At 39.8% G+C, this 72,089-nt stretch overlaps 1 protein-coding gene and 1 long non-coding RNA gene across 2 annotated transcripts; one reads left to right on the forward strand and one right to left on the reverse strand.

Moving 5' to 3' along the window:
• Nucleotides 1-491: 491 nt before the first annotated feature.
• LOC143723984 (uncharacterized) lies at nucleotides 492-36,954 on the forward strand. Its single transcript, XR_013197209.1, has 3 exons — nucleotides 492-552; nucleotides 25,176-25,302; nucleotides 36,903-36,954. It is a non-coding gene; the product is annotated as an uncharacterized LOC143723984 (long non-coding RNA).
• wnt10a (wingless-type MMTV integration site family, member 10a) lies at nucleotides 36,626-57,075 on the reverse strand. The gene is made up of 4 exons (XM_077216945.1): nucleotides 56,695-57,075; nucleotides 55,574-55,836; nucleotides 52,714-53,087; nucleotides 36,626-37,360 (listed from the first exon to the last, which is right to left on the reverse strand). Exons 1-4 carry the CDS (start codon nucleotides 56,754-56,756, stop codon nucleotides 36,893-36,895), a joined length of 1,167 nt encoding a protein of 388 aa, XP_077073060.1. The 5' UTR covers nucleotides 56,757-57,075; the 3' UTR covers nucleotides 36,626-36,892.
• Between the last annotated feature and the right edge of the window lie 15,014 nt (nucleotides 57,076-72,089).

Here is a 72,089-nt window from a genome sequence, read left to right on the forward strand (position 1 = left end):
TCATCAAGCATCTTCTGAAGAAAGAATTCTTTATATGATAAACATATAATAAACATCCATCAGCGCACCTAAAGCACATCAAATATGGTCAATCGAAGTGCAAATTTTGAAAGATGTGCGATAACAAACCTCATGGGTTATAATACGTTACATACACATGTGTGAGCTTCCATTTGCTATGTTTGATGTGCATATGTATGTGCATTGATTTTGAATGATATGAAGGTGAATAAAAGGTGAACTATCTCATTAAGTTGTTGGCTAATATGGTGGTTGTCTTAGGCTTAATACTGACGCCTACTTGTGTGGATGCAGCATCTCACGTTAAAGCAAGTTTTTGTTACGTAGAAAATTTACTTTTGCCAATCAGCCAATGCCTTATTTATTCCACCTTGTGAAAATGTCTCAAAACAGGTGGATTACTGAGATAAAGCGAGCAGTATTCAGCAGGTCATGTAATTTCAAAATGGCTGCTCCCATGAGGCAACAAGCTCCATGTCAAGTAAAACAGCTTTTACTAGACTACGGATATGACTAGATTCTTCATCTCATGTGAGTGTTCCTCATTTTGAAAGTTATTTTCATTATCAAATTCTTTTTTTCTTTTTAATGAGGAAAAAATAGTGAGTGCACCTTTAAGAGGTGATGCCAGAATATGTAGGACAGCGGGAACCCCAGCTACTGTCTGGCTTGTACAGGTGAAAAACAGTTTTGTTGTAGCTGGTTGAAGTATAAGCACAGGCTCAGAGTAATTATATAGTTTACTGATGGAAGCAGCACGCAGTACAGCGACTTGGAAAAGAGGCAGAGTAATCCTCAGAGCTTTTTACACTAGACTATAATTGCTTGCTTACTGTCAAGGAAAAATGCCAAACATAATATTAAGTTGATATGTTGTATGAAGTCACTTAAAGTTCACTTAACCTTCTGTATTAGCATCCTGTAACTCACATACAATTTGGTAGCCAAAATCAAGGGAGCCAGCAGTATAATTCTGACTGATTCACAACAGAGATGGTACATCAATACCTGAATTGGTTACACAAACATGTTCCATCTTTTTATTTTTTTTCGAGCATATTAGTAATGAGATACGTTAGTCAGCATGGCATAATTTTAGCACATCCGTTTTACACACCATATGAACCATATGAAATATGTTAATACACATTTTTGTTGTGAGTCAAAAGAAGGGGAAAAAATGGAAAAGCAAAGCAGAGTGTGGCCAGCGAAAGTATTTCTGCAGCTGGTAAACATGTGCATGTTTTCTTGTGTATTTTGAGATTTCACTAGATTCTCAGATATTAAACGCTTAAATGAATGAGTCCATGGCAGTTTTTATTTACACAACCACAAACTGGCAGGGCTAGAAAGAGCAGCCCTGTCCCTACGAAAGGAACGGTCTTTAATATTTGTCGAGAAAGCCACAGCGAGGGTGTTCCCCCCAGATTGGTGGCCAGCTGTGGTGGCTGGAGCCTATAGGCCGTTTGATCCCTGGTAAAGCTGAACTTCCCTCTGCCTTCCGAGTTCAAATGCTCCGGGTCGCCTGCTGGAAAGTTACGGTTCCGGCAGCAGTAGCGGAACGACCCAGCTGCTCGCGGGCCACCGCTGCCAGAACCACGCCAGATTCTCGACATGTGTCATAGCCACAATTTACTGAGAGCAGTGTTGTGTAACAGATATATGATACCACAGTACTTATACAGTTATTTTTAACATGGTCAGTCTCCTGCCAACAGCAATTAGGAACATCACATCTATGGGAAGCCCAAAGACCCACAGAGGCTGATAGGATTTCTGATGTTTTCTGCCTTGCGGGACAAACAAAATGCTTTTTTCGCCATCTCCCTATTAGCCTCAAGCAAACACAAACATGATTGGATTTGATCCATATTTCTGTTTTTCCTTTCAGCTTTCTTTATCAACAACAAACAGTATTTTTTAGTTTGTCTTTATCATATTTGAAATTTGATCTAATTAGATTAGAAGCACAGGGTCCTTTTTTTATAATGAAATGTGTATGATACACTGGGAAAGAAATAGAAAACAGCACATAATGCTCCAGTGAAATTAAGAAGGTCTGCACAAGAAACAAAACAACTATGGAATGAATTAAAGAGATTTAGGAAACAAAAGAAGGCTTAAATTATTAGGAGAGAAGTTAGGTTTCAAGGCAATTTAATAGAGCTACATCCGATCGTAAATAGCAAGAAATAATGATATTTCTATATTAAATCAATAACACGGGTCATTGTGACACAATGCTCATTTGTTTAAGTCTGGATGTAATAATTTATAATAAATAAATAAATAAATAACATTAAACATATAGTTCATATATCCAGCAACTTAAATACACCATTTCTATGATGAGCATGTTTTAAATTTCTGAATTAAAATTGAATTTTGTTTAATTTTTACATGTTTTAAAATTGATGGTCACACCAAATTACTCTTTTTTTTATCATTTACACTTCCAACAAACCAACATCAACACAAAGAGTACATTTCTAGGAACTTTCAAGAACATGTGCTCTTGAAAAAAATTAAAGTGCTAGATTTTTAAAAGATTTTTCCTTTTTTGTCTCTTTATCATGGACACTCTCGTTTGTCACTGACCCACTTGTTACTATAATAACTCTGTAAATGAAGAGGTTAGTGAAGGAAGCTTGGTCGTCTGCACACAGGCTGAGTGGGAAGTGAATCATTGCCTACAGACCACAGAGCATCTCACACTGATGAGTGTGTGCACCGGCCCCTCGTGTTCCCACCGAGTCATTCACACACACTCTCTGCCCGTGTGTGTGAAGCATTGTGTTACCACATCAGTCCTGGCCCAGTACAGCCTGCCTACATTCCCCTGACACACACACATCTCAATGCTGGATGCCCCACCCAGCTAAAGACCAGAGGCAGTATTCAGACTCAAACAGAACTACAACCTGCTGTCGTATGAAGTTTCGTGCGTAGAGCTGCACTAACATGCAGTCTACTCGAGAATCGCAACAAACTGAGATGCCGCCTAGCACTGAGTTAGGAAGAGCCAGCTCAGTAGGAGAGTAGACCTCCATCTTGTCGCCAAATTCCACGGGTGATATAAAGCCACGGGTGATATAAAGCCAGATCCTGAATCACTATGTTTAGAGGTGTTATGCTGCGAGAGAGCGCACATCTTCAGAACAGCAGCTCTGACAGGCATTCAGCAATCTGATGATACTTTTGATTATTGCGTGGCTTGATATTAGAATGCTTGATTCTGATTGGTCAGTCGTGGGATTCTGCAGTCAAATAGTTTTGTATAGTGACCATTATACTGTATACAAAGCAGTGAAATGTCTCTTGTATCACTCTGTGACCTCTTTCTTCCCACATACACTGTTAAAAATTACCTGTAAATTTTACAGTAAAATACTGGCAGCAGGGTTGCCAGCCAGTTACTGTATTTTTTACAGTAGCGTCTGTAATTTAATATACAGAATTTTACTGTATTCTCTGATTACAGTATTTTTTAAATTGTTGTATTTTTTACAGTAAGTTACATGATTCTCTGTATTTGCTATATCTAGAGGAAATATGTAAAATGCAGTATATACAATATATTTTCCTGATGTCTGAATATTAATGACTGGCAGCTGAATTTGAAATGTTAATTATTCATCAAATGCAAATTGTTTTTAAATACATTAAGTGTTGTATAATGCACAACTTAATTCCCCTATTACTTCACAAAAAAACAAATTATTCAACATCCTAATCTTGAAAAACAGGTCAACATTTTTTTATTTATAAATTTAAAATATGCATGAAAAAAAGTAATAAAACTGTATTTTGTATATTTTGATTTAATTTTTATTTAAAAACTTGTATTTTTGTTTAAAAATGGACATGAAATTAAATATTTTTTTAATTACTTGAAACAAATTAGCCGTCATGGCCCTTGACACAAAGAAGAAATACGCAAACGACATACATTTGAAACAAGTTGACAAACATGATCATAATAAAATGGTTCTGAAAAACACAGACACGGATGAATTTTCACCACTTCATTACCAGACAAACATGTCTAAACAACAAGGCCCCAAGTGAGTCCAACAAACTTCTGATCAAAAATGGAGAATAATTCAGCTCCAGATGCTGTTCCATCACAGGATGCAAAGAGTGGCTAGAAATGATATAGTCAGAGACAGTTAGAGGGATGACAGATACAGTTAGAGACAGGTAGAGAATATTAAAAGGTTACAATTAAAGAAAAAATAGATCTTTGTGTGTGTGTGTGTGTGTGTGTGTGTTACTTACATTTCAGAAATTCCACTGATAATCCATCACTTTGCTGGGGAGAGTGGCAACATGTGGGTTCACTGCAACCTGTTTCTTCTGTACCATTTGCCCTGTCGTTTTAGATGGCAATTTTCCTCTCGACTTCTTTGTTCCTCTCTCCGGATTGATGCATACAAAGCACCTAAAGGGCCAGGAAACAGACAATATGTAATTAAGACTCAAAACTCAACAGATAATATATCTAAAGGCAAGTTCTGATATTGAATACATGTGTAAAATGCAGGTACTGAAGTAGTTAAGAATTCAATCATTACCTTTAAATGAACTCCAAGGTGCCTCCTCCTGATTGCATATGTAATATGCAGTGAACAGTATGGCAAGGCCAGACAGGAAGCTGGGCTGAATGCTCTCCTCACACACAACTTGGCCTTCCAGTGTCCACTTGTCAAATTGTCTCCTAAAACAAATACACATGTGGCAAAAGTTATTTTTTACTATACCATTTTTATTTTTCAGCTTTTTACATTTAAACTATATTTTAGTATTCAGAGTGCAGGAACTCTTTCTTTTAAATAAAATGAACAAAGGCATTATACAAACAATAAGCTAATTACACACACAGAGTAGGCTATTGCTAATATATGTACTGAAATGTAAGGGATTTTTACACCGGCATATTAAACATGCGACAAAACTGGTATTACAGCACCATTCAAAATGTAGGCTAACTTTATATGACACACATCCTCTGTGAGTCTGACGCAAGGTTTTAGCAACGCCGTTTTAATTTCGGCGCCCTTTTTAACAGATGACTTGATTTTGATTTGATTTACACCATACAATAATCACGACGAAGTGTGCTGATCAACACGAAGCTCGTGTGAATACCGACTTTTGTCATTAAAGCATGTAATTCTTAACATAGGAGCCCATAGATCCCGAGGAATGTGTGAAATACTACCGCGTCCACACTGCTGAAGCCCCGCGCAAGTCTCCCTCGCGCCCCGCAGTCGGAGGATGTGTGATCCGGGGTTAAGTTACCAATTTTTGGTTAAGTTACCGGCCGACACGACCGTTGAAGATCACAATGCCTCTAAAGATTTGAAATTTACAGCAATATTCTGTATTTTTAATCAAACCGCCGCGCGACCCCAGAATGCATTGCAGTTTACAGCAATATGCTGTATTATTAGAAAACAGCCAGCTGCTGTAAAATAATGCTGTAATTTTTACAGCAATTCATTACAGTGTACACTGCTGTTTCTTTTAAGAATGTAGTACTTTGATTCATCAATGATACATTCAATTTATAAAAAGTTACAGTTAAGACCCCAAAGTTTGTTACAAAGTATTTCTATGTTTTAAAAAATGCTGTTCTTTTGAGCTTTCTATTAATTAAAGAATCTAAAGCAATGTATCACGGAGAGAGTGATGAAAGACCCCCACAATTGGGGTCCTGAGCGCTCCGCTCTACCTGGGTTTGTTTTGCGATAATGTCCAGGCGACTGCACATTATCCCATACTTTTAGGACTATGCAATCTTACAATAGACTGTGGGCCTCTTATCAGTATAATAGGTAGTCTGAGTACTGAGCCAGAATAAGCAGCAAAGTGGAGCAACCTTTTTGCCTACAGGTATAGCCAAATGTTTGTCTCAGCAAGGCTAAATAAAGGGCGAAAACTGAATACATAAGGGGAAGAAAGGAGACAGCATCATCTTAAGAGTGTGTTTAATACTAAAGCCTATTATAAGTGTTTATATTTTAGACCAGGTGGGATGGTTTTCATGGGAAATTGCATACATATACGTCAATCGCCTGTGTGTGTCGTCATATCTGTAAATAGAGAAAAGTTGCTCCAGTTTGTTGACAAATCAGGTTCTCCTCGAAATCGGGTCTCTTTTAGGACCCCAAGTGATCCCATTGGCTCAAATTACTTAGGTACTCGCTTTAGCGCCTGATTACAATTCCTACAAAATAATTTTATGATAAATGCTTTTTGAATGCTTTTATTAGTTAGCTTATGTACAATAGCATACAGATACCAAATTAGCCTGAAAGCTTAGTTTATTAAGCTTACTTGCATGCATTTGCACTTGCCCTGATGTTTATTCACAATAATCTTTAAAAAAGTGTGAAATGTCCAAATATTTCAGTTATAAAAATAATGTAATGATTTATTTAATATAATAGGCTAGTGTTATTATTATTATTATTAATTGCTTAACAGTTTATCAAGTGAAAGAAATGTTCTTTTTTTATTATGCCATTTGAACCAACCATTATAAAATTGACCTTTATTCCAGCATAAATTGTTGTAATTTCTTAATGAATTTGGAATGTAGTGGTCAGTTTACTGAAATGTAGAAAGTAGGCTTCCGCAAAATGCATGCAGTATTGTTTTTTTAATCACTATAGGGACAAAAGTTACAATAGTGTACCTTTAAATAATGGCAGATAAAACAAATAAGAGTCTCAGTCAAAATAACTTACACTGTTTAATTTGATCAATTATATACAAATATATTACTATACGACATAATATCAATGAACTAGGGACGTAAATCCTACATTATGAGGACAAAATGTCAAAACATTGTTTGATCCCCATGAGCAAAACCGCTTATAAATAAGACAAAATTATGTTTTTTGAAAATGTAAAAATGAAGAAAGTTTTCTGTGATGTGTAGGTTTAGTGTAAGGGGATACAATATACAGATAAAATACAGTAAAAATCATTATGTCTATGGAAAGTCCACATAAAACATGAACACACAATGCGTCCGTGTGTGTGTGCGTGTGTATGTGTTGGAAAAAGAGTGTCATTTAAATGAACTGCAGAAGAATGATGAACCTCTCTTGAACTCTATAAGAATGATATCAGTGTTTTTAAAACTGTTGTGGCAGATTTGTAGCAAATAATTAAAGTTAAATATTACCAGCTCAGTCCAGCTAAGTGTTAATAGGTATTTTATGAGGCAATAACACACAGGTGTGCTCTGTGTAGTCAGACACAAAGACACTCCAGAAACTTCTCAACTCTCCTTCTGCGTGGCGAGCTGCCAGCGATGAGACAGGAAACCGAACTGTAAATTAAAATTTAATTAACGTTAACGGGACCGTCGATAAGTTAAATAGAAGAAAACCTCAGACGTAAAGCTGAAGCGCTTCCATTGTATTTTTTCTCAGAGTCTCCCGTCCCTTCTTGATCTGAGACTTTCCCCCATACGAACAGGTCTGCCCTTAATGTCCTGCTCCAAGCACAAAGCGCTGCCTTCATTTGATCTTTCTCCACTTCATACATGACAAAGGAGCTGTATGGTTGTAATTAGTGTGAGGAGGAGAGGACACACCTCCCTCGCTCTCTCCCTCCTCCCCAGCTGCCGTCCAGGAGCTCAGATGAAAGGCTGGCTTTAGTGATTCAGATCTAAGTGATGTGGTCCAAAGCGGCAGCAACAACAGCAGGTTCACAAGCCGGACCCATAAATTGGTACCGAAACGCACGTGGAGCGTGGCGCTGGCTGACGAGTTATAAAAGACCTCAGCTTATCATCTGGATACAATTCTATCATTACAGCTTTCTGCTGTCTGTGAGTGTGGGCACAGCTAAACATCCAGCTGATAACAGTTGCAGAATGGCCCTCGTCCACCCGTGCACACGAGAGGGCGAGATTGCGAAGCCACACAAGATGCGGTTTAGTGGGAAAATGGGTCTGCAGCGTGAGCCTGTGACACGACCCCTCCTGACCTCCGGTTCGCCTGTAGGTCGGCCGCGAAATGACTAAATAATTCACACGGGCGGTTACCGTAAAATCCACTCCAGATAATTGAAAAGAGGGAAGTCATTCAGCTCTAATTATGTTTGGACAGTGATTGAAAGCTGAGCTGCAGGCGGATGGCAGCTGGAATCACACAATTACAGAGGATAATATTTACAAATATATGACAAATCTATAAGACAGCGAAAAGACCGATATGCTGCTGTAAAAAAAGATGAAAATGTAGAACTGTTCACAGCATTTGTGGCATAATATTGATTACTAAAAAAATTACTTTGACTGGTTTCCATGTCCCCTGAAATCAAGATTAAGATGAACCACTCACACACATTAATGTTTTCTATTTTGGGGAGGTAAACAACATTATGCCACAATCACTGTTAAATAGACTTAATTTGTACTGAACCTTGAATATTCCTTTGGGCATGTCATCAAATTAATTGAGTTTGTTAAATTTATTGAATATATAATTCTCTTTTGATCTGGTTAAACGCCTTTGTTTAGTTTAGCTGAGAAATAGTTACTTTCTGAGAAACTCTGACTCGTCTTCAATTTAAAAAAAACTGCAACAATAATAATAACTTTTCAAACCAAAGGTGCTTTTCCGCTGCCAGCATGGAGCTACAGTAATAACCACCCTGTTATTTCAATCTTTAATGACCTGACAAATTTGAAATAAGATCCAGAACAACGTGATTTTCCTCCCTCAAACATCTCAGGTGGAAACAAGGGTAGAGAGAGAGAGAGAGAGAGAGAGAGAGAGAGAGAGAGAGAGAGAGAGAGAGAGAGAGAGAGAGAGAGAGAGAGAGAGAGAGAGAGAGAGAGAGAGAGAGAGAGAGAGAGAGCATCTGTTTCACTTCTATTTTGCTTGGAGAGATTTCAGTTAAATATCATAGATGTAATCATAGTAACATCACTCTTTGCTGTCCTGTGGTTCAGAGTCTCACCTGAGCTCAAGTTTTTGTAGGCATGACTTCATCTCAGAATACTGATTCTTTCATCATGACCTCCACCAACATGAGTCATTTAGCCACTCATATTCCCCTGCCACGCTAGTTTGAAAACTATTTATTCACTTTTAGCCAGACATTTAGACAAGCAAATTGTCTCTCTCTAAACCCAACCTCTGTTTTATCTAATGAGGGTTGTGGTAATCGGCTCGCGTTATAATCAAAGGCTTAGGCTATTGCGAACAATTGATCATCTTTAGTCAAGTGTTTGACATCTTACTTCTGGAAGTCTCAGACTAGTAATTTTCAGCCTTTTCAGTTTATTTCTCTCAATGTACTCTTTTATTTCAGGTCAGAAATTTTAGAGGAAGCATGTGATAGATGAAGGCCCATTAAAGTTTAGTGAGACAATGATTGTTCAGATTGTGTGGTCTGATTGTCTCTCACTGTCTACTGACCTGTGCTTGCTCATAAAGATTATGTCTTTGTAACTGCAGTGAGATGTTTAAACAGACCATGACTTTTCTTCAGGGTGGAGATATTCTATGTGGACAGACCTGTATAATTCTGCTGTAAACAAACTCAACAACAAACTTTTGTCCCTTAATGTGCCACATATTTGCATTTGTGATGATCAGTGCCTTTATAAGAAAGGGATTTACATTGCACAAAGTGTTACCCATGCAGGAATTTATCATTTTGAACATCTTTACCAACTACAGTATGCAACGCAACCTTATCAATAGCATAATCTTATCGTCACAGAACTGCAGTAAAATACAATTAAAGGGATAGTTCACCCAAAAACAAAAACCTTGATTCTAAAAACAACATTGGACCCCATTGATTATGGACACTTTTCAGACATTTTTCAAAATATCTGCTTTTATGTTCTACAGAAAAATGAAAGGCATACAGCTTTGTAATGACATGAGGGTGAGTAAATGATGACATCGCTTTAATTTTTTGGTGTTTCAAGATATGGAAAAGTAAAATTTCCACCCAACTGTTCAGGGTTCAGAACACAGATTTTACATACCTGATTTTTGAGAAGTCTCTCAAAATAAAAATAAAACTTTGTAGATGTTATAGAATGTAGTATATTGTATTATTACACTACTTATCTACGTATATTAATAAAGCACAGAGAGATTAAAAAAGGTTCAGATTGAATCAGAAATATGACAAACGCTGTAACATGTTATCATATATCTCGCTCTAAAGGTTTGAAACATTAACATAGAAATAATTTTGAGGTTGATGAGATTTTTTTTAAAATCTCTAATTCTCACCAAGGATGCATTTTTTTGATCAAAAATACAGTAAAAGCTGTAATATTTTGAAATATTACCACAATTTACAACTCTATTTCAATATATTTTAATATGTAATTTATTCCTGTGATGCAAAGCTGCATTTTCAGCATCATTACTTCAGTCTCCAGTGTCACATGATACTTCAGAAATCATTCTAATGTTGATTTGGTGCACAAGTAACATTTCTTATTATTAACAATGTGTGCGACTTAATGTTTTTGTGAAAACCAAGATACATATTTTTCCAAGTTTTTTTTATTAATATGAAGTTAAAAAGAACAGCATTTATTTGAAATAGAAATGTCTTTACTGTCACATTTGATCAATTTAATGCGTCCTTGCTAAATATTTGTAATGTAACAAATATTTATTATTATTATTCTATTATTGAAAATGTTATTCATTTTGAACTCATTATTTGGGCATTTCCCAATGAGGTATTTGGCTTTGGACACATCCCTAATGTACTAGAATTCACATGAACCGAACCCTATACCACCTTTTCAAGCTGACGGGTGTGGTTCACTGGTGTGTGCACCCGAGTTTGGAAAACAGCTTTCACACCAACCAAATGAACCAAACTCTGACGTCAGGTGGATTGGATCTGCACCACAAACTCTAGTGTGAAAGCACACATAAAGTGCACACATCAATAAGTAAACATCAAGTCTTTATTCTGTTGCAACTTACTAACTGTGTTGAATTGGGTTGTTTTTGCCACATCAGGCCAAAACACATCGTATCGGATAACACTGGCCTGTCTTAAGGTTCAGCATAATACGTTAGGATATTAGATTTACATAAAAAGTATATAAGAAGAAATTATAACTGCCATTATAAAGTTTATATTCGGACATATATCATTTAGACAAAGGATCACACACTGTTCCTGTACCATTTAAAATACATGAACCTTTTGTATTCAGATATTAATCTGTATGATCTTCACAGGTTAATAGCACTGAAAGATCGCTCGACAAGTCATTAGTTGTGTCATTTTAACTTTTAAATTAGCATTTACCTCAACCATATCTTCAAATGCACATCAGAACACGTGCTGCTCGCTAATTGGCTCAGAGCGGAGTGAGTCTAAACCTGGCTGAATGTGAGTAAGACCACATAGGGACCACAGCGTTCTCTCAGAGGCCTGTACATTCATCATCATGCACTCTCATAATGTGGAGGGATGGGTGACCTCAAGAGCAGCAGATGTGCCGGCAGCCTAGCTGTGGTCACCCATATTGATGAGAGCATCTGTAACCAGGCTTTTATTGCTTTATTTAGACCTGTGTGAATCTATGATACAGTAGCTACTGAGTCTGCATACATCCTGAACCTGATCACTTGATGTGGCGCAGGCTTTAAGATCGATGATGGTTAGACATGGCTCCAAGATGTGAAAAAAGTCTCATGTCCAAACTTTTGGAGTCAAATCGTAAGTAATCTTTGTTAACACAAAGCTCATAAATGAACTACATGATGTTATGATGTCATAGCCTCTAAAACCATAAACCAAGCAATCCTAACTTCACTAATGATTCCTTTTTTTACTTGTTGAAAAGTGTGTTGAAAGTGATTAAATAGCTGAGGAAGTGAACTGACCAATGTAGCAAGCTAACTAGCCAATAGAACAATAAAAACATGACGAGTAAACATCAAAGTATTTGGGACATAGAATTAACAGAGTGTCTATTTACATTAAGTGCAAATAACCTGTCTTGTCTGCACAGTCTATAACTGCCGCATATCTTGGGTCTTTTTCACTTCCCTCTCCCTCATTCATTTTTAAAGTTAGACATTAATCCTCTTAGTATTTTTGCTGAAGTTTTTAAGTATTTGCCAAATGTAATAGGCTATTTCTTTGAAAATTGTCAGATTCAAATAAAAAAATTACTTTATCAAGCAACACATCTAAGTTTTTTTCAGTTTCCTGAAAATATCAGTGAACGTGAGTTTAATGGACACTTATGATTAGTGGAACTGGAAGCATTGAGTGACCACATTTTAATGTGTAATGTAAGCAGTTCTGGGTAGTAACTGATTACATGTAATCTGGATTACGTAATCAAATTCCAAAAAATATGTACTTGTTAAATTTTATTGTACTTGTTTAATATTACATTTTTAAATACTTGTAATCAGACTACAGTTCCCTTTCAGTCGATAACGTTGGACGTAGTCGACATCGACTGAATGGGGATCATGCTAGGGAGCCAATCGTCTTCAAGTACTATTGAACGAGCCAATGTAATTGGCTTGCGTGATTTACATTACACACTCCGCCCCCTTGGCGCGGGTATAAATACTTAAGTGGAGCCAATCCGCTTTGCTTTCGCTTCGGAGCCGATCGTTTGATGTCTCTGAAGAGTGCTGTTATTTACAACGAGCGAGTGTGTCGGTGTTCTTATGGAAGACTCTCCCAGTGCTGGTGGTTTCTACAGCGATAGTGCATCGGTGATCGCGAGCTTTGAGCTCTCAACTGCTGTTTTAACAGCAACAAATTTCTAAAGTTTTGTATGTGTTGACGGCTAGTTAGAGGGCGGAAAAGTGAGTGCTCCACTGTTTCAGTTCACTGTTCATTGTTGCCATGGTCATTCCACTGTGTGCTCCGGTACTGGTGATGGGTCCTATTTCCTGAAAGAACAACACAGGCGCATTTGCATCTTTTTCAAGATGTCATTCCATCTGTGCGTTACTGGATGCGGTCGTTCCCTTTTCCTCTCTGACGGTCACAATTGTTGCATCACGGGTTTGAGCCAGTATTTATGTGTAAATAAATATTTATATTTATATGTTCAGCACACTGAGGCAGCTTTTTATGGATGGTTCATGTTCCCATTGCGTGAATATGACTGTCGCGGTGTTGAGATCGAGACTCACCTTCGTCGAGTGAGCGAGTCCCCATTACCATGCCCCACCCCCGGGTGCCGTGTGGGATGCGTGATCGGAGGACAGTGATGGATGTCTCGCCCAGTAACCATTCCCTGTGGGCTCCTCACTCCTCCATCACACCGCAGCCGGTGGAATTCCCGTTGAGCGTGCTGGTCCCTCTGTAATGGACCGATCAACTGTTTCAATTGGGGTTCCCCCAGAGGATAAGATATCGATAGCAGCATTGGAGGGTGAGCTGGCCTCTGGACATGACAACTCTGTTGTGTTATCTCCCTCTGCGAGTGTAACGTTGCCCGAGACAGATCCAGAAATGTCAGCTATGCTGAAACGGGCTGCCGAGGCTTCCGGGCTCGAGTTGAACTCCACCATGTCCCGTTCAGTCTCGGTTGGAAGATTGGTATCTCGGGGCGGGCCGCGCTGGTGCTCGTCACCGATGGCGTTCCCTGGCCGCCATTCACACTGGGCCTCCACAGCAGCAAACTCCAGCCAAAACTTCAAAGAAAGAGCAAATTCCTCTGGCTCTGGGTCCCAAGAGGGCAAGTCTGGCGGTGTGCGACCCTGTAAAGCCTTGCACCCCTCAGCCCCCTCTTGTTCGCCAGCACGGCAGCTGGGTGCGGTTCGAGGACCCGGTCATCCGCCTTCTCACGCATCCCTGGCCGTCTCGTGGAGACAGGTAAGTGTCGTGCACCACACTCAGACCCTGCTTCGGGCCGCATCCGGGCCTTCCGAGCTGGGTCCCTGTCCTCCACCTCGCTGCCCCACCTCGGGTACGTCTGAAGTTGGCCCACTGAATCGTGGCTGTCTTCATCTTGGTGAAAATTCCGAGATGCACATGTCTACTTAGGTGTTGAGCTCCTCTTAAATGAGTGTGTGCTCCGCTTAGGCCTTGACACAGAGTGCTTCGCTGATAGATATTCTAGAATTGGGGGCTGGGTGACACCTATAGTCGAACTGCTGCTCCCGTGGGCTCCCTTCTCATGAAGCCAATTTCACCAAAGTGTCGGCTTGCTGCGCCATCCCCCTCCTATGGACTGGATAAGTGCGCCATTTCTGCTCCAGTTGAGTTCCTTTTAACCGAACCCTGTTGAGTTCATCCGCACCCCTCTGACATCAGACATGGCGGAATGCCTGGTGTTAGGCCTACCACTCGTAAGCTTGTGGAACCTGTGTTAGGCTGGGTCCATATGTTGCGATCCCTACGGTGATCCCATATGTGTATTCTCCCATGATACGGCTCCCTGCGGCGAGCCTGTGTCTTCCCTCGGCATAGTCTGCTCTGCCGTCACTGTTCGGTGAGTCTCCCCCCGTCTTAGGCTGGAGCCACCCCAGTGACATTCCATATGTCATACCTCCCGGTCATTCGCCCAGTTCAAATGTGTGTTCTCCACGTTACCTCCCTTCGGTAGGATGTGGCTCCGCAGCGTCCCTTCCTTCCTTGTACAGGGAACGCTTTCCCAGTGGTCCTGTAAGAACAGCAGTGACTTTCCTGGCCTAAGCCCCATCCTTCCCCGCCTTAAATTGCAGGGGCATCAGGAGGCTTTTGTCTAAACACTGGAAGGTGGCAGCTTTAGTGGCGCTTTCAAAGGTTGATCCTCATCCATTATCGTTACCGTTATCGACTGAAAGGGAACGTCCTGGTTGCGTATGCAACCCACCGTTCCCTGAAGGAGGGAACGGAGGACGTAGTCCCCTTGCCACTACCACTGGACCACTGCTGACTCTGAGTTATGCTCGGCTCCTCAGCAAAAAGCAACTAGTGCGTGCATCCACTCCCATATTTATACCCGCGCCACAGGGGCGGAGTGTGTGATGTAAGTCCACACGCCAATTACATTGGCTCGTTCAAAAGTACTCGAAGACAATTGGCTCCCTAGCGTGATCCTCATTCAGTCGACGTCGACGACGTCCTCTGTTCCCTCCTTCAGGGAACGGTGGGTTGTATAAGCAACCAGGACGTTACTCTTCTATTGATTACATGATTACCAGTTATTCTTACAACGGCAGTAAATTATTCATAATTCATCTTTTTTAAAATTTCCTTTCTAAAAAAGCTTACTGCTTTTATACATTTAGAAGGTCTTTCAGGTTTTTGTAATTACACACACAGACCAGCCTCTAGTCATGTGCCTGTCACTGAAAACTGAGACGCAGTTTAACGCACCGAACAACTGAAAAGGTTCGGTGCGTGCTCCCCGAGGTGCGGGTCCCGCTGCTGCCGAGGCACAGCATCGACTCGCATCTTGGGGTTCGCAATTGGATCTGACAGTGGGGTTTGAGACGGCCTTATCTCAGGGAGAAGCACGCGCTGCGGTTTCTTCTCCTTGAGATGAGGCACCAATGCTGTGACTATACAGTTCTGAGGAATTGGATGTTGCCAGCATTGATGCAGGGGATTATGAGAGTTCGCCACCTCATACCTCTGTTGATGAGGAGCTTTTGGAGGTTATAACTCGTGCTGTGTCTAAATTAAATATTGACTGGCCAGCCGAGGAATGTGATGATGTTAATAAAAAGAGTTTATTAGATGAGAGATTCCTTCCATCAAGATCACAACCTCCTCGTCGGGGCTTACCGTTTTTTCCCGATCTCCACACTGAGGTGTCGAGATCGTGGTATAAACCGGTCTAATCTCGTATTTTTAATCCTCAGACATCTAACTACAGTAATGTTCCTGGCACCTAAATCGTCTAGAAATGATGGCGGTGTTTCGAGCACTCAAACACTTCCTGCCAGACCTGAGAGGTCACCATGTGTTTGTCCGTACGGACAACACATCGGTGGTCTCATATATCAACCATCAGGGGGGTCTGAGGGGGTCTTATAAATCCTGTTATCTCCCCTGTTGGTACAGTACTTGATTTTCTGCAAGAACAATTTTCGGCTGGATTATCTCCTTCCACCTTGAAGGTGTATGTGGCGGCTATATCTGCTTACCACACTCCTTTGAGTGGTGCTTCATAAGGGAGAGATCCTTTTATTACTTGTTTTCTCCGTGGTACCCTGAGGCTGAGGCCTGCATTGCGCAATAGAGCACCAGCCTGGGATCTGGCCGTTGTACTGGAAGGCTTGGCTTTGGCTCCCTTCAAGCTCATTGAAGAGGTGTCAGAGAAGTTCCTTACTCTAAAAACTGTATTTCTCATTGCTATTTCTTCGATCAAGAGGATTGGTGATTTGCAAGCCTTGTCGGTTGCTCCTTCATGCCTAGAATTTGCACCTGGCATGGTGAAAGCCTTTCTTCACCCTAGGCAGGGCTATATCCCTAAGGTCCCTAATAATGTTATGGGTCCAATTGTGCTGCAGGCCTTCTGTCCTCCACCTTTTAATACACCAGATCAGGAAAGACTTCATCTGCTGTGCCCTGTTCGGGCGTTGGATGCGTGCGTGCACAGAGCTGCCCTGTGGCGTAATTCAGATCAAATATTTGTCTGTTTCGGATCACCTAGAAAGGGTAACCCTGCTTCCAAGCAGGTTATGAGTAAGTGGATCATTGAGGCTATTTCACTTGCCTATGAAGCGGCTGGTCAGCCATCACCTTTGGCTGTCCGAGCCCATTCTACCAGGAGTATGGCTGCCACTAAGGCTTTGTTGTCGGGGGTTTCCCTCAGTGACATCTGTTATGCGGCGGGTTGGTCCTCACCGCATACATTTGTGAGATTTTATGTCTTGGATCTTGGCTTCACTCCAGGTTCCAGGGTGCTTGCTCCTTAGTGTGCGCAGGGACTTCACACAGGACAGGCATTTGCTACTATGGCGTTGTGGGTATGGTGTTCCCACCGCGTCTCGATGCAGCTCGAGATCCCTTGAAAGGGAACGTCTCAGCTTACGTATGTATGTACGTATGTAAGGGATTCAACAACTTTTTTGTCAGCTTAACTTCTTGAGAGAGAGAGAGAGAGAGAGAGAGAGAGAGAGAGAGAGAGAGAGAGAGAGAGAGAGAGAGAGAGAGAGAGAGAGAAACTGTGAAACCAAAAAGACTGCTACATAAATTATCAGTACTCCCTGGTTTGTGTAAACCAAAATTGATTTTTCATACAAGTAAACTAAAATTACTGCACAGGTCCAATATTGTATTATTGACCCTAGGAACAAAAGATTCTCACTGGTTTAGAAGTTGGAACGGACCTCTTTAGTGAAACTTCTCCAACAGATGCCAGATAGTATAAGAATGCACATGGCAGATACTGTTTCTGGATGCTCATGTAAATCTTTCAACTTAAAGCAATTACAGGTAACACAGATAATATGCTCTCCAGGGCATTCTCTCTAAGGAGTTTGTCTTGAAAAACCATTGATATGTTTTGATATCTCTCACACCGACCACCTAACAGTATATTTACACATTGACAGTTTTGCTTATTTTTCAACAACCGTAACTAAACATCATAAAACCAATTCCTTTCAGCATCTAATCAAATTTAATTGTATTTATATACCGCTGTATACACAAAGTATGAACTGCGTAAACTAACAGCGGCATGGCTGCATTCCCCTCCTCGGAGTTATGAGAGCTTGGCCTCGGGCGAGAAATGTATGAGTCATTAAACTTGTGAATGCTCCATCGCTGCAATTGTTACACGATACACTCCATTTCATAATCACAAAACATTAAATGTGCACGGCCAATCAGCTGCCTGTCATACTTTTGCTGTAGAAAGATCATAATTTGTCTCAGTAGCAGTCTCTCATGAGCTGTTGAAATGTCAGCGCGTGTGCTGCGCTGTTCTGTCATGAGATGTGTTTACAATACGCCACTGAAACATAACAGAGCATGTCAGGAGGCCCTCGTTTTTGTTCAAACTGTGATTAAAAGGTTTGCTCTCTCTCTCTCTCTCTCTCTACTGTTTCACAGTTTTTTCTATCCCAACTCGGTAACCTGTCTGTCTTTCTCCCTTTCCGTCTGTCTGTCTGTCTGTCTGTCTCTCTCTCTCTCTCTCTCTCTCTCTCTCTGGTGGAAAGTCCCATGTGCATTGGGAGTTATGGGGTCAAGGCACGCCACTTGCAGCTGTGTGACCACATGAGAGAGTGCAGAGTGGAGGAGTGAGGAGATAATGAGAACCTCTGTGCTGTCAGATGCAGCCAGCTGCTGCAGCCAGATTAAAGACCAGCTTTACTGCTCTCCTCACTGATCCACACACTTCACACTGCTGCTGCTGCCCAGGGTCCACTTACTCATTTGACTCACTCACTCGCTCGCTCATTTATGAATGTCTTTCAAACATTAAAGGGGTCATGACATGTTTTTTTGTTTTGTTTTATTATGTTCCCTTAGGTGCAATTATAGTATTACTATAGTTTTTTGTACAAAAAAACTTTAAAAATATAGTGATTTATGACCTTTTCCCACCCTGTTTCTCACCTCTGATTCAAACAGTCTGTTTTGGAGGTGTTTCCCCTTTAAGAGTTCAGTTTTAACGCCCACTGTTATGATTGGCTAACGTCAGTGCTGCTTATGCATAAATCATTAACGTTTATCATTTTGTATCACAAGTAGACTACACAATGCTCCACCACGTGAAACTTCGGTCTTCCGATCTTTTACCATCGTGTTAATTCTCAATTGATTTTGATTCAAATGCGCGCGCGCGCGCGCGAGAGAGAGAGAGAGAGAGAGAGAGAGAGAGAGAGAGAGAGAGTTTGAAGGCGCGCGCGCGGCCGGGGCTCTCTCTCTCTCTCTCTGCTCGTTCTTCAGTAACATGCCCTGTCACACTCATCCGATCACTCACCGTTCAAATTAAGCTTTGGCGGGCTGCATATGCTGCAAATAACTGCATCTGACTGTTTTCCCTGACGTCTGGATCGTTCAGCAGCATATTCAAAGACTCAAACAGGAACAGCACATCTGCGTAGCATCGCAGTCATCTTGTAAACAGACCAACTCGCTGCACGACAACGCATGCGATGATTCCAAATGAGGCGTAGGCTAGTTGTCTTGCGCTGGAGGCGGATATGCAAACGACTGGTACGTCACTTCGCACCGTGACGTCAATACTATTCAACGAACGAAATGACTCGAAAAAAGATTTGTTAATTTTGAACGAGTCTTTTTCGGAGTCATTTCGTTCATTCAACGAACGAATGACTCGAAAAAAGATTTGTTCATTTGGATGAACGAGTTCGAACAGGATCACGAACGTGCATCACAGAACAGAGCAAGGCGAGCATTTGTGCTTATAAAACTTAAAGTTTTTTATTTATTTTTGAAATGACCGATCGCTTCACTAGATAAGACCCTTATTCATCGTCTGGTATCGTTTAAAACCCTTTGAAGCTGCGCTGAAACTGTCATTTGGTCCTCGAAACGTTTGTGTCCTATTGAAGTCCATTATATGGAGAAAAAGCCTGGAATGTTTTCATCAAAAAACTTAATTTCTTTTCGACTGAAGCAAGAAAGACATGGACATCTTGGATGACATGGGGGTAAGTAAATTATCAGCAAATTTTTTTTTATTAAAGTTAACTAATCCTTTAACGTTATCTTAGTAGCTATAACTTATAGAAAGAGTGCAACCTTATAAAGTTAAATGTATTGCAAAATACATAATGATTTGAGGACAAAGTTTGTAGTCAAAGTATGGGCAGGCCATAGTCAATGTAAAGCATATTGTTGATGTTTCGTCCCTATTAGTGAATGTTCCATTACTGTTTATAATCCGCCGTCATCGGTGGTCCTGCTTACTAGCCTGCGCGTTCACGGCAGGCTCCGCTGTGGGGGAGGAGCTGTGGAGGGAGGGCTGTAGTGCAGCAGAGAGCAAGGGGGTTGGACCTGTAAGTTGTGCTTGTTCAAATTTTCAGGCTAAGTCAACATTTTCTCAAAACTCCCTACTGCAGCTTTAAGCTATGAAACTTGCAGGAAGTTTTAATAGTACATAGATCTCTTATATACCAAAAGATCAAGGCAAATTTGGTTTCTCATGTCATGACCCCTTTAATTCATTGCCGTTCACTCACTCATGCATGTACTTACTCACCCATTCATTTACTCACTGACTCATTTATTTATTCATTCATTTACTCCCTCAATAACTCACCCGTTTATGAATGAATGAATGATTCGACTAAATAAGTGAGTGTAAACGACTTATCTTTCATTGACTTAAGGCCCATTCACTCTAAGGATGATAACTGTAACAATACAATTTTAATAATCTTAGGAGCCCAAACCACAACTATAACAATAACACACAGAGGAATGATATTGTTAGAATCACTTTCAGAATTTTTTTCCCCATGATGAACAATAAAAACATTGACAGCCAATCAGACTTTAAAGGGCTGAGGCATTTAAAGGGCACCTTTTATACATATATTTTTTATTATTATTATTTTGTCTTTCCTTTAGTGTTTAATATATATTTTTGTGCATGTAAACATCTGGAAGCATCTGGCGAATTATCCGACACCATTACCATTGATGTAATTCTGTTAACAGCTGCTAATGAAGCCGAGCTGAAACACTATTATGTTACATTTCAAACAGAGACTGGGGTCTGCTGACCAATCAGAGCAGATTGGGCTTTTCGGAAAGGTGGGCTTTAAAGAGTAACTAAAACAGCATTTTTTTTTTTGAAGAGGGGGAAAATAGGTGCTGCAGCAATGTACATGATGAGAAAAATAATGTATTTTGAACTTTAAATCATGTAAATTTATTCTAGCAGACCTCCAAAATAAAATTATGGACTTGTAAATAAGCATAATATCGGCACTTTAAAGCGGCAGGCGACATAACTGCAATGTGAGCTTATAATAAGGCTACTGTATATTGTTGGTGTTGCTATGGGGGCTAATAAAGCTATTTTTATAGTTATTGTTCTTGGTCTGAACAGGTCTTAATTGTCTTCACTCTTGCATTCTTTCATCGATTCATTGATATATTCATTCATTCATACTTTTATTCGCTGGATTTTTTATTCACTTACTGCAATTTCTCATCAATTAAATTACACTCATATTCCTTCACCCACTGCTTTAATGAATGAATCAGAAAGTCAATGAATGGGTAAAAGAGTGAATAAGTGCATAAATGATTTAAGGTTGTCACATTTTACTGGCAAACAAAGCTGCCTAATGTTTGACGCTGCAAATTTGTGTTAGAGTTCACCTAGTCTCAGCCTCAGATGTCACATGGACTGTTGGCTGAACATCTGATGCTCAAGGTACACTTCAAGAGTTTTGAAGTCAACATTTGATTGGTTGAACTCTACAGGATTTCCAGGAGACAATCTTAAACGGTCCGCCTGGAAACAAAGCCGATGTGATGCCAAACCCCCTTATGGAAGAAGAAAGTCAATGAGCGCTTTTAAGGATCAACTAAACGCTGAATTTTCGAAAGTATGTGAAGTTCGAGCGCCAGTGTTGCAGTAAACTTGCACAAAGTTCTTGAATGAATAAATTGCCAGTGTCAAGGTCATGGGTTCGATTCCCAGGGTATACATGACAGAATATGACCTGATTGCAATGCAAGTCATTTTGGATAAAAGTGTCTGCCAAATGCATAAATATAATGGGAGACAGATAGAGTGCCATTAATTCACACCTGCACCTATTTACTCACTTAACGTTCTTTATGAACAGTCACTCTCTGTCCTATTTGCTCACTCACTTGTTGAGCCGATATAATCCACATTGCTTTATCCACACGTTCTCCATAATTTAGTAATTTCCTCACTGACTAATGCTTTTCGTTTCAGTGTGGGAAGCCCCACACATTCATCACTCACACTCCTTTACTGCAGCCCCTCACACTGCTTCCGCTCGCGTCTGGCACACACTTCAAACTCTCCGTAATTAAACACATTCCTGTCCATGAAAATTTCTCCTCTTTCACTAGTGGCAAACTGGGTAAATTGTAATATTCAGAGAGAAATAGGAATTCCAGAACATGGTGCGCTTTGTGGGATGCCTTACAAGTCATTTTCCAATACATTAACCACTGATTAAAATCTTCAAACGGTGTCCCCATTCTCCTCTCCTAATCACGTTTCACTCAGCCGCTCCTTTTTTTTCTTCTTGTTTTGGTTTTATTATGCTCTCATGGAGGCAGCGTGTCATTACTGTCTGTTTCTTACTGAACATCCAAAGAATGCACAATGACTCACTCGTCTTCATGTTCAACCGCTGAAGCTGGCAGAAGAGAACAGAGAGAGAACCTAAAAAGGGAGACTTCCCTCTTAGAAAAAGATTGGACAATTAGCTATCATTGGCAACCACTTGCTCTGTAATGGTTTCGGGGGTGGAGAGGCTTTCCTTCTTTCTTTTTTTTTACCACATCATCTGAACAGCTAATAACAGTCATTTCCATGTGTCCAAACCGCCAGACAATGAAACCTGCAGAGGTACTGAAGGAGTTGTGGGCGGGATTTCTCCACCGTAATAAAATCCCAGAGGTGACTTCACTGCCTAGCCCTCTAGTCAAAATGCAAAAATGTCAATTAAGACTAAGTGTATCCCATCAGTCAAAAGGACACGGGAGGTATCTGCGCTCAGTTGTGGTTGACACCTGAGGATGAAGCGTATACCTGTGTCACAGTCTGTTTGTAACGCCTTCAAGCTAACTTATTCAGCTCCTTTGTGCTCTGTTTGTCTGTGTAAAAGAATACCCTTATGTCATAGCTCTGAGAGGTGCAGCTGGCCCTCATACATTGTTTCAAAAGGCATAGATAATCTAGTTGGCACCTACTACAAGAGAGATGGTCTGCAACATCTTTTTATGTTTTATCTTGTGAGAATAAATACACTAAAACACACAATAGAACAAACAAACCAAAAACCGGCCCCACATTGCAAACTAAAAAGAAGGCACAGTTCACCTAAAATATAAAATTCTCTCATAATTTACGCACCCTCAAGTTGTTCTAACCTTTCTTCTGTGGAACATAAAAGAAGATATTTGTGAAGAATTTTTTTTGTCCAAAACAACACTGGACTTTCATTGTATGCACAGCAAAAAAACCCACATTTCTCAAAAGATCTTCTTTTGTTTCCCACAGAGAGAGAGAAAAAAGATGAGAATAAGGGTGAGTAAATGAAGACAACATTTTCATTTTTGGGTGACCTATCCCAGTAAAAGATCATTGGGTTTCTTTAAAGGTCATTAATAATCATTTACTAATGCTGGTTTTGTTTCTGAAGCCTAAGATGCCATTTGTGGCACTTAAAGTCTCTATTACTTTTTGATGTAAGGACAAACATTTAAGATCAGGCAGGTTGCAACATTAAAGTACTGAGAGGCACTGGCACTCCCCCTAAGACATGTTCCAATTTGCCCTCTCCTCTCTCTTCCTCCTTTCCTCTCTCCATCTTCTTTTATTTTTCTTCTCTCTCGCTCCTGTTTTTTCTGTAGCACAAGCTTATGAAGCTTAAGCGAGGGTTTGATGTGACACACATCGTCATGCAGCTCCACAGTGAATCAGGGTTCAGATGGGTGGCTTGAGTCGGGAGGGAAAGTTAAGAACATTCCATGCTAACCCACCTGTAGGTAATGGTGGGACGAGCCGGTTTACTTGTCAAAGAGGCATAAGTATGTTGCGGTTCAAACTTAAGTTTGCAAACCGAGCTATACTCACTCCTTTACAACAGATGAATTTTACTCTATTTGTAATCGCTGATCTTTCAGAGATTGTCAGCTTCCAAAGAGAAACTGTCTGAAATAATGCTTTTTGTTTTAGCAATACACAAAGTGGTGCACAGTTTTAGACAGATGCAGAAAACAGGAGGAAAAATGCCAGGAATGATCCTTATACTCAGAACGGCAGGTCTGTGCATGGCATGCTGAACTTCTGTTTGCGAGCAGAATTAGCCTCGGGCTCTAGCCATTTTTCTTAACAAAGGGCTGGAAGTATAACTGATTAGTGTGTATCGAAACTACACTCACTGAGACCAATGCCTCCACATCCAATGGACTGACAAAATATTAATCTAAGCATACACTTGCACAAGCCTTGAATTAATATTTATTTGCATGCTGTGCTAATGCAATAATTTGATGCATTGTAGTACTTAAAAATGCCACACAGAAAAAAAAAAGAGAAGGAAGTAAGTCTAATTTGATTTAGCTTTGTTCTGTTGTTTCTTTGGTTTGTTTTTTGTTTCGTAAGGTTTGATGTTTTCAGTATCAAGTCATATAATTTCTAAGTCAAACATATCTCTGGGAAACCACATGGAGATGAATGGTCTATTCACTAGATCCCTATAATACCAACCTATCTTGTTTGATGTTGCATCAGGTGGCCACAAAAAGAGGAACATTCATTTGTATGCAAATATGGTATTTGACTGAAGGGACAAACATTTTCTCTCAAAGACAGCATTGCAAATGAGTTTTGCATTTTGCCTCAGTGTTTGCTTACCCTTTTGTCACTGCAATGTGTGCATTTAAGATGAAATAGTGATTTTAACAAAGAACTGAGTCTATATTGAGGTTATATATTATATCAGTTCTGTTAATTTTTTTTTATAGAAGACAGATACAGTTTTTGGGTTGTTTGTCTGACAGTTTTAAACAACCATTTATTGTCACTGCACTAAAAATGGTGTAGGATTAACTTTAAAACTTTTTTTTCTTAGAAATGACTAGTACATTTCTCAAATAATTAAAAAGAAATGGAAAAAAAACACACTGAAATCAACGTTAATTAAAGTACACTAAAAAATCATGTTCATGCTGATTCATAGTTTTAAGTTTGGTCAACTTGAAATGTGACAACTTGGATATTTGAACTAAAACTTAAAATTTTAAGGCAGCACAAACACTTTTTTATGTTGAGATTTTTTTTTTACAGTGTAGAAAGACTGAAATAGTATTTTCTTGTAAAACAAAGTCAAATAATCTTTGTTTTATTTACAACTTTGAAAAATCCTTTTACGGTGTGAAATTGTTCTTTCTCCTCTTCTTAATGTATATATAAACCTTTGCCTTCCTGACTATCAATAAAATGGCTCAAATGGTCTCATCTAATATAGGCCTCTGATAAAACATGGCTTGTGGCTTGTTTGGGTCTGTCACTAAAAAAAAAATGGACGAGGAGAGAGGACAGGAGGAGAAGGAAGAGAAAAAAAGAGAAACGATTGTGGAGCATAAGATTAAAGGGTAAGGTTGCTTCTACTTTTTATGTTATTAATGTTGAAATTGCTAATTATACTCTTTAGAAGTTTTGAAGGCTGGTTGATGATGCAGCAATTTAACTCATTTAGTGCAGATAACTTTGATCAAAGCTGTAGAGCCCAGGGTCACTGTGAGAGGGTCGGAGCTTAAAGGTAAATCATGGGGCATAGAACACTTGATTTTCAGGATGACCATGTGTAAACATTTTCAAAGACTGTATTTAAATATGTCAGAATGTGGTGAGATGGTGGGAGGCCCTTTTATCCCAGCCGTCTGCATGCTAACCTCTGCAAAACACCAGATAGATACATGAAAATATGTGGCCAAGCTTGTGATAAAGGCTTGTTTTCTGGAATATTAGAGCCTTTTGGCACATTATTAGGAATTTTAGGTATTTTAGGCATTTTAGAGCAATCAAGGGTGAAATTGCTCCTGAAAGGAACAAAGATAAACCTCCGTAGCTTGCGCACTGGAATTGCCTTCTTTTTCTGTTCATTAAGCTTCAAATATGTGGGAATGAAAATCTAGGAAATAGATCATCTGTATTTACTCTTCTGAAAGCCAGAGCAGTGACAAGTATATTTAGTTATCAAAATCAATTATGATCTTCAGCTACCAAACTTGATAGCTCATCTCACTTTGGTCATTCACCTGCAAAAATGGAAGCAGATGATCTACAAGGACCTCAAATATTATATGAGCGTATAGTAATCTGGCAACCACATCTGCTGCATTTTTAGTTATAAAAAAGGGCTGGGTCGGCTGTAAAATAAGGATTTCTCCAGTCAAGCGACTTCTTTCTTCTTTTCTCCAAGAACATGGACCGCTTTTGATTCACAGTTCATGTCAAATGCTCACTGATATCCTGTTGTGTGGGTGTGATTAATATTTGGTCAATTAAAATAAAGCCTTTTGTTGTAGTTCTTGCAGAAGAGGAAGTAAAAACTTAATTGAACAAATGTGGTTTTGCCTCCGCTAAGTGATATGTTATTGCACTTTTACCAGTCACAATTAAAACCCGCGGATACCATATAGGCACACCAGGCAACATTTTCAAAGTTCTGAAAAAGACACAAAATCCCCAGACCTGGAGGGAGAAAACAGTTTGGGTCTCTGTCAGATCGCAGCTCTCCCGCTGTGCGCCTGCAGAACGTGATGTTCTTAAAGACATGCAACAAGTGACTTAAGGAGCCCATGAGAAACAGAGCTCATGCAGTATTCACTACGGCTGAATACAGAGGGCGCACTTAAATAAGTCCAGATTTTGCTGTAAGGACAGGCAGGGGAACCGAGGAACAGGAGTGGATAGACTGTGAGCTAAAGGTTTTACACTTGGGGCCGGAAGAAGAGAATCGCTCGCTGGCTTAAGTCCATTTATAGCACGAGCAACGGGGAAATATTTAACCCTGTTGATCAATATTTCAAAGAATGGCTTCCAATGTCGTTCCCCATCTCCGCACCTGTGAGGCAGCTGTCACAGAGCCTAATCTAAAGTAAAGTGGAGCAGTCACGGGGGAAAGCGCCACTTCGCATCTTCCCTTTCTAAAAATGGAAGTGAATTCGCTGGCAGTGTTGTCTAAGGTCACCCGAAACATGTTGCAAATGGTGTTAAAAGCATGTACTCGCTGGCCCAGTCTCAATATTTCATAAAAACTCGGCGCAAATTATCCCTCTCGATGCCTCAAAAACCCTTCCATGCTGATGCAGCCTATTAAAATAATCATAAGGATCAAACTGTGATTTTAGCACAGATCAAGTATTTGTAAAGAAGCTGACAGAATGAGGTATGAAGCCTCTGGGGAAGAGGTGCATGCAGCACAGATGTATGTATTAAATTATAGTGTGGAGTTTCCTTTCATAGGAATTTAATTCAATTACAGCTGGAGTATATTGGCCTAGAATGGCTCAGAAATGGGTTCGTAAGTTATTGACTTATGTTCAAAAGAAAAAGAGGCACCAAGAGATGGAAAATCAAAAGAACATTTAAAAAAAAAAATGCTATTATTGTGCTTTTTGATTCTTTATTGGACTGACATGTGGATTGAGCAATGTAAAAAACCTGGAGTGAAGCTGGAGTGGACTGAATACAACGTGGGGGAGGGAGTTTCTGAAAACATAACTTCATGGAAAAATGAGAAGCTATCTTAGAATTCTAGAAGCAATGCGGATTATGTAGATGTTCAAGCAGAAGTGGAACGGGGTACATGGAACAAAGCACAACTCTAGTCTTCGGGGTGCATTGAAGTGAGGTATTACAATATAATCTTGATGTAAATGTCAGGACTTAAGACGATTAAGACTACTGTGTGTGAGTTCTCTTCTGATCATGCCATTGAGGTTCAATCGGTGCTGACTGTGGCTTATCTTAGAGCTCATCCACCAAACCTGAACTCTTCTAATCACCTTCAACTGGATCAAGTTCTTGTATTTGCTAGTCCCTTGCCACCTAGATAGTGCAGCTCTGACTTTTCTTTGCACATAATTACAGTTACTGTTATTATTATTGGTGTATTTTATGTTTTACCTAAAGTCTAGATATACCATTAGTCTTATAAGTAGTTTCCTGCACCAAAAACATTCGGCAGCTGCTATTTGCACTAAACGTAAGTAGCAATAGATATAGCAGCATTTTCTTTGCTATAAGTTTAAATAGTTAGATGCTATTTAAAAATAGTGAAGACACTATTTGCACATTAGTGTATTTTAGTATATTATAAAACAGTATGCAGTAATAAAAACATATTCAGTGTATTTGAATATTTATTAAAATGGATGCTGCTTTATTTGGTACATTATTTGTACCTGACATTGCCTCCCCTACACCTACTCTTAGCTCTAATACATTATTCCCACTATTTCCACTTTTTGAATATTTCCTCAACAATTTCCTCAACTGTTAAATAAACACTACTCTGAGCTGATATACATAGGAAAAGGCAGAAGAATGAATTCTGTAAAAGGCAGATTCGAACTTGGGTCGGTTGCATCAAAAGCTGATACCACTCGCCTTACTCTCCACACCACTGATTGTATTATCAGTGGGATTTGTATTGTAATTTTAACTGGGTTAATCAGATAATAGTGGATGGAGTAAGTGTAAATAGCCTCTGCCAACAAGGTGGAATATTTGCACTTGATGTGAATATACAATACGAATATGTATACATCATATTTTTGTTTTACATGACATTTAGTTTTACATGACTCTATCAAAATTATGTTTTTTCTACTGTATCTTTAAGACATATTAGGCAAAACAGTTTGGCATAATCTTTTGATATTCATTTCCTTGAGCAATAAAGCATTTTTTTTATTAATTTTTTCTTATTTTGTAATTTTTTGTTCATAAAAGAGAAAATTATATCACAGAAAGCCTCTTTGACTGTCATGGTGAGAAGTTTTCACAAAAATATGAAATATTACCTTTTTATGACATATGAAGGTTATTTGACATTTTCAAATATTACTGTATAATGACAAGAAAACATAATAATATTCATGATTTTTAAAAAAATCATCTATTAATACCTGTATATTCAAAGTGTAAGATAAATATCTAAAAAAATGTAACTTGATGGTTACACTCATTTTCTTTTTGTTGAAAATGGTATCAATATTTTTTGATGCATGAAACATGAATACAATACGAGTCAATTTCTAACAACTTGGCAAATGCTTTTTAAACTAGATTATTTTGAAAGATGTTTTTCTCATAGTTAATTTTCAGTGACCGTGATAACAAATGTGGGTGGCCATTTGTGTTCATGCTTCTGACGTCTTAACCATGACAATTTCTGAGCGACCCCCTTTCAGCTTTGTTTGATGGAATGTCATCAACAAGTGTGCTCTTATTTCAGAAGAGCAAGGAAAATCCTGTTTTCCTTGAAATGTCCTGTCTACGTAAAAATCAGACATTGAATAAATTGGAATAAATCCATGTAAATAAAAATATTTAATAATTGCAAGATAATAATCATTTTCACTTAACATTGCAGTAGAGTGGTGGACGAAAAGGCAAACTGTTATCATAATAATGATCCATAGTTTGTACTTCTTGCTGTTGCTTTCTTTTTGCATCATGACCTTTCTAGTGTCTGTGTGTGGAGAATTCCCAGCTTTCTGTCTTCTTCTTCGTCTAGCTGTGCGTCATGGTCTAATCCTAGTGAGGCCTATTGCAAATCAAAGGACCTTCTCTGTGATTGCACCAATTATTATTTTTTGTTTTGCCTTTGTTTGTGGTTTCAGTGTTTTACAGATTTCCAAAATCTTTATGGATGCCATCAGAGAGCTGAGGAATCTTTACTGGCATAAAGATGTACTCTGCAACACTAAGATCAGTTGAAAAATGAAAGAACATATACTGATGATAAATATCAAATATTGTTGAGAACTGAATGAGCGTATAATAGACAAAAACTAGATAGTGGCGGGGTGGGTGTGCTATACAATAAGGACAAATCTTAAACAAGCTCAATCCTGCCTGTTCATTTTGAATGTTCAGAAAATCACACGCATCACAGAACCACAGAATTTCAGGGGGCAGCTGTTGCATGCAGAGTCTGACATTTCAAACAAAGGGTGTTACCAAACATTATTACAATGCATGATAGCAAAAAAAAAAAAAAAAAAAGATTGGTAGCATTGATAAAAAAGGAATGTGGTTTATTTCCTCTGCATTAAGATGTCAATATTCATTATAGACAAAGCAATAATCACGTTGACAACAACATTAAAGGGACAATGACACATAAGAGTGACAACGATAAAGAAAAATCTAGTTTAGAACACAGAAATGCACTCTTTTTATTCATGTTATAGGGCCCTATTTTAATGATCTGAAACAAAAGTATTAAATACCAAACGCAAGTAACTTTGTGGGCGGATCGCGGGCGCTGTTGCTATCGGCGGGATAAATGACTCTTGTGCCCGACGCAAAGCTAAAATGGGTTGGTCTGAAGTAGCTACATTACTCATAGGTGTGGTTTGGGCGTAATGTGCAATAAACCAATCAGAGCATCATCTCACATTCCCTTTAAAAGCAGGCGTGCTTGTTCCATGGCGGATTGCTATTATAATGGCGGAGTTTTGGATTTGCACACGCTACACTATGGCCAAGCATGCACCCTTATAATAGCATCTGAATAACGCGCCACTGACTTTAGACTAGGTTTTTCCTGTTCTGTGGTGGAATTGTTTTCTAAAACTGCAAAATAGCACCAGGGAACGTTTGCGCCTGAAAACGCCTCCTCTTTTCGCTGAACCGCCCCTGGGAGTGCAAGTTCATTCCCTAATTTACTGACGTGCGTCTGTGGAGGGAAACGTCCGCTGTGCGTCGGGTGAAAAAAAGGAATGATACATGCTTCGTGTACAAAGTCAATTGCACTGGGTGCAAGATAGGGCCCTTAGTCTCATGTGGTTTTAAATGTCATGCGGTGCATCTTTTGTGGGTAACACTTTACTTAAAGGTATTCGTAATGTTTGTTATAATAAATTATATCTTTCCATAAATAATTGTAAAATGCATTATAATATTTGCAGATTCCTTGTTACATCTGAAATTGGTTGTTTGTCATGTGGTTTAATGCATTATACTCTCTAAAGCTAGAGGCATAACATATATAAGTATTATAATGTATTGTGGTAAACTCATGACACCATACAACGCATTATAAGGTGCATTAAAAGACACACACACACACACACACACACACACACACACACACACACACACACACACACACACACACACACACACACACACACACACACACACACACACACACTCATAAACACATATAAACACATACAAACACATTATAATATGATGATTTTTGTGGAAATATTGGTAGTATAGTCTATTACTAATATATGGTAATAATATTATAGAAAAACTACTTAACTGTTATCTTAATTATGATATAAGGACAGATGTACCACCCTTAGATTTTTACATAGCTGGATACTTGCATCCAAGCTTCAAAGCTCATATGTTACAAAGCTTATTAATTGTCATATTTCTTTTTAAATTCCCCAGCTGAAGGACTGATGAACTGCAGGTTAACCACCACCCAGGGCCTATTAGCACTGCACGTTCCTCTACATGCTCATGATCTTTTCATGCAGAATTCCTCGTGTATCTGCAAACCAATACCTGCTCAAACATTCATGTGTGGTCTCTGAGCATGTAGGGAGGTCAAAGTTCACCTGTGTTTGCAAACAGATAATTAAATGAGCCTTTGACTCTCAAGATCATAATTCCTTTAGCATGGTCAAACAACCATGGCCAAATGGTGTGGTTTCAATACACACGGCATGGTCTCTGCCTCTCGCATGTCATGCTTTTGATTCAGCTAAGAAAATAATAATGACTTATCTCTGGCTGCAATAAAAACTGTGTCATTCTGAGCTTTGCGTGGTGTGTACAGTCTCTCTGTCTGTTCTGTCCTGTGCTTGTAGAGACTGGCCCATCACATCAGCTTGACGTGATCCACCCTTGGGGAAAAACGCAGAACATTTATTTCACATCAGGCATTGGCACTGAGGTGCTTGTTTTCCATCGGCTGCTTTCCCCAGCTGGCCTCTTTTTCTTCCTCAATGTCTTTTCAAACTTCTGTACATGTCCCTGAGTGTCAACTTCCTGAACACGGTGATTGACACCACAGAAAACAAAGCTTTACTGACTGATATATAACACACAATATATGCAAATTAGCTCTTTCTTTGAAGTCACATATGAAGATGTGTGCCAAGAACCTGACTCTCAGTGCAAATATACAGTAAATACAGTACCATAAATCATGTTTTTCTTTATTATCATAACCTAAGTTCAAGCTGAAGCTCAAATAGCTCAAATAAAACACCAGAGTGAAGAATTTTGTTTTGCCTGTAACATATCAATGCAACAATGTTTGATTTCGTCTAATACTTGTGCATATTTTTTGTAAACAAAATAAATTGTGCACGTAGTCATATGACATTGATATTACGTAAAAGGCAGGGATCAAACTGACGTCATTGTTCTTATGTTGCCATCCAATGTGAACAAAATGTAGATGCTTATTGAAATCAACCGCTTATTCTCATAAAGTCTCTGTTCCTGCAGAACTGTTTATGTTTAGCCTTCATGTTCTGTTTTAGGTCTGAGAGCCTATAGATAGACAGATAGATAGATAGATAGATAGATAGATAGATAGATAGATAGATAGATAGATAGATAGATAGATAGATAGATAGATAGATAGATAGATAGATAGATAGATAGATAGATAGATAGATAGATAGATAGATAGATAGATAGATTGGATGGATGGGTGGGTGGGCGGATGGATGGTTGGATGGTTGGATGGATAAATAGATAGATTTTTTATTTTCTTATGACAATTTCTCTTGAAAGGTTAAGTGATTACTCTTGATTTTTCTGTAAGTGAATCGCTATTTCTGATGTAATTGCATTAAATACTGTATAGACTATAGAACAATTCTATATACAACAATAGTAGATTTTACTTAACCAGGCATCTCATTTAAAAAGTATGTTTTTAATGTAAATACTTTGGTCAGTTCAAGAATAATCTATGCAATTTTATATTATTTATTTAAGAATTAAAAAAGCAGTTTCATATATCCTTGTATTGTTCAACAGGTCGAAGTTGATATGGGATTTAAAATGTAAGTAATACAATACTTTTTAGAGGGAGAGAGTAATTAGTAAGGTGATTTCACTGTTAAAGATGCAATTAGTAGCTAGTAATTAATTACTTTTCTTCAGAGTAACCTACCCAACACTGATGACAATTAATGATTAAAAGGGTTACTTGGCTAATTTGTGCTGCAACATGTTTATACAAAGGCAGAGATGATCAGTTTTGCTACTCTATAAATGGTTGTTTGACTGAAGCCCTGAGGGCGTCTCTCTGCAGGCTGCAACAACGTGCGTGCCCTCCCTCTTCATGTGGTTTGCAATGGAAAAATAGTTTACTTTTTCCAGAGAAAAGAAAATTTAATTCTCCTGCTTTCCAAAAATGTAAAGATATATGCATTATACAAAATATTGGTCTGTATGATGACCAACACATCAGTCCTGTGTAATGCGTGCTTTTCTTCCTTCCTGCTGCACATGCAAAACAGGTCAAATGGGAAAGCTGGTAAGCAGGAATGTCAATATCACTCGTCATCCTCTTCTATAATTAAGTTCTTTATTGTTTTACAAATATTAAGTTATCCACAAAATAAAATAACTTATAAATTCAAACTTAAAAAATGATACCATTTAAAATAAAAATGCATATTATCGCGTTCACCCCGCACAGTATTTCATGTCAGTCATTTCTCCAGGATAATTGGTCTAAATGTGCAAACAATCAAATTGAATTAAACGTTAACCAGAACTCAGTTAACTGAAAACTCAAAATGCAACTGACTCAATATTCTTTTACAAATGCATTATTTCATGTTTTGGCATATATTTTAACATGAGACAAATCACACAAATAAATAAATACAACAACAAAGCAAAACAGAAGAACAGAACAAAATTAGAAGATCAAAATAAACACAAAAGGAATGATTCTTCTTTCATTTTGGGACAAATTCTAAAATTACAAAATGAAAAATTGGTTGGAGTTCCCTTTGATATGTATTGCGCAATTATGAGTAGTTATGATTTTTTTCAGATACCAAGATTTTAATCAGATACCAAGAAAGATGGTTTCGATGGGCAAAAGTGTTCAAAAGCTTATTCTGTGTATAGTTATTATTGATCAAAGTGATGGTTTTCACAGAAACTTCATGATTCAATGAAAAAACAAAACTGACAGTTAGAAGTTTCTTACATTGGCCATGAACAGTTATTTTCATAAAATATCACTAGATATTTTACTACTTTATGTAAGACAATGTAAAGAGGCTAAAACAACTCATGTCTGAACTGCTTTTACCAAAGAATGAGTTGGCAGAAATTTATATATATATATATATATATATATATATATATATATATATATATATATATATATATATATATATAATTATATAAAGTTTGGTGAGTTCAGGGGGCCTATAGCTCCCACATTACGGGTGTGGTGATCAGGATGTGATTATACATTTGTCTAAATATCTACTGACTGACATTAAAAGCTCTGGTGAATATGTTCCTGTTACAGTGAACAGAGGCACAGCCAATAGTTTGCAGGGAAACGTCATACACACAAGCATCTGTAGAGGTCCAGCTTGTTTCATACATTTAGACTCTTTTTCATGCTTTTGTCCATATCCATGAAGTGTTGTCCTTTCTACTGGTCTCCAGGACTGATCCACAGCTTGCACATGAGTGCAATCCATTCATCTGACTCTGCTTAAAAAGTGTCCCTTGACAAAGCAAACAAGCCTTTGAAGACCAGTCTACACTTTTACCAGCATTAAAATGGCTATTATGTACAATCACTGGAAGACATGCTGGCCTTTTTGAATTTATATTAACTGGTATATGATACCATTTTTATACTCAGAGTTTATTTGCTAAACTCTTCTGACAAATGGCCCTGTGCAAAGGTATATGAAACATCATTGATGTACTATATATATATATATATATATATATACAGTGCTTAGCATATAAGTGAACACACCCATGCTGAAGTTGAATAAAAAGAGGAATAAAAAATCATCTTTTGGAAATTGATCTTAATGCCTTAATTTAAAAAAAAAAATGAGGAAAAATCCAACCTTTAAGGACACCAATTTTCTTTGTGAATGAATAATGTATCGTAAATAAATAACATCATCACATAGCCTTCACTATACCTAGAGATTGGCATGGGGCACTTTCCATAAGATCATCACTCAGTGAAATTCAAACCAGCTATTAGGTTAACTGAAATAAAACCATGACAATCTCTAGGTATGATGAAGGGTGTGTGATGATGTGGGGCTATTTTAATTCCAAATGCCAAGGGAACTTTATCAGGATGCATAGTATCCTGGATCCATGAAATAACTGGCCTTTAAAAATAAAAATCTGCATGCCTCTATGGGAATTTAACATAGGGGTGTCCTGACTTATGCAACCTTTAATTTTAAGGAAGAACATTTATTTATTTACGATACATTATTCATTCACAAAGAAAATTGGTATCCTTAAAGATTGGATTTTTCCTCATTTTTTTAATTAAGGGATTAAGATCAATTTCCAAAAGATGATTTTTTATTTCTCATTTTAGTCAACTTTAGCATGGGTGTGTTCACTTATGCTAAGCACTGTATATATACACACTCCTGGGCAAAAAAAAAGCCAAGCCCAAAATGGCTAAACATTAAGTTTTATAATTGTCTCAACCACAAATTATTGGTCAGGAAATTAGCTAAATAATAAGTAAATGCACTACTTAAAATGCCATTTCATGTCTCTGAAAAACATCAAAGACAGAATTTCAAAGACAAAAAGTTTTTTGGCAGAATAAGGGAAGTTGTGTGTGTGAAGTGATGAATCACGATGAAACACGAGTTGCATGGTGATGCTCCAGAGTGGTGTCTTCTAATATCTGGTGATAAATATATAATAATAAATGCATCTCTACCACAGTGAAGCATGAATGATGATCTCATTGTGTGGGAAGCCTTTTTACCTGCTGGGATTGATGAGCTACTTCACTGTGAAAAGTCATTTATTGCTTTGGGGTACAGGAAAATATTGCAGAATGGCATATTTCCCAAAAATGAAAAGTTGTTAGTGGAATGATCAGATGCTATTTTTCAACAAGACAATGCTCTTGCCCAAACTACAAAGAAGTGGCTTGAGAACAAGTCCAACAGGCTCATGTTTTTTGGCCTGGTCAGAGTCCAGATTTGAACCCTATAGTGAATACTTGGTATCACATTAAACTCAAATGAACTGGGATACATTTTCCAGCTACTCATGAACTGTTTGAAGCCATTAACATTGAGTAGAACACTCTTCTTCCTGTATAAAGCTGTCTGCAAGTTGGGGAAGGCTATTCTGTGCTAAGTTACGTTATCTACAGTATTTGTGCAATTCTCGCTAAAATTATGTGATCATTTCCTGACCAATGATTTGACCAAAGACCACTAAAATGCCACTTTTTGCTAAGGAGTATATATATATATATATATATATATATATATATATATATACACTGTACATACATTTCTCTTCTTTAAGTACCGGAATCCCATGCGGCTGCTTGGTGCTATATTACAGGACTACGCGCCACTGATTTCTTTAAAAAACAAACTAAAACGAACACAACGCTGTGTCGATGAGTGCTCTTTTGGCAATATACTCCACAATATATTCATATTCGTAATTTATTTAAATTAAAAATACTTTCTGAAATCATATGCAGTGCAAGTCCAAAAAATCAGTCTGAAATCTTGTGCTTGGACCCATGCAGTGTGCAAACGCGTGCACACTTCTCTAGCACTCAATTCATCTCAGTCTGTTTTTTGTGCTTTCCATTGGAATCATGGAAATGGCAGTCCATTGCAAAAGGGAGGGAATTCTTAGTCTTTCCCTATGTTTAATGTCTGTTTTTGTACATTTAGTAGATGATCGCTCATTTCATTTGCAGACGCTGACCCACTCTGTTATCCTGCACTCCTCGCACACCACGTAACAGCACCAGTGGAACTTGCAATTGCAGCGTTCGCTGCGAGTCTGCTGTAAGATGTTGTGTCCCCGTCCACAGCACAGGCTCTCACAGTTGTCCATGCCCTGGCTGGTCTTGTTACAGATCCGGCCCTGCGTCCCAGCAGAGTCCGAGCTGAGGTCCCTCTCGCAGAAATCCGGAGACTTCTCAAAGTAGACCAGATCGTTCACGTTGGCTCTTCGTCGGTGGGTGGGGTGTGCGTGCTCCACCTGTCCTGTGTTTCTGTTGTGGGCTTTGATTAGCGTGGCGATGTTGAAGCGTTCTTTCAGCAGCGAGCCCACCGTTTTGAACTCTGGAGTCACCTGCCAGCAGGTCTTCAGCTGACAGCTTCCTGATGTACCGTGGCATTTGCATTTCCTCCTCATGTGGTCCACCACAACCTGCACACAAGCAAAACAGACGAGGAAGAATTAATATCTGGAAACCACAGCACATCTGGACCATAGCTGGCAATCTAGACCTTGCAATGCTATGTGTAAAGCTGCAATATAAGTGAAAAATTATCTGATCTCAGTTCTTATTAGATGAATCACTGATTTGTGATGAATGGAAAATTATACAAAGGATATATGAATGGGTGGGTCAATTACATATAAGAGGGTCTACACTAAGGACAACATTTTTTTTATGCAAAAAGTTAAAAGTATTTTTTATATTTATTTTGCTTTTCATAATAGGGAACTGTTGATAATGGACAATATTTTAATATATATATATATATATATATATATATATATATATATATATAATAAAGGATTATGCAACAAAAAAAATGCTTAAAAAGGTTTTAAACTTATTATAAACTTTTATTTATGAAATCAGGAAAGTTTTACCATCCTGGGGCCTCATGTACAAAGACTTGCGTTGAATTCATACTAAAACATTGCGTACGGACAAAAAAAAAACAGATGTATGAATCTCTGCGTACGAAGGATCCCACGCATATTCTCTTTGTACATCCCAATTAACGTAAAAATCAGCGCACATGCACGAGCACAACGCCCCACCCAGTCTCCTACCTTAATTAAATACATTTAAATATGGTAATGAGTCCACTTTGGCAAAAGAAAGCAGTACGAAATGGCTAAAGCAAGCGGCAAGAAACAAAACTTTACAGAAAGTGAATCGGAGGTGCTACTATATCGGAGGTAGAAACGAGAAAAAAATATGTGGAACTTTGTCCTCCGGAATTAATAACAAAAGGAAAAAATATGAGTGGGAGAGTTTGGCTGATGCCGTCAATGCGGTGGGATCTGAAAGCCGCACTATAAATGACCTTAAAAAGAAATGGTCTGATATAAAGCTGGACATTAAATGGAGAACTGCTGCGCACTGACAAAGTGTGGGCAGAACAGGCAGTAGTAAAGGGGTCGATGAACTTACACCCTTAGTTGCCTCAATTATGGGTGACACCTTACTCTCTTGAGTAGTATCTGCTGCTGTGGAAAACTCGGATTTACTACAGGACTGCCACGAAGGTAACCAATATTATCTGCACATTTATTGAATGAAAATGTTTCCGATTCACATATGCAAATTCTTCTTCAGATGGCGCCTTTATAGCAATATGTGTGCAGTCGATCGCTCCGATTACATTAGGAAAACCGGCTATCGCTGCAAATTGCACTTTAATGTTTGGCTGGTCACCTGCATCGTATGGGAACGTTATATACCTGGTAGACAAGCGGATGATCCCATCCCATACAGCTGGCATTGCACGGCTCAAACACGACTGGTTATTCCTGAGTGGTCTGCCAGTTCTCTTTGGAAAGAACCAGTTGCCAGGAAACCAAGTGTAGTAAGCACCTGTAAAGGAACGGGTAATGCGTGGCTCCTCACTGTCTCTCTTTCCAAATTCGGACCCAACTCAGCGCAGAGCTCCAAGAGGATAGCCCTTGGAAATCTGAAACGGCTGATAAGCCAGTCATCATCGTGGGCCAGAAAATCATTGTGGTCCCTAAAAACTCGTTCTCTCCGGATTTGTCCATTGAAAATGTCCTCTAATAAAGCCAACGCTGCCATTGCTAGATGGGTTGTATCAATTTGCACATGCTTTATATATGTTCTTACTTAATTGCATAATGAATAGAATATTTTAATAAGACTCGTGTGACAATAATATGTCAAATAATTTATCAATTACAAATTATAAGGAATATCTGACAGCTGGTGGTAAGATAGAACAATTCGTAGTGTAATTTTTGCCACTGCACTTTATTGCCTCTATGAGTCGCCAACGGACAAAAATCACAACAAATGTACGTACGCCAGACATGAAGTTTACGTGGAGGAACGCACATTCTTACGTTAATTTCACTGTTAGTACATCTGGCCGTGAACGTGAAAGCTGGCGTACGCCGTGTTTTTGTGCGTACGCAGTGTTGATACATGAGGCCCCTGATGTTTTTAATTTTATCCCATTCCAAAAAATATCTACAAAAAATTTTATTCAGAAATTAAAAGCATTACCTGTTTACACCTGGTGTTACTATGTGTTTTGGTTGATCGGATCACAAGTAGAAAAGGGAGACACATACCCGTTTACACCTGGTGTTTCAATCCATCTTTTTTCGTCCACTTTCAACCACTTCTGTCCTGACTTCTTCGAGGGGAGGGTCTATGGATAGGTAAATGTATTTTTTGTAATCTAATGTGATTTCGACTTCTTCTGGAAGTGGTCAAAAGTGGACAAGCTCAAAATGTTTTAGACCCCGTTCACACCTGTATTAAGCATCGTCCACTTGTGATCCGATCAACCTAAACACATCTTATTACCAGGAGTAAACAGAGCCATAGAAGAGGTGTATTCAAGTCATTGTACAGTAAGTAAGAGTTGTATTTTTATGCATTTTTGAGCAAAAAATTATGTTATTAACAGATTTATTCAGTCTAGTATATCTAATGAATATTTCTGTGTAGTAATGAGTTCCACTACATGACATGTCAGAGACTGGTTGGAGATGAGGATGCCCAATTCACAAGTTCAGACCTCACATTCTCTCAACAATGCACTCGTCTGTCATCCCCGGCTATAAACTTTTAGATCCAATTACCAAGAGGAAGAGGGGCCACCCTCACTACTGACAGATGCCCCAGCATCCACCCATATCAACAACACATGCACAAACATTAAGGCTTAGCAATCCCACATTTCACACTGTCTCAGGCTTCCTATAGCGCTCAGCACGGGACAAAACACAGTTTGAACATCTTTAGAGATAAGTTGAGTTTTGTCTGTCAAAACTCAATGGATTAGGTTTCACTGTACAAGATGAAGCTGTGCTATGTCATGTCACTCAGCCATGGTTTGTGTTTTTTCTTCTGTCTTTCTCACTATGAAGTGGCGTATATGAGAGAATTTCTTTCAGTTTTTGAGATAACTCAAAACATCTTTACAATCCTCCAGGGCTGCTGAAACTGATTTTTTTTTTAAAGACAACTGTTGCCGTTCACCTCAAGTTGCAGGTTGGTTACAGCAGTTGTCAAAAGCAGACATCTCCCATCCCTGAAGATTGTGAATTCTCCAGGCTATGTGGTTTGCATGCCGGTGGTTTCTATTTCAAGCTCTTAGCCACCATAGGTGTGCATGCAAATGGAGCAGGTCGGTTTTATATGAATGGGACACACAGTAGAGAGACAGATATGAAACTGATATAACCTTATTGAAGCCAAAGATAACAACCATCAATCACAACAATACACCCACAATGGCAAATCGGGTACTACAAAACCGTTTTCGCTCAACATAGACACAAAAAATTCAGGCTGATCTCTAGAGGTACACATCTCAGTGGTGCTCAAATTAACTCTTAGTGATGGGAAAACAAGGATTAACCCTTTCCTGGCACCAGTATTTTCATGGTCGGGATCGTTTCGAGAGCCTGCAGCCTTCCAAAAGGAAGCCAAATCAGTCCCCTGAGGGCCGATGCAACGCGGGTACAGACAAATAAAGATATTCAAATCCTTTCACTTTGAGTGCCGAGGACCTGACGGAAATTTAAATGTCTCACCTCCAGCAGTTTAGTAAGTGGACCTGCCTGCTCTTGCCATGTGCGGCCCATGATGAGGGAAAAACAGGGAAGTGATGGAAGATCGCAGAGTCTGATTGCTCTTCTTCCCCCTCGGCCTGGACGAGGCACCTAAGGGCAGGAGTGGCGTGGCAGTGGAGGAAGCGAGGAAGAGACAGGAAGTGCTCTTGGAAGCTGCCGCCCTGCTTAAGTGACAACAGGATAATCTATTGGGTGTGTGGAGAGGTGGAGCGTCTGTCTGAAGCCTTGCAGGCTGTCTATCCCATGGAACTACCGATGAAGAATAGCTCATTCCTCTGTCTGCCACGAACAGATAAACATTCTTAAAGCGAAGCCTTTCAAGACTCTTTGCGTTGCCCTGCTGGCACAGAATGAGAATCGTGAAACAATGGACTTTACCAGCAGATTTGTTTTTTTCAATGTATCCTACCATTTATATAGGGATACAGCACTTTATAAGCCAAGGAACATACATTTACAGTGCAACCACATGCAATCGCGGGATGTTTTGGAAATCTAAAGATTCGGTCTGACATGTCTTTGGCAAGAGCAGAACTGCAGTGGAAGAAGTGTTGCAGTTATTCATCAGCATTTGATGTGTACTGCAACATGTGCTGCTCCAAAAGCTACAGTAACACAGCAGAAGCCACAGTAAATGGCTCTGCAAGCAAAACATATTAGGGCCTATAAATTTGCACATTTTCTTTTCCGACATGTTGTGGATGTGGATGTTTTGAAGGGTGTGCTGTAATTTCATTGGTGCAGAGCAAATTGAGAGCCACATCTGGGCCACTTTAATTGAAAAAAGTGAGACAGGCTCACCCATAAACTGGCACCAGACTGAGATCAAGTAAAACACATTGGTAGCACATTTGGACCACAGGCAGTATACAGCAAAACAGTTGTAAATGTACAACCCCTCAAGTCAGACGCTTTCCCCTTGACACTAAACCAACAACATAAAACTAATACAAAAAAAAAAAAAAAAAATCACTCACTCAATCAATCAATCAATCATTCAAATATTGATACTAACTGAAATCCTTCAAGAATACTATTAAAAACAACTGAGAAAGCATTTGCAACACATTTAGCTTTCCGGATGTGTGTGTGTGTGTGTGTGTGTGTGTGTGTGTGTGTGTGTGTGTGTGTGTGTGTGTGTGTGTGTGTGTGTGTGTGTGTGTGTGTGTGTGTGTGTGTGTGTGTGTGTGTGTGTGTGTGTGTGCTTGGGAAATGATAGATCAGCTTGGTGAAATTAAAGATACTTTTTGACCAATGGAATAAATGTAAAAATACTTAAACACTGATTTGATGATATTTATACGTATGTTTTACTAAATAAAAAATTAATAACATTGTTAATGTAAAAATACAAAAACTTTTTTTTTGTGTGTGTGTAATGTAATGTTTATTTAACCAGGAAAATTTTACAACATTAAGTCTAACTGGGACATGGATTTTGATTTGTAAAAAAAAATAAAAAAATAAAAACATTAAGTGAGAATGTCTCTTTTCAGTAAATGCAAATCAGATAAAAATGCATTAGTGCAATTACAGAATTGCCATATGGCAACATGCCTGTCTTCCTTTCTAATAAAGAGTTTCCCCATGGCATTGTTCATATTCCTTCAATTTATTGTACAACTATTCCAGATAAAGTTGATCTGTGAACAAAAACATCTATCTAACGTATAAAATATTTAGAAATCCAGATGTAGAAGAAATGTACAGAGAATAGCACAGTTTGTGGAGCACTTCAACAAGCACCCCATGTATGGGTGACCACAGGAAAATCTGTAGAGAAAATTAAACAAATTAAACTACATTATTGATTTCTTTAAAAGAAATGTAATTTCTTGTATTTGTTTTCTGAATAGTGAGAATGTGAAGGAAAATCAAATTTTGACATTAAATTGTAAATTGGGTCAGCTTTAATTTCATGATGTCTTTAACACTAGTACACAACAACACCACATTGATGTCTAAAATATTTGCATGCCACTCCAAAAAGTATCACCACAGACAGAGGTGATTATCTGTGGAGCACTTTGCTGTTCAGGGCACTGCAGTCGCAGTAAGACACTGTTAGGTATAAGCTGGAGAGTCCACTAAAGGGCTAGGACAAAATGATGACAGGGTGCCTGACAACATGATCCTCCATCTAATGGCTCTTGATGAATTGCTGAATGAGAATTGCTCGGTTCCTTTGATGTTTTAGAGGAGGCGTTCCACCAAAAACCTCAATGTCCCAACACACATCTTCATTAAAGTCTCGGATAGATGCGTGACCAGACTGTGATGTATTTAAATTGAACGTGTTTACATTTAAATCATGTGTGGTGTATATAGCAAAGAAATATAGAGGAAATGTCACTAATACTTCTAGGTCAAAACACTGTTCTTATAAACTGTGTTTCTTTACCGACTCCTGCCCTTTGCTTGCCTTGCTCTAAAAGTAGAAACGTTGCCTGGCTTTCCAACCGGTCTTCATTGAGTGGAAGGAGCTCCAATGAAAACATGCAAAAAATAATTTACAACCCCACTAGACGTTGCCATGTAATCGGCTACTACTGCAAACATAAAAACATGCCCTGTTCTTTATGCCCCGCCGGTCCATATGATGTTGTCAGAAGTGGTGAATGGCAAATACTAAAACAATACAATTAAATTGATTCTCTTCATGCAGTTTCCTTTTTCTCTCTCTCTCTCTCTCTCTCTCTCTCTCTCTCTCTCTCTCTCTCTCTCTCTCTCTCTCTCTCTCTCTCTCTCTCTCTCTCTCTCTCTCTCTCTCTCTCTCTCTCTCTCTCTCTCTCTCTCTCTCTCTCTCTCTCTTTGTTGCCCTGGCCAGTGACAGACTGTTTAAAAGTTGTATTTGGGGAAGGAAGGGCGAATGTCTTTCTACTTCCCGCTGTGTTTGATGTCTAAAATCTTTTGCTAGCTTTAAACATCTGTTTCCAAATAGCCAGCAGCCACTAATTAGAGCTTTTAACAAGACTGAACGTCGTGAGAACCAGAGGGTGGGCATGAGGCGACATGTACATCCCAGTAAAGTCACTACATTCCTCGACAAGCGACTACCTTTCTCGGGGAGGGAGGTGGGGAGGTGAGCGAATTTTGGGTCACAAACTTTGTAAATAAAAAAGCTCTATGATACAGAGCATGTCCCCACCTACCCGGGACCCCTAAGTCACATCACCCATCTGACAAAATTATGGGATCCAATTGCCAAAGACAATGGACTAAGCAGAAAAAAAATGTCATGAATTATGAATTTTGAGATCACATATCTTTTATCAAGAAAATTTGTTGAATTAAAGTTGGAAGATGAAGGATTTCAGATTTTTCTTTCTCATCTTGATGACACTGACTTGAGAAAACCTGCCAACAGTAACATATTTCGGTAGCAGCAAATTTTCTTTTCTTATTTTTTTTTGACAGTCAGATTTGGATGCCAAATAGGCTTACTGGCAGAAGCAGAAGAAATATTCCTAAACAATGGTGTCTCTCTGTACATCACGCCCTCGCTGGCAGCATGATCAAACACCACACCTCCTAATTGAGCTTCTCAGACAGAAATACTGAACTTCCAGCATCCTTTATAGATCATCCAATGTAAATAACAATTAATCAGATTAGAAACTGATACCAATATAGATCCTTTGAATTGTCGTCTCTTGAGCTCTTGAGACTTCTTCAAATGAGACTTCTTTTGCCAATGAAATCTACAATGATCATGATAATTACAACAATAAATCATGAAACTGTGACAGAATTCATCAATAACAAAGACTAGAAATATACCAAATTAACAGTATCTAGAACAATGTTTCAAAGTGTATAGAGCTAGACACAAAATTGGACATGAGAATTATCAGAAGTATTTTAGATGGCAAACACAACTAAAATCAAGGTTCTTTTTTTTTTACATTTATGGTTCCATGAGTAAATTTTAACATTCATTATTTTTTCTTGGGAAAGAAACATTCATCTTCTTTTGATTTATTTAGTTCTTTAGATTCTTTAGAAGTGTTCTTCACACTAAGACAAAAATGGTTCTTTTGAGAACGGTTTACTGAAAGGTACTTTGGTGAAGCTACAATTGTTCTTCTTTATGGCATCGTTGCAAAAAACCCCGTTGGAACCTTTATTTTTAAAAGTGTATCGGTTACTTTATTTAGGACTGACCAAGTATGTTTTGTCTAAATAATCAAGGGAACCAGAATACTGATGGAACGATACAGAGACAAATTGGAGAAGAGGAAGCAGCAAACAATGAACAATTTGCAACTCTGTCTGTGTGAACCTGCCAGTGATGGCCCATCGGAGATTATCATGGTCATTTACACTTCAGTTCTGTACCGTCCTGATAAAGAGTGGTAGCAGATTAATCCATGATGATATATTGCCTCCCACAACTAGAACGCACAGCTGATGAGCTACTTGGTTAACGATGTTGGAATGGAAACGGATATGAGAATGGAGAGTACTTCACAAAAGACTAGTTCAGGTTCTGCAGTTAGCAAAGTCATTGAACTCCAAGCTTGTGTCTGTTGTGGCTGGAGCAAGGCGACACGGTCAGGGGGTTGAAGATTCATCAATGGGAAAATGAAATGCTTGAGGGAGAAGGGACAAGGGGCTTGCATTGATCAGTACTTCTTACAAAGTCAGTCAAATCAGTCGAATGAAATCCAGCGACAGGAAGCAAACCACAGTTCGCAGGATATCAGTACCCCTGTCATAGAGGAGATGAGGGTTTGCACAGTTAGTGATGAACACATTGATACTTGTCAACCCGGTCAGACTAACCAGCATAAGAGAGAAAAAGAACCTCAACGAGCATAGGCCTGGAGTCAGATGGCCAAGAGCTTGTGAGAAAACTGCATGGGACACGGTAAACACAGATCTATGCTTTGCATTGGAAAGATTAACTGGTACAGTTGAAAAGAAGCTGGATAAACTTGGGGACATCATTTACGCATATGGAAGTGAGAGGTTTGGTGTGGAAAAAAGGAAGGAAAAAGTACAAACTACTCCTGCTGTATCTAGACAGCAGCAGAAAATTGAAGGGTTAGTTAGAGAAAGGAGACAGCTGAGGAAGCAATGGAAAAAAGCAGAACAAAGTCAGAAGGAGGGACTCAATCTCTTACAAAGGGCCATAAAAGATAAGCTAGCAACATTAAGCAGAGCTGAGCGCCTACGGATACGCTACAAAAAAATGGAGCGTGCAAGGGCTAATTTCTATAAAGACCCATTCAAATTCGTAAAGAAGTTATTCACCAGTGAGAAGAATGGCACTTTAAAAGCATCTAGGGTTGAGCTAGAGAGATATTTTGAGGAAACACATACAGATGCAAAAAGGCATGAGCCTATGTCAATTCCGTCAGATATCCCACCTATCAATCCACCAGAATACCAAATGGAGGTCTGTGCACCTAAGTGGAAAGAGATAGAGCAGGTTGTGAGAAAGGCAAGGGCTTCATCATCTCCAGGGCCTAATGGAGTTCCGTACAGAGTGTACAAGAGTGCTTCAGGAGTTCTACGAATTCTGTGGAAATTGATAAAAGTGGCATGGGAAAAGCAGGTTGTACCTAGAGCATGGCGCAGAGCAGGTGGAGTCTTTATACCTAAAGAAAAAGATGTTCAAAGCATCAGTCAGTTTCGTCCTATTTCACTATTAAACGTCAAAGGTAAGATTTTCTTTAGCATTATTGCGCAGAGATTGTCAACCTACCTATTAAAGAATGGCTTCATTGACACTTCAGTTCCAAAAGTTGGCATTCCAGGGTTCTCTGGATGCTTAGAACACATCAATGTTAACTGGCAACGAATTCAATCAGCTAAAAAGGAGAGGAAGGAGCTCCATGTGACATTCCTGGATTTGGCTAATGCATATGGTTCAGTGCCACATGAGCTTCTTTGGGCAGCATTTGATTTTTTTTAGAGTACCAATGTCAATAACAAATTTAGTGAAAGCCTATTTTGGAGATTTGCAATTTAGTTTCTCAACTCCAAAATTCAGCACCGAGATCCAAGATCATTGCCATAATGCTTAGAGGTTGGAATAATGGCAGGATGCACCATTTTTCCACTGGCTTTTACCATGGCAATGGAAGTAATCATTAGGGCATCAAGATGGGTAGTAGGAGGAGAGCGCTTGGCTTCTGGGATGCGACTACCACCAATCAGAGCATACATGGATGACATGACAACCATTACTACAACAGTAGCCTGCACTAATCGGTTATTGGGGAAGTTAACAGATAATATTGAATGGGCACAAATGCAATTTAAGCCCTCTAAATCAAGGAGCATCTCGATAGTTAAAGGAAAGGTAGTAGATAAAACATTCTTCATTAATGGTGATGCAATACCAACAGTTTCTGAGAAGCCAGTGAAGAGTCTTGGGAGATGGTACGATGGGGATCTAAAGGACACAGTTTGAGTGGGAGAAGTTAGACGACAAGCAGTGGAAGGGTTGAAGAGCATAAACAGCTGTGCTCTACCAGGCAAACTAAAACTCTGGTGCTTTCAGTTTGGTCTACTGCCAAGGTTGCTGTGGCCACTGACTGTGTACGAGGTTTCTTTGACAACAGTGGATAAGCTGGAAGCGTTAATAAGTTCATACATCAGGAAATGGTTGGGAGTTCCACGCTGCCTCAGCAGAGTGGGACTTTATAGTAAAGGAGTATTGCAGCTGCCAGTCTCTGCTTTAACCGAGGAGTTTAAGTGTGCCAAGGTCAGACTGGAAATTACTTTAGCAGAGTCACGCGACAAATGTGTAAGGGAGGCAGCCCCTGTGGTAAAAACTGGTAGAAAGTGGTCTGCAAAGAAATCTGTAGTAGAGGCAAAGGCTGACCTTCAAATTGGGGATATAGTGGGACAGGTACAGAATGGAAGAGGGGGTTTTGGGCTCAGTTTAGCTCCTCCTAAATGGCACAAGGCAGGCCCAGCCCAAAGAGGAAGCTGGTAGTCAACAAGGTGTGAATGCAGGAGGAGAGGATGAGATGTCTAAAGGCCATTTCCCAGGCCAAGCAGGGAGAGTGGATGAGATGGGAGAGTGTGGAACAACGCAAAATGCAAAATGCAAGACCTTTGGTCAATGGAAGAGAGTAGGATCAGTTTCCTTATTAGGTCAACTTATGATGTTCTCCCATCACCGCAGAACCTAAACCTCTGGGTAGGAGAGGATCCCTCTTGTCCTTTGTGTTCATCACCTGCCACATTAAGGCACATTTTGACAGGATGTAAGGTGGCTCTTAGCCAAGGTCGGTTTACTTGGCGCCATGACCAAGTATTGCGATGTTTGGCTTTAGCATTGGAAGGCAAGTGTAGTATGACCAATAAGTTGCCGCCTGTTCTAGCAAAACATTACACGCAGAAGACAATATTCCTCCGCCCAGGCGAGCACCAAGAAAAGGGGCTAACACCAATTCTCGCCCAGGACAACTGGAAGCTGCTAGGGACAGGAAGATGCTGGCTGATCTTGATCAACGGCTTATTTTTCCACCTGAGATTGCCACCACTAACCTACGACCAGATATTGTTTTGTGGTCTGGATCAGCACGCATTGTTCAACTGATAGAGTTAATAGTGCCATGGGAGGATGCGGTAGATGAGGCATATGAGAGGAAGAAACTGCGGTATGCTCATCTGGCCACTGAAGCAGAACAGCGAGGATGGAGAGTCCAGGTTTATCCAGTGGAAGTGGGTTGTCGAGGTTTTGTGGCACAGTCTACAACCCGGCTCCTCAGAGACGTCGGATTCAGTGGCCAAGAGTTGCGTCGCACAGTAAATAACTTATCTGGAGCAGCTGAAAGGAGCAGCAACTGGCTGTGGTTGAGACGGAAAGATTCTAGCTGGGTGTGTACAGGCCGCCATGCTACGGTTTCGTAGAATTCTTGAAAACTTGAAGAGTCTGTTGGTTTATTTGTATAGGTTGTATAGTATTTACAGTCATTACGTTCCTGTGTATATTGCGTGAATGACGGGTGGTTGGGCAGATATTGTGTTTTGCGGTTGGTGGTATGCCAAACAGAACCGTTGCCACTGAAACTGCATATTAATGCACCAGTGGGGCTCGACAGCCTTAGTCAAACGGGTTGCCGCGTATGGTTGGGTTGCGGAGAGATTGTGAGATTGTGGTTAGGTCTCAGGAGCAGGAGGGATGTAGAGGTCAGTAAGCGGGGCTGAGTTGAGTGGGGGACGGAGGGGGGTGACTCTGGGACGCCAGAGTCACTGTCGAGCCCTCTTGAGGTGTCGTGGGCTAGTCGACGAAACACTGAGGATGGAATGTGCCCACTTGAAGACCCTAGAGATGTCCCCTACTCAGCTCAAACCAGACGGTTGTCATGGGGGGACCGCACTGTGGTTGCAGCCGTTGTGTGTGATGATGTTAACACTAGACAGAAGGAGATTTACATCACCATATGGAAAGAAGCGTAAATGGATGGAGAAGCATAGGTTACTGTAAAGCTGAGTCTTAGTTGGTGCTTATCTTGGCGAAAGCCGAGTACGAATCAGCATGAAGTTTTAACATCTACTCTCGTGTAATGGAAATCTGTTTATTGCAACACCAAAATAAGTCGGACAATATTGGAGTTGCAAGCAATAGTGAAGGGACTTAGGGACTTAAAGTCCCTCTGTAGTCAATCATTTTATCCCTTAAAACTCATCTTTGATCACCAAAATGACATACATTATTTACTTATTTTTTCTTGTGAAAAAAATGTCTCCATGCCTTAAAATAGCTTGAATGTAACTCTAAACACTTCCTTCATTTAGTATACGTGGATCCATTAAAATGCTAATTAGCCCAGCCTCCACTCACACCACCATATAGTTGATCCTAACATCAAAATATACATCATACACCCGCTATATTTCTAAACCTACCCAATTTTTCACATCAACAGAAACATATACAGAGATATAACCTGGCATCTCTCGAGACTCCCCTGCTAGTTCACTGTTAATGATATGATAAAGCCCGCTGGCACATCGATATGATTGGTTACAAGGTAGTTTGTGACGTCAGAAACACCAGCAATTTCAAACCGCATTTTTAAAACTGTTTTTAGATCACTGCAGTTTTGAAGAGAAAACTCTCAGCAATGGTGTTGACTTATGAATTTCCACATGGTTTGTCTTAAATCATATTAAAAACACCACATAGAAATATAAACAACGTTAAAAACTTGATTTTTACCACAGGGGTCTTTAAAATCATGGTAGTGATAAGAGTAATAATTAAGCATGTTAAGAGTTAGAGTTAGTCAATGTAGCTCAATCAGTAGAGTACTAGCAATGACCAGGTTATGGGTTCAATTCCCAGGGAATGCATGAACTGGCAAAAATGTACAAATCTGGTAAAAAAAACAAAAAAACAATGTAAGTAGCTTTGGATTACCATAAATGAAACCACAGAAATAAGAGAAGTGATAGTTTATAGGGGCTTTCGCACTGGGTAGTTATAGGATCTCAGTTATTGGAACTAGCCACCCAAGGGTGTCCCCCGAGAGCAAGTGCGGCATTCAACAACGTCAGCTGGAGGATGGAGAATGACGTGATCAGAGCTGTATTTTTGTTGTGTGGGTTTCGTGATAATGGAGATGTAATGTAGACATATAAGTTATGCAATTGAAAATTAGACAAAGTCAAGATCAAGAGGCATCTTCTGAAAGAGTACAGAATCTCTTAATCAAAACAAAGATGAAGAAGAATCAGAAACTAGAGATAGCATTGCTTATGCACATGTACAAATTACCGATAAGAGGTATGGTACTGTGAAGCTTTGGGGGTGTTGATGGACTCGATCTACACCATGTTAATCATCGTTCTGAATACGATCCGGACGTAGTCTTTGATAAAAATGTCATTTTTTCAGCTCTTTGTTCAAAATTTTGCTTTTTAATTTTTAATTTTATGAAACGTACCCACACTCAAGTGTTGATAAAAAAATAATAATGCTGATGTAGAATAATGTTTTAAGTAGAGGCTCTGTTCTTTCTTTTGATATATTGCATTGTTTACATATTCATACAAAAAAAATCTGCAATTCTGGGGGCCATGAAATGTTTGTAAAAATTATAAATAATGCAGGTGCTGGCTGGGAGCTTAAAAAAAGTAAATTGCTGCACCTCAAGAATAATGAGTTTTAATATATACAGTATTCATTAAATGGGGGAAAAAACATGGATCTACAATAAATGGCTCATGTATTCCACATTTCACTGTGATCATATAATTCCAAAACATATATACAACTCTTAACTAGGTTAGGATACCCTTTCCAGATCAATTAAATAATTTAGGAACTGGAGTCTAGCATTTATGAACAACTGGGCAACAACTGCTTGAGTGATCATAAATAAGGATATAGTACCAGTGAAAAGTTTTGAACACATCTTAATACATTTAGAGAAATTGAGATCTATATGCTTATTCTTAAATGACTGAGACTAGTTTTGTAGACAACTATATGGTTTTCTTTACAGAAAAAAAAAAGATGGATGGATGACTTGGACCCAGAGTGAAGAGAAAGCAGTTAACAAGTGTCCTGAGAACATCCAAGATGGAAAGACATTTCAAGATGCTCCTCATAAAATTGGTTGGGCAAATATAGAGTGTGTAAAGCTGTCATCAAAGCAAAGTGTGAATCTAAAATTTAAGATGTTTTTGATATGTTTAAAATGTTTAGTCTCTGCATAATTCAATTTGTGTTGTTACATATTTCTGATGACTTTGCGCTCTGTACTACAAGCCGCATGAAGTAAATGTTTATAGATTAAAATAAGTGACATTTTTGCAATAGTGGTGTCCACTTGTTTTCCCTATAAAACAAAAGTAATACGTAAAGACTCAGAAAGTTCTTCACCTATTACATGTCATGTTATTCCTCCCAGTGCTTTTAACTTAACTGCGCAAGAGTGCCGCTAATCTACCTCTTATTATCTAATTAGTCCAACACAGGCAGAAAGACAACACCTCGATCCCTTACATCACACATTGCCACCAGGAGGGACTCACTGATCAAAGGCAACACCAGGATAGGCATATTTTGATAAAGCTTAAATGCCTTTTAAACATTCCCAAATCCAAAGATAACACGTTTCAGAGAAGCACATGTTTGCTTTTGCTCGAGTGAAGTTATTGCTCATTTAAGTGTTTTGCAGTTGGTAGGTGGTTTGGGGGGTGGACACTTGCGTGGAGATCGGAAAAGATTCACGAGTGCACCAAATTGAGTATAGACGGGGCACCAGCCCTTAAGTTTACGCACAGGCAGGAGCCCAGGCAAAAAGTTCAACAAACCTCTCTCAATGCCAGGGTTCGCTTTTTTGACAAAGCAACGATCACACGAGGCAGGGAACGCACAAACAAAAAAATGTTACGCTTGGCAAAACGGACAGGGATGAAGCTTTCAAGAGCACAGCTGCAACATGAGCGTCCCTTTATGTTTAACTGCCACTCGGAGAAAATCTGTAGTTTCTAGGTACATCAAAAGGAGGAACTCAACCGCTATTGTCTCCTTTAATACATGTGACAAGGTTATAGTATCTCGGTAGAAAAGAAGCGCTCATCTTTGAACACCGTGTTTTAACGCATCTTAAAAGGGAGCGTAAACCGATCCCCTTTGCAATCCAACACTGCTGATTCATTCAGGCTTAGTGTCACACATCACACACAGCCAACATAACGCCGTCTCTCACCTGCCTGCCAACTCTGTTGTTATGAAGTCTCATCCTGGAGTGAATGTCTCTGTACGTCTCACGGGAGTCCAAGAACTCCTTGGAGAAGCGTTCACCGAACTCCACGTTGGGACTGCAGCCGCCCCATTCCCAGGAGTCCTGGGGACCGAGAGCATCGGCGGGAAAGTGTTCCATCACGCCGTGCACCATTCCTTTACCCCGGTTGATGGCCTCAAGCTGCAGACGGTTGAGTTTGATCCTGAACGCCTCCTCGTCCCCTCTACGTTTCTCATCGCAGCCGCAGGCTTTCAATTTGCCCATGGCGCAGGCGTTGGACACAGCGTGCACCACACCGGCCGCCGCAATAGCGTATGCAAATGCACTTTCTCTGAAACCTGCCAAAGAGACAATACAAGGGATTATTCAGGCAAGCCTCACTCAAATGTTGTCCATCGCCCACTTTGCCCCTGTGGATTTGTTCTTTCTGTGCTTTGAGGAGGAGATCGCTATCGCCCAGATGCTTGACAGCAGTACCAGTATATTCCTCCACACAACAAGCAACGGAAAGACCTCACAGGAAAAAGCCCAACAAATCTAGTGAACACAGTGCAGCGCTTAAGTATCCAAGGCATGCACATGCAGGAACAATGGGTAAGGTGTGGAGGGCTCTGGTTAGTGTGGCTTAGCACAGACATGCTCATCTGTACACAGGCTCTGCGAAGAGCTCAAAAACGTGGCTACTATTAACCTGGCTACCGTTAGCAGCCGTTTGATCTGCACTAATTACATGTCGCTCATCTGGATTTCAGCTCTCATCCACCACGCTTTTTATTGGAACTGAAGTGTGGCAGACTTTAATGCTTTCTGACAAGATTTAAGAAATTCCTCAGCAAATACGTTCAAACACATGAGAGCCACATGTAGCAGTAGCAAGTTATGTTGTTGTCCTTGTATAACAATATTTAATTACAATGTTTTTTTTTCTCTCTCCAGGGTTTACAGAGTAAATAAGATGCTTCACCAGAGGTGCCTGCGTGTTGAACGCTAATGGTTTTAAACAATAATAAACGGAGGTCTCATAAAAGCAGACTCTCCTGAATCACTTTCAGGGACAGATGGGGAATTAAAGAAGGCCATGCTCAGAAACATTAAAGAGCCCACTAAAGGCTAAATAGTTTATAGTTCCTTCTGCTTGCTAAAATCAAAGGGCACTTCTTCAGTATGAAAAAGACTCTAAGTAAACATATAAAATTCCTGTTTTTACCGTTAAGTCTCAAAAAGTCTGATTACTGATATAAAAGAATATAAAGTATATATTTTGACACTTATCATATATACACACATTAGTGCAGTCAAATCAATTAACATAAATTAACATTTTTTAACATGTGTGTGTATGTACAGTATATATATATCCACACACACACACACACACACACACACACACACACACACACACACACACACACACAGACGTACAATATATATATATTTTATAATATATATAGACACATTTTTACATTTTTATTTAAATGATTTAAAACAATGGAAAACAAGACTTAATCAGTCTGGTTAATGTCAAAGATCTGAGAGAAACTCTATAAGACACAGATTACTGTATGTGTCAACCCCCCAACACATTTTTGCTAAGTTTATTATTTCTGCATTATTGACTGTCTGCATTCATATGCATTTGTGTGACCACTAAAGACCTTTGGTTTATTGTAAATTATCCTTAAAGAGAAACAGATATTTCCAAGTTTGAACAAGTTTTAAACCGGCCATGACCCCATCTACCATTTAAAAAGCGTGTTTAATGCAGATTGGGGCTTGTCTTATTAGGCCTGTGAATGCAGTCTCGCCTCACCTCCATGTCCTGTTTTGTCCATCTTTGGCGATAACAAATGACTAATGAGCCTTTAAGACTTAAATCAGGTATGAAACAGTCAGTGTCAGGAATTCGCTGTGTTTTCCAAAAATGGGCTTCCCATGGGCCTTGGAGCAAAGATCTGATATAGCTGAATGATGTTCAATTGATCATTTCAAAATACACAGGAGCTCACACCTATTAACCCACCCACCCACCCACCCACACACACACACACACACACACACACACACACACACACACACACACACACACACACACACACACACACACACACACACACACACACACACACACACGACACCAGCCGGTGCTGCTTTTTTGTTCGTGCAATCCTCTCATGATTCTATGGGGGGCAAACGGCACTCAGGCGCAGCCAGAAGACACGGACATGGAAATGCTGTTTTAGATTTCCTTCCAAGCCAATGAAAGACCTGGAACAAATCAATCTAACAAATAATTTAAAATGAGAGGCACGCCCGGCTGCGCTGATGGTGGAGGAAGTGGGAAAATGAATTAAAGATTTAAGGAAACTGTCACTTTGGGTTATAGAAACTAACTAAACAGGTTTATGCTTTTGCCACTGAGGTTTGGGAAAATGCTGAAAGCAAATTCACATCACTTGCACTGGCACAAAGTAAAAGCATTAGCTGGCCAGGGAAGCCCCCCTTGCAGGATATTTACATTCACTTTTTAAATTATATATGCCTATGACTGATATAGCTTTTCTATTATCACACATTAATGTGTGTTAGCAATGTACAAACGTGAATTTATTTACCAATATGGGGCAGTTTAAAGCTTACCAAACCAGTTTAGATGCAATTACTTAAGTATGAATACTAACATTAATTTGAAATTCTGTTATTGTATACTTTTACACCATGGCCCCAAGGAAAGCATAGAGAAGACCAAACCAGATTTACTTCTCCCAAAATGTTGACAAACTGAAGTCACTATTTCCACATAGTTTAGGTTTATTTTCTTGCTTACCCCTGCTGAAGACAATACTCTCATAGGGGATCTTGTTCCTGGTCTCCAGACTTGAGCAGTTCCAGCGGTGTCCTCTAAACTGATGCTGGCACTCATGGATGGCAATCTGAATGCCTTGTATGGCAGAGGCTGTCACATCTGGATGTCTCATACACACGTCCAGCTGTTTCTTTGTCAGGCCGGGCAGGGTCAAACACACCGTGTTGGCATTGAGAATGGGGTCAAAGGGGATCTTTAGTCCCAGAATTTCATTCGAATCTGCCCTAGAAGAGAGAACGAAACCTTATCAAGTATCCAAATACATCTGCACACAAAGATGCTTAAAGAGGTAATAAATAATAAATACTCTGTTATGAGTTATTTTGCATTGTGTACGTGTTTATAATATAAAAAGATCCCATGGGTCATACAAAACTGCTGTGTCACACATTAGATTGACATTGAGCCACTGCGGAGCCCAATGCTCATGACTAATACAAAATACACCATGTGCTGGAAATGGATACTATATCCATGCAGAAAATATGGCATCAAAGAAGGTTGATTTGAGATTATTACTCATCAAATATCAGATGCAAAAACAGTACATTAAAGAAAGGTTACGCGAAACTTAACTTAGTGTATAAACTAACTAATAGAATGCCAATCATCAGTACACTATAGTATAATACTAACTATATTATAAATTATTTATACACTATTATATTAGATATAGCCTATATTTTACTAAATTATACAAACAAAATAACTAAACTGAAAAAAACGACTGAATAACTGATATTAAAAGAAGACATTTTTTATTAGCAAAATATTTAATTCTATCAAAAGTGAACCAAATAGCCCACCTCAGCACTTTATGACTAGTAGACTACTTTAGTTACATTATAAAAGAGTAAAAAAAACTTCACTTTGTACTACTTTTCTCAAAGATGTTAGAAAAAAAGGATGTGCAAAACTTCTTGTTTTGAACGTTTTATGAACCACGTAAGAACAGAATATCATGGCAATGTATTAAAGTGTATGTTTGTGAGCAAACGTTTACAGTAAATAGACAGATATACACGCGCAGAAGCGAATAAAATCGTTTAAACTTTACTCGAAACAACTGAGAAAGTCCTTACCTTTGAACTAAATGTGACGCCAAAGCCAAAGAACACAATAGTCGAAATAAAAAGTAATCCATGCTGTTGCTGATCTTCTGCAAAACTCTCTCACAACAACTCTTCTGCTTGAGGAGAAGATCCGTGCAATACACGCACAGCTTTCCAGCGATCTGCTTCAGATCGTCCGAATCTGACAAAAAAAATCAAATGATGCTAGAGAGTGCCAATCGATGTCGTGACACCTCATTCATGAAACCACTTTACAACTTTTCTGCTGGTGCTTTCTGTTGAAAGTATGAATGAATGAACATGTGAGCTGACGCTGTGAGGATCCGCTGCAGATATCCTCTGACACAAGACACTCATGTATACATCAGTACTCAGACTGAGCAATCTACTGTCTTCGGGACTTCTGATGTTTGCCTTATCTTGATGGCACTCCACTTAACTCTCTGCCAGCCCACCTCTACGTCACCACACACACACACACACACACACACACACACACACACACACACACACACACACACACACACACACACACACACACACACACACACACACACACACACACACACACACACACACACACACAGCACACTGCCATAGAGGACAAGTGCCTCATTAGACAAATCCAGATTGAACCGATAAACAGGGAAGTTAGGACCTATTGAGATGTGAGGGATTGGTCTGGGACAGATAGAGAATAATAACGAGGTAGCCTACTTTCATGCTATGAAATCAATATCGTCTTTATTCAATTGAAGGACTTTATTGAGATATATGACAAAAAAAAATATGAAAAATTAGAGTCGGGCAGGGATAACCATATCAGACAAGCATCTACCGAAATGGTATATATTAAAATATGATAAAAATCAACGTTGTCTTTATTCAATGGAAGGATTTATTTGTGAGTCAAAAATACACAAATATTTTTCTTTAGCAGTGGTTTTGTATGTTTTGATTTAAAAAGAGTATTTAAAACCCTCTTATATATATATATATGTATATATATATATATATATATATATATATATATATATGAATTTAGAAAATGTCTTACAAAATATTAAATATATATTTTATAAGTATATTTCATATTTTGTAAGATATTTTCTAAATTAAGATTTCTGTCCTGAAATATTTTTCTATAAATGTAAACAAGTCAAGGGTATTTTTCACAAATATCAAATTGGTGAGTTGTCACATTTGTATCAAATGTTTTACATTTATAAAATGTATTCATTACCCTTTACATTAATTTAGCTGTTTTATGAATTGTTTTGTTTTCCATAAAACAGCCATAAGCAGCTGGTGTTCAAACTTCCCACATATATCCTATTGGGGCATGTTGTCACGGAAGGTCAGAGTTTAGTGAACTGTATCTTTTATTCCTGGGAAATAATGGTGGTGGGAATTTTTAAGCAATTCATTATTTTTTATAGAATTATTACATGATACATTTGTTTCAGTTTTATTCTTACATTGCTTTTAATATTATGTTGTTCTGTAATTTCACAGTTAATAGAGTCTTAATAACTGAAAATACATTGTCTAATACTGTCTATTTATAATTCCTATATAGACTCTTTCTTGGTGTTTATGCTGAAACGCAATTATGGACACTGAATTTATAGTAACCCCATGACAAATGCAAAATACAACCACATCTTACATGCTGAGAAAAGAGCCAAAAGCCCATTAAAGCTGAAACTTTCCCGCAGCTTTTGTAATGTTTGAATTCCATATGCTCCTTTGTAATTCTTCATTTCAAGGCTTAAATGAAGAGTATGCGCATAGTGGTATCAATAAAGTGAACCACAGAAAGTTACTTAAATGTGGCAGGGAGGTTTTAGTCACAGTGAAGTAACAAGGAGGGAGTCGGTACGGTTTAAAGCTTTAGTCTTGAGTGAGGGTAAACAGCCCTCGCTGACTCCAAATGAATTGATAATCATCTCTGTCTTCAATTAGGCACCATCACGGCTTTTATTGCTAGTTCACGACAAGCTAAAAACATTACAACGGACACATTTCCACACACAAATGGTTAAGATGTCGCAACTTTCAGAAAAACAAAATCCTGCTTCCATCTGGTATGGATCCTTGCCAAGAGATCTGCGGTCAAGAATTTACACATGCTGATTTAAATTGTGTCCTAGTGTCAACTGGGGAACCCCTTTCTCTATGATCTTTTTAATTGTAGAGCATTAATGTAATTTAGTAACGACATTTATCCAAGGCCGAATAACACATCTTCTGATCATGAGTTAAATGGCTGAGAAGGACATCATTTGGTAAAAAGGCAAACTCATTACAGTAATTTTACATTGATTAATCACATAATGATTCCTTGTGATGTAAAGACTCATATGAGTAAAAAGGAGTTTTCTTCATTGATTTTAGGGATTACCAGTAGAGCCCAAAGGTAAAAGATAAAGCTGAATAGTAATTTCCCACAAAAAAGTGTGCATGCACTTTTCCTTCGTGAAATGGCATTGTACGTGGTAATAGCTCTTGTCCTTGTCCAAATGGTCCCACCAGGGACATTTTAATTATTCACAGTCTGTTAGGTTTCAGAACTTCTTCAAGAAAGTCTTCACAGCTGATTCAGTATAGACTGGGAACACAGAGACATGAAAATGTCACAAAAATTAAGGAGGAGAAGTAAATTAAAGTGTCTATTAACTTCCAGTAATAGAAAGCAGTTTTTTTTTTGTTGTAAAAATAAAGAAAAATATTTGTGTTTCATAAAATAATTTATTCATTATTTACCTAATTATGCTCAAGCATTTCCTACTTTCATGAGTGGGCAAAAGTGACGCTACACGAGAAACAGAACACAGAACAGAGGGTAAAAAGATCAACACTGCAATTATGGGGCTCCCGCAGGACGTCTCACTAAGAAGGTTTTTAAAAGAATTAGAAAGTTCAAACCCCTTGCTGTGAAGCAATGACACATCTCTGGAGAAATGAGTTCTTGCAGAGAAAGCTTTCCTTTTTTTCAGAAAAGAATAATGATGAGTGCTAGGCTTTGTTTTTTTCCCCACAGGAATATTTGTCTCTTTTCTGTTGTTAAACCATTAGAGCATGATGGGGAAAGGACTTTTTGATTGGTCTAATGGTGTAGGTATTGGCTCCTAAGACACAGAAAGTGAGGAGACTCAAAGAATAGAGGAAAATAAGCAGCGTGCGGAGCTCCCAAGAATTGTTGCCCTCTGATCTTCTTGTTGATATGTTGGGATGGGAATGGTTGTAATCAATTAAATGTTCATTGTGTTGGAGCAAAACATTTGGGGGGTTAGAGACGTTTTGTTATTGACTGTCTTAGCAACCCAAACAAAGAGTGTCTTGTGCTGTTTAAGACGTGTCTATAATTGGCCACAAACGATATTTATAGGCAATGGAATGATGCAGTGTTTTGATCAGTCACATTGTGAAATTGTTCACAGTATGGTATTAGCGGTTATTTATCATTTATACTAGTTATTGGACTTAATAACATGCAAGCTCACTTTAAAAACAGGAAGTTTCTCTTTGATGGAAACCTGTAAATAAGACATTTAAATACTCATTTTGACAGCAGAACATAATTGCTAAAAAATAAAAATTATATTCTAACAACTGCACATGTAGTGTAGATAAATATGTAGTTACAAATATTATAGTTACTTATGTATCATATATATATATATATATATATATATATATATATATATATATATATATATATATATATATATATATATATATATATATATATATATATATGGATAAATACATTTTTAACATTTCTGACCGGAATTTAATCATAATAATGAAATCCATACCATTAAATTCAATAAATTATTTTCATTTTAAAATACTGATAAGGAATAAAATGTCAGGATGAAGCATTAAGAAAACAACACAAAATCAGCTGTTTGTGTACATTGTACAACTCCACTAATTGATGCCTGAGCATGTCAAAAAGACAGTCAGGAGGAAATGATATCTGAAGCTCCCCCTATTGGCCACAGGAGCATATTCTTCTATGAAAGCACTGGATATGCTTGGATTTTGAATCACAAATTTCCAATAGTACTTACATTCAGAGATTCCTGCCTTTAGGTACTTGCCCAGCTGCCAAGTTGGCTTAGCCATGGCTATTGAAAAACAGCAGAGCATTGCTTGTTTTCTTTACCGCTTGAGTTACTGCTCGCAATCACTAATTGAGCAGAATTACACCCGTTTGCTTGCTTTTCTTAGTACTGTGAAAATGTTTGGGTTACTGCAGCAGATGATATGACTGTAAAGGTATGTGAAGCAGGAGAATGTATTAGAGATAAGAAGGTCTTAGAAATAGTCTCGGGTGGGTGGCAGTGTGCCACAATTTAGTAGAATAACCATTCTTGCATATATATATATATTTTAGATATAACATATTAATGAATGGATGGAACTCATGTAAAATATTTCACGTTATGAACATGTAATATTTGGAGCCTCAGGACATTGTGATGTGTTTATGAAAACGTGGGGTCCCTTTCTCTCCCTGACTGAGAGTGTATAAAAGAGGAAAAATACTCAAATATGTCATATATCTCTGTGTCATTGTTATTTGCTATTTCTGTAAAGTCTCAACAAATTTTATTTTTTTTACCCAACTCTCTATGTATACATATTTATATAATTTTTCCTTTTATCAGTGCTGTTTTATAAATGTTTTAATTATTTTTATTTATTTAATCGTATATATATATATATATATTTTTTTTTTTTTACTATTATTATAATTTTTATTTATTTTATTATTTAATGATTTTTTCGGGGCTGGTTGTTTAAGTTGAGTTAAGGGGTAAAAACCAAAACATGTCACTGTTACAATTTTTTTTTCTGACTGATGTTGTTCATGTTCAAAAAAGCCACAAAAAAGAGAAGATATTACAAATTAATTGTATTCATTGATAACGGTGTCTACAATCAAGCCCCTGGCCATTCAGTCTGCATTTACAAATATTTGTGAAAAAGATAGGTGTTAACTGGTATTATTGGAAGCATTTAGTAACAACACCAACTGAGCCACAAAGCATAAGCCCATGCAAATTCACAGAATGGGGTCACCACCAGGTGCTGAGGCACATGGTGCGTAAAAGTCGCCAACGCTCTACTGACTCCAGCTCAAAAGCTCCAAACTTCCACTGGCATTAATATCAGCACAAAAACTGTGAGGCGGGAGCTTCATGGAATGGGTTTCCATGGCCAAGCAGCTGCATGCAAGCCTCACATCACCAAGTAATGCCATTGCCAAGCGTCAGATGGACTTGTGTAAAGCATACCGCGTCTAGACTCTTGAGCAATGGAAAAGTGTTCTGTGGAGTGACAAATCATGGTTCTCTGTTTGGCAGTCTGACATCTGGGTTTGGTGTAGGGCTGGGTATCAATTCAGATGTCCCGATTCTGATTCACAAGATTTCAATTTGATTTGATTCTCGATTTTCGATTTGATTCACTGAAATCAATGATTCCATTTTCACTGGCCCCACCACAAAGTAATAAATGAATAAAACAGTTATCGTTTAAATATGACCTATCATTGTATTGTAATAAATATATGGTTATGACACCCAGAATTTTAGATACCAGTGAAATTCAACAATTCTCGATTCAAAATTCGAGTCCACAGCTAAAACTACTAATATACATTTCAAAGATTATTAAAAACAAGTAAAAGGTCAATAATTACACTAAAGGCAATCACATAAATATTAGAATAGAAGAGATATAAAATACAAAAAGATACAAATGAAATAATCAATACTAGTTCCCTATCGGTCAGTAACTACAACGTAGGTCATGACTGACCAATAGGAATCTCGCTAGAGAGGCCAATCTACTTCGCGTGAAACTAAAACAAGCCAATACACATTGGCGTGCAATCATTTGCAACAGCTGTGAGCCTCGCAGCGCGGGTATTTAACAAGCAGCTGGTGCAATTGCACACTAGCTTTTTGCTTCGGAGCCAAACACTTCGATGCTTCTGCTTCACTTGAAAGCGAAACCAACTACGAGCCTTTCTGAATCTCTCCTTCCCGGTGCGGGCATGACATCACGATAGCGCGAGCAGTCTCTTTCTCTCTCTTTCTCTTTTTTCTTGTTGTTTAAAACTGAGCAAAAAAAGAGAGCTGTTTTAACAGCCGGTGAGGTGCGCTTCGAGCTCTCAAAAGCTGTTGTAACAGCTGGTAAGGTGCGCCTTAGAGCGCTCAAAAGCTGTTATAACGGCTGGTAAGACCTCCAACGAGAGAGATTCAGCGCACAGACGGGTGCACATTCCCATCTGTGATCGCTGTGACTGTTCCCCTGTGTGTTTCAGCACCAGTGAGAGTAGTTCCTAAAGAGCTTACACAGATAGTTCGCGTCTTTTTCAAGATGACGTTCTATCTGTGTGTTTCTGGATGCGGTCGTTACCTGGGGTCGCGGGATGGTCACGATCACTGCCTCGTGTGTATGGGCCTCGAACACGCACAGGCAGCGTTCGTGGATGAGTCATGTACCCATTGTGGGAAGATGACCATCTCGGAGCTGAGGTCGAGACTCATGTTCCTGCAAAGGGGCGGAGTCCCCGTGCCTGCACCTCGTTCCAACCCCCCTTCGCGGGTTGCTTCGGGCAGTGACACGGGTGACCTGAGGATTACAGTAAGCGCGCTTCCTTCGGGGAACCAACCCCCTAGGAACCCTCACTCCTCTCATGCTCCGCAACCAGTTGAGCTGCCAACGGAACGTTCTGGACCATCCTCGAGATGTGTACCGGTCGTTTTGTTCGGCGCTCCCTGCGACGACCAGATGTAGATCGCTGCATCGGAGGGTGGGTCAGACCTCTCCGCGGACGACGGCTCCTTCGGGTGTGCCAGCAGTGCCCGAGTCGGACCCGGAGATGATGGCCATGCTTTCCCGGGCCACCAACAGGATCGGCCCTGTGTGGGACCCTCCACCGTGTCCCGAGCCCTCGAGGTTGGAGGATTGGTATCTCGGGGTGCCGCCCGCTGGTTCTCAGCAACCCACCCCAGTGCCTTTCTTCCCGGAGGTGCATGAGGAGCTCACAGGGACGTGGACGGCACCTTTTACTGCCAGAAAGTAAAAGTGTCTGGCTGACATGCGGGAGACCGACAAGATCAGGTTCCTTAACTCCCCCGTGTCCCAGACCGGCCACTTTGGCGACGCGGTCGAGAACTTCGCCCAGCAGTTCTCGGCTGTACAGAAGCAGACTGAGGCCATCATACACATCCGGTCAGCTGCTGCCTCCACCCCACCGCCCGCGGCTCCTCGATCTGCTCGTCGCCGTGGGCGTCCTCCTGCGTCTGCCCCTGCTCCCGCGCCGCAGCAGCAGGCCTCCATCTAAACGGCGCCGTGGAGCCAGTCGCAGGCAGGGTGCCCCGCCCGTCCAGGCCCCCGCCAAGAGGGGCGGCAAAGCCAAGGGTAAGCGGCCCTAGGACGGGCGAACCAGAGATGGAAGGGACTGCTCTCCAGGAGACGATGACTGCATCGCTCCCTCCCCCGAAGAGGGCCGGGTGGTAAATCCTTTGTTTCATTTTGTTTGTGTTCCGCCGCTTGCCTTAAAACCAGCGGAACCCAAATTTTCAATAAAAGAGCAGTTTCTATCATCTCTGGGTCCGAAGAAGACCCGGAGAGCAGTGGGGGGCTGGAATCCTCACCACTCTCATCCGCCTCTTCTTTCTCTAGCCGGCAGCTGTGTACGGTCCGAGAACGCCACCGAGCCGCCTCCCGCACCTCCTGCCCCGTGGAACCAGGTAAGTGCTGCACAGCACACTCAGACCCCGCTATGGGCCGCCTCCCAGAGAGAGCCTCCCGAGACGCGTCCCTGTGTTCCACCTCGCTGCCCCACTCCGGGTACGCCTACGGTCCCTTTGGTCCCGCTTCTACGGTCTCTGCGAGCCTGGTTAGCACTCCCCAGTCCGTCTCGCTGGCTCATTCGAACCATCAGGCTCAGCTATGCGATTCAGTTCGCCCGCCGTCCCCCCAAGTTTCGGGCCATCCACTCCACTACTGTGAGAGCAGCCGATACCCATGTCTTGCGTGCGGAGATCGCAGTCCTACTGGTGAAGGATGCGATAGAGCCGATCCCTCCAGCCAATATGAGGTCAGGGCACTACAGTCCCTACTTCATTGTACCCAAGAAAGGTGGTGGGTTACGACCGATCTTGGATCTGCGAGTTTTGAATCGGAACCTCCACAAGCTACCGTTCAAAATGCTCACGCAGAGACGCATTTTCGAATGCATCCGTCCCCAAGATTGGTTTGCAGCGATCGACCTGAAGGACGCGTACTTTCATGTCTCGATTCTTGTCTCGTGCTTCCGGGAGAATGGCGACTCCACCCCCAGGCGGTTCAGCTGATCTGGAGAGAGTTCGGGGAGGCTCAGCTAGACCTGTTTGCCTCCTCAGAGACCTCCCACTGCCAGCTGTTTTACTCCCTGACCGAGGGAACACACGGCATGGACGCACTGGCTCACAGCTGGCCCCGGGGCCTTTGCAAATATGCGTTTCCCCCAGTGAGCCTACTTGCGCAGACACAAAGTCAGGGAGGACGAGAAGCAGGTCCTTCTGGTGGCTCCCTATTGGCCCACCCGGACTTGGTTCCCAGAACTCATACTCCTCTTGACAGTCCCTCCCTGGCCCATTCCTCTGAGGAAGGATCTTCTGATTCAGAGACGGGGCACCCTATGGCACCCGCGTCCAGACCTCTGGAAACTCCATGTCTGGTCCCTAGATGCGACGCAGAGGTTTTAGGTGACTTACCCCCTGAGGTACTTAACACCATCACTTCACCAAGGGCGCCGTCCACGAGACGTGTTTACGCCCTGAAGTGGAACCTGTTCATCGAGTGGTGTTCTTCTCACCGAGAAGACCCCCGAAGATGTTCGATAGGGTCTGTGCTTTCCTTCTTGCAGCAGGGGTTGGAGCGTAGACTGTCTCCCTCCACCCTCAAAGTACATGCTGCCGCTATTTCAGCTTATCACGACCACATACATGGCAAAACAGTTGGAAAGCATGAGCTGGTCGTCAGGTTTCTTAGGGGGGCGAGACGATTAAAGCCTCCTCGACCCCCCTCCATACCCTCTTGGGATCTTTCCCTGGTGCTTCGAGCACTTCAGGATGTTCCCTTTGAGCCTCTGCAGTCAGTAGACTTAAAGCTTCTTTCCATTAAGACTTTGCTGCTTGTTGCACTGGAGACCTGCACGCATTTTCAGTCGACGAATCGTGCCTAGAGTTCAGGGCGGGTGACAGCCACGTGGTACTAAGACCCCGGCCTGGCTATGTGTCAAAGGTTCCTACCACTCCCTTCAAAGACCAGGTAGTGAACCAGCAAGCGCTGGCTTTGCTCTGTCCCGTTCGCACTCTGCGTATGTACGTGGACAGAACTCAAAGTGTCAGGACCTCAGCCCAGCTCTTTGTCTGTTACGGAGGCCAGCAGAAGGGAAAGGCTGTCTCCAAGCAGAGGATGGCCCACTGGATAGTGGATGCCATCGCCTTGGCTTACCAAGCTCAAGGCGTGCCCTGCCCGCTCAGGTTGCATGCACACTCCACGAGAGGCGTTGCATCCTCCTGGGCGCTGGCACGTGGCTCCTCGCTAACAGATATCTGTAGAGCTGCGGGCTGGGCGACACCTAACACGTTCGCTAGATACTATAGCCTACATGTAGAGCCGGTCTCCTCCCGTGTTCACACCCTAGACGGGTAGAAGCACTGAGAGGCCTGGCTCTGTCGGCTTGCTGCACCCTACTGTGCACCCTTATTGCTCCAGAGTAAAACCTGTCGAGTCCTCCAAACCCCTCGGCCCGGACTTGGCGGAGCGTCCGGCGCCAGGCCCTTATCCGCTGAATCCTTGAGAGCCGGATCTGGGCTGGGTTCCAAATGTGTGACCCTACGGGGATCCCATATGTGTATATTCCACGGCTGCTCCTATCGGAAGCCCGTGTCTTTCCCTTTGGCTAAGTCACCTATTATTTCATATGCAGTACAGCCTTCGGGCTAGTCCATATGCAGTTCCACATAACTCTTTGAAGAAGTGGCTTCCGCAGCGTTCCTTCCTAAACAGAAAGGGCACGCTTTCCCAGTGTTATCCAATATCTCACTGTATGGGTTATCACGGAACAACAGTGTCAGACTCACTCTGTGTAAGCCTCCTCCTATCGTCCTTCCAGGCAAGAAGGTGTAGAGGCTTGCACAGGGGCGCTGGATGGGGTGCAGCAGCTGTGGCGCTTTGGTAGGAATTCCTATTGGTCAGTCATGACCTACGTTGTAGTGACTTACCGATAGGGAACGTCTCGGTTACATATGGTAACCCTCGTTCCCTGAGGGAGGGAACGGAGACGTAGGTCCCGTCGCCACATCTGCTGCCGCCCGCCGGGGCGGCCAGCTTTCTCAGGCTTGGCTCCTCAGCAAAAAACTAGTGTGCAATCGCACCAGCTGCTTGTTAAATACCCGCGCTGCGAGGCTGCACAGCTGTTGCAAATGATTGCACGCCAATGTGTATTGGCTTGTTTTAGTTTCACGCAAAGTAGATTGGCCTCTCTGGTGAGATTCCTATTGGTCAGGCATGACCTACGTCTCGTTCCCTCCCTCAGGGAACGAGGGTTACCATATGTAACGTTTTCCAGGTAGGTGTAACAGTGGTTCTCAGGTACAAAAATTTAAAGGAGCAATCCGATTTAAAATAACTGCAGCAGTGAGTGATTTATTTGTTTTTTGTAGTTTGATTAACATTAAGAACACAGCATGCAGCAGGAATATTAGGCTGCTGTCACTTTTAGACTAATGCACGGATCCAGTATGACATTCCTACTGTATTATAATTCCTGAAATACATACAGAAAAAAAGATCGATTTTTGGCTTTTGAGAACTGATGTTGAATCAACCACATTTTTAAAAAAGATACTATTAATCGAAACATCTTATTTTTTGCCCATCCCTATTTTGGCGGGTGCCAGGAGAACTTTACATATCTGACTGCAGTGTGACAACTGTAAAGTTTGGTGGAGGAGGAATAACGGTGTGGGGCTGTTTTTCAGTGAAGGGAATTAATGCTTAATGCTTCAGCATACTATACCAAGACATTTTAAACAATGCTATGCTTCCAAAATTGTAGGAACAGTTTGGGAAGGCCCTTTTCTATTTCAGCATGACTGTGCCCCAATGCACAATGCAAGATCTATAAAGACATGGTTGGATGAATTTGGTGTGGAAGTACATATTTTAAATGTGTTCTCAGACTTTTTGAACCCCACTCCATATGTTATTCAGAAACAACTGTGTATAAAGTTTGTGGTGTAGAGTCGTCACACAGGATTTCCTCTTACGCTGAGGCACATAGCCCTATTTCTGCATAGATCTGTGCTTCTGTTATTCATTCGTGAGCAAACCATTTATCCAGAGAAAAATTAAAGCTCCATTCCAAAATGAATGCTGCATCCTTGTGGTTTCTGATCTGGAGAGAGAGAGAGAGAGAGAGAGAGAGAGAGAGAGAGAGAGAGAGAGAGAGAGAGAGAGAGAGAGAGAGAGAGAGAGAGAGAGAGAGAGAGAGAGAGAGAATGACAGAGTGTAAAAAACCGAAGGAGACGTTTCACCTGTGAATTGTGGTCATTAAGATGATAGTAAAGATAACACAAGCACGAGTTATTCAGAGGACATTTATATGAACAGCTGGACACGGTGAACATTTTTGACCTTGCAGGATGTCTACATCAAGATTCTATGAGTAAAGCAAACCTCCCACGATGCACTGCACTCAAACATACTAAATCTGTCTGAGAGGACTTGAAAGGTTCTGCATCAAACAACAGAAAAGTCCAGCACTAACTGCGTTCTCAGACAAATGAAGAGCTCATTGGAAAAATTAAACAGCAGCTTCTGGTCTCCTTCTTTACAGACATCACCCAAAGCGCCCTGACATAATCTATAATGTCTGAAAAGAGAAGACAACCCTGGAAGCAGATTCCCTCTACAATAGAAAAAACTGCACTCTGGGACACCAAAATAATCTATGATCCCTTTTATCCTGATTCGCATCAGTTCTTCCAGCTTTTCTCTTGGAATGTACCACAAATCCCTATCAGCAAAGACCACCGGCTTTCAGAAGAAGAGTATCTTGCACTTCAGCCAAGCTCTTAACCCTCATACTAACCCCATACGACTGTCTGACAGGTGCTACTGCTGTGCTACCAACTATCAACTGCATTCTGTCTGTACTTTATGGTCTCATTCATTGCATGTACTGCACTGATTGGAAAACACATTTTCTTTATAGATCATGTTTATTGTTCAGCCACAACCTGCCTCTGTGTGATTACTCTGTAAAAACTGTGCTCTATTGAATGGCTTGTGTTGTGTTTCGCATATGGGTAGTTGATACATACCGGTAGTTGTCTGCATGTTATAAGTTTTTTATCTTTTTTAAAATCTACTTTTTACATTCACTATGTGATAAAAAAGTACACATATAGGGGAACATTGTTAACTTAAAATTATACTAGATGTAAATTAATCAATTATGTAACACTAAATCAATCTAAATGCATAAGTTACACCAACAATTTAGGGGGTTAGATCAGGTAGACTTTTTATGGAAATAATCGCAGATCCCCACTTTTTACAGTAGTCTCTCAATTCATTTAAAATGAATTAATAGGTGATAGAAACTGCATGCACAAAGTATTACATGATTATCAAAATCTTGTTTAAAACAGTTTTGGGCTATAGCATATCACATTACAGAACACATCAACCTTCCCAAAGTCCCTTGTGAAAAATAGATGTGCTTAATTACTTCAAATCTTAAAAGTATATTTAAAAAAAAATGTACTTGCAGATAAAATAATATTAATTAAATAAAGGGTCACTTAAGTGTACTTAAAGACGGTGCACTTTCATGAAAATGCTTCTTAAAAGTAATAGTTTAAGAAAAATTTAGATATTTTGAAGAACATCACTAACCAAACATTTGATGGACCCATTGACTTTTTTATCCATATGGAAGTCAATGGGGGCCATTAAATGTTTGGTTACCCATATTCTTCAAAATATCGTCTTTTGTGTTCAGAAGAAAGACATTCATAAAGTTTTGGATCAATTGAGGGCGAGTAATTGATGACAAAACATTCATTTTTTGGTGAACTATCTCTTTAGCACTTACAGGTAAGCACACTTTGTAATGATGTAACAGTTTTACTTTACATAACATTTTTAATCATTATGTTATAATAATCTTTTTTCATTCTTTAAAGAAGTAGGCCTACATTTATTTTGATGTGCTGACTAACATACTAAACCATGTGTAAAGTACTTGATAATACGTTTTTTGTAGGCTATAATTTTGTAACTGTAGTGTTTTTTGCTATTTAAAGTTAACATATTTTAAATGTTCTAAATTGCAACTTTATCATTGCCACCAAGATCTTTATGCAAACACAACATCTCTTTCTGATTCTGACAAATGTCTAATTATTACAAGAATATTTAAAACATTTAACCACACTTTAACCACACTTTAACCATACTTCAAAGACAACAGAAGTATTGTGAAATAAACAGCACGTCCTACTTGGGTGGATCAATATTTCAATATAAAGTAATTGCATGCAATATAAATTTAAACTATGACATATTTGATTAAAAATAGGATGGAATTCACTATGACATATTTTATTGAAAATAAAATGGAATTTACTGTCTGAAAAAAAAACATCACATTCAATTCATATTTGATTAAATAATTTTAAAGTATACAACTTTCGTAATAAGTACTCAAATACTAATACTTTATCAGTAGCCTATACTAAAGAATAGCTGTATCTTTTTCACAAGGCTTCATGCAGCTTCTCATACCGTTGTCCTATTCAATATACTCACATTTGTCTTTCACTTGGGTGTCCTTATCTCGCAGCTACTGATGATCTAAACTAAGCTATATCGTCTGTCATCTGTGTATTTCAAAGGCTTAAACATATCTTAAGAGTTTCCTGTAAAGCATGCAGCCATGAAATGAGTCAAATAGCTCCATCTTGTGTTAAGTGGCATGTGTGCAGGGGATAGCATCATTCATTTGAGAGACCATATGCCTGCAAACCACAAATCCATAAACACTTCATTGCAGGCCCATTTTGGAAACAGCAATCCTGATCTGACTGAGGACAGGGACTCAATATCCATCTGGCGAATCGAGTGCAGAGAGTACGCACACAACAGTGCTTATTGACACAGACTTGCATGCTGGGTCTCTTTACGTTTAAGTCCGTCCAAATAGAAACAAAATGGTAACTATGAGTAAGCTTTCTTCTGGAGATATTATCAGCACTTAAAATCCTGACATGAGAGGTTAACAACCCAGTGAGAGCACTAAACTCCATTTATCCACAAAAGGAAATGGTCCAGGTAATTGTGTTATTTAGCGAGCAGAGTCGCTGCATGCCATTAGGGGAGATGAGGCTTTCAACCCTCCTTGAATACATGAACTTTCCTACCCCGTAAAAACCTTCTGGATTTTGATATTTAGCAGCTCTTACAATAAAATATATTCGGAATTTAACAAAAAAAATAAATAGGTTGTTCTTCCAGTAACGTAAACAGAACGTTAAGAGTTATCTACTTTAATGTTCTAAAAATGTTAGTCCAACCCCTCAGGTCCTACTCGCCCCGCACTGTGACGGCCTCAAACCCAGATCTCTAGCGTGGGATGCAGGCGGTCCAACGAGGAGGCTAAAGACCGCAGTCTCTGGTGTTAGTTGCTAGAGCACCTCTTGAGATTAGGGGAGTGAGGTTTAACTGCACAGCTTCCTTTACACTTGCACAAAAATGCTATTTAAACATCATTCATCGTTTTGTTTCTGAAATGCTTTAGTTGGACATTCGTCTAATGTTTTTTAAATGTTACTTGCAGAAAGTTCAGAAAACATAAAAGTTCCCAAAATGTGGGGAAAAAAATATAGGCTGATGTAATGTTCCCTTAATGTTTGCATAACCAAAAAAGGAGTTTTTAAAACATTTAAAAAGTATGATTTGTTGAGCGTTCAGAGAACATTCAGAAATAACATTTTCATAACGTAATAGGAGCATTAGCAAAACGTTCTTAGAACATGTTTTGTTAGTTGGGATGTCCCCTTTGGTTGTGATAATTGGACTGATTTAGATTGCACTACACCAGTGCAACGTTGGCAACACAGTAAATAAAAAAAACAAAAACAAATAAAAGCAGAAAATAAAGTTTACTTATTGTTTTATAGTGACTTATTAAATTTACACTGTGTGGCCATGTCATAGAACAGAAGATAATAAAATATGTTATTGTAAAAAATCAGGGGCAGGGCTGCCATCAGGGGGGGACAATGAGGAACATTGTCCTGGATCCTGTGATGACGGAG

This window comes from Siphateles boraxobius, unplaced genomic scaffold (assembly GCF_051911475.1).
Source record: "Siphateles boraxobius isolate OS27281-9 unplaced genomic scaffold, OSU_SipBor_1 7, whole genome shotgun sequence".
Taxonomy (NCBI): Eukaryota; Metazoa; Chordata; class Actinopteri; order Cypriniformes; family Leuciscidae; genus Siphateles; species Siphateles boraxobius.

What these genes read in the sequence shown, in the direction of transcription:
- wnt10a (XM_077216945.1), bottom strand. Translation starts at nt 56,756, where the DNA reads ATGGATTACTTTTTATTTCGACTATTGTGTTCTTTGGCTTTGGCGTCA. An exon ending in GCGTCACATTTAGTTCAAAG is followed by an intron (nt 55,837 to 56,694) that starts GTAAGGACTTTC and finishes TCTCTCTTCTAG; the next exon opens with GGCAGATTCGAATGAAATTC. An exon ending in ACAACAGAGTTGGCAGGCAG is followed by an intron (nt 37,361 to 52,713) that starts GTGAGAGACGGC and finishes GCTTGTGTGCAG; the next exon opens with GTTGTGGTGGACCACATGAG.